Raw genomic sequence first — 72089 nt, forward strand, 5'->3', positions numbered from 1 at the left:
CAGGTCTACTAAAAATCTTGTAACTTTAAAAAAAATGTTCTAACATCTGGACTGTTGCATCCGCATCAGCTCATTGATAGATATACACATTAGCTGGGTAATTTTATATAGCTCAATCATTCAATGGGATTATATTAGATGATCCACAATTCCATAATTCAACAGACTATGATGCCACATATTCCTCCCTACCACTCTCCTGTTCCCTCCCCGTCACTTACCCAACCTATAATCATCTTTGTTGCATCAATGAAAGCAATGGCAAAATCCACATTCATACAGAGCTGAAAAGTTGGCTGCCATTTCCCCCTTGCTACTTACTAATGGAAAAGTACTGTCCCCTTTCTTGCAGGTGTTTTAAGACTGGGATGACATCGTTCTACAGTGTCTGTAGGAAGAGCATGATGTTCAGTTTCATAATCCTAGAATAGGGGAAAAAAGACAATATTTAAAATAAAGATGGAAAGCATAAATAAGTAGTATTAATCATCTCTGTCACAAACCTAAAGCTTAACTGTGCTTAGTATTACTAATATTAGTAATTTTAATTTATTTGATCTTACCCATCAAGAATCCTTCTGAGATCAGATTATATTTTGATATCTTGGTATTTCCTTCAAACAGTAGCAAAGAAGTGGGCTTCTTAAACAAGTTCGATTAACTATTGACTGACTGACTTCCTTGGAATATCACAGTATATCTTCCAGATTCCCAAATCCTTATACACTCTTTGGAAGATAATTTCTATAAGTAGTCACCCGCAGAGTAACCTTTTACTACATGGATTTGGGGTCACACCTACATGTCTTCATGTCTTTTCCTGGAAGCCAGTAGATGACATGTAGTACAGAAGAGTCAACAGCCATCATTCTAATTGCCTGCAATATATAGTTCCTAATAACAGTGCATTCAAAACAGAAATAAAAAACTGAAGTTCTTAATTTGACCTCATGAAAGGCCTGATTTACAAATGACTTCAGGCTTCAGCTATGAATCAGAGCATTTCATGTAAATGGAATGATTCATCTTTTAAGACAGGTAAAGAGTTCCAACTGGATAAACATCAAGAGGCATGTTGAAAGTCTTCGGTGGATCAGAGATATGCAACAAAACCGAAACTCTGCGTGCATCTGCACTGATCAGCCGATGTGCCCACCAGAGTCCCAGAAGAGGCGCGGAGGACCAGAAGACTCCTCACCCCACAGATCTTTCTCTCTCGTCTTCACCCCACCCCCCCGGGCCCTGATCATTGCCCTTCCCAGACTGCTGCAAGTCTTACCCTGGCTCCAGAGCCCAGATCTTCCTGCAGGGTGGACGGAGCCAGAGAGAGGCTGCTGCTCGCTGCTTGGACAGCGAGAGTAAGATACTCATCCAAGCAGGTGTGAGCGAGGAGCTACGTCACGGGCTTTGTGCCCTCAGCGCAGTCGTCAGCTTACTGAATTCCTACAACCGCCTCCCTTCCAATGGCGCACGGAAAAAATCTTGCACACCTTCCCTTGAGGAAGGGAAATGTCTGCTCCCACAATTGAACCCTAGGAAGAAGATGGAAATAATACCAGGATTCAAAATGCAAGGGGTGACTGAAAAAGGAGGCGCTCCTTTTCATACAAGAGTTCCTGAATTAACACAGGTCAGCATTTAAAGAGCAGATTGGTAAAGGCCATAGATACCTTAAGTTTTCAGTGCAATACCAGTCTGGTACAATAGTGTATTCAGGGTTACATAAAGAGGACCTTTTGCAGGTTTGCTTATAAACAAACCTAGTGTTCAAACTTAGTTTAGTTAAACAAACTAAGTGTTCCTTCTCTTCTTCCCTGCCAAAATGGTTTGTAGTGAAGAAATTCAACAAGAGTAACAGGAACAGGTCTTTGGAAAATGCCCAGAATTCCTGATCCAAGACCAGTGGCTTCAAGTGCAGCGGGCATATCTGGCCTTGGTTGAAGATGTATTTATTGTCTGTCTTCACAGATGGCAGATGAGTAATAGATGCATTTTCTTCAATGCTTAGTTGTTTTCAAGATTTAAAGGAATGAATGAATTCATCACACCAAGAATACATTTGGTCAAAAGATGATAAACCAAGGATCAATGTGCATCACACGTTAGTTCTCTGTACCCCCTGCGAAGAGGCTTGAAATTTCTCATTCCAACCTTTGAGACTATAGCAAACTGCCATGTCTCATAGTGCTGTCATTTTCCCCTGGCAGTGTTAAAATTCCAAGTGCCCAATGCACAGACGTTATTTTAACTCTCTTGTACTGCTCTTTTAGTTCAAGTACCACTAATTAAAAACTTCAGAATTTAGAAGTCATCCTAGCCTGATTTACTCTTATGGTTACATTCAATCAAAGTTAACTCCTGACAGTTTGCCCTTCTGAATGTTTACAAAATCCAGCCCCGGATCTATCTTTCTCACTGTTATATTCATGTTCTCATTGTGTCTTGCTTAGATTATTAATTTAACATTTCAATTACTTATATCCACATAGTTGCTACTCATTTATTTATAAATAGAATTGCTTAGCCCATTTGTTTTTTTATTAGTACAACACAATTCATTGTTATCCTATAACAGTCTATAATTTACTGTGAATATCCTATTTTTCATTGTGGGAGACAGCATACCTATAATTATTACCTGTTCCCATTGATGATGTCAAAATGAGAGCAACTTGAGTGTGGTAGTGATAGATATTGTGAGTAAATATGTATTTGAAAAATGGACTGTATCTCTATAGATTATTGCTATATGTCAAGACTAGCATGATACCAGTTTCCTGAGTAATAATTTATAAATATTTGTTGAGAAAATAAATATATTGACTTGGCCTAGATTCTTAGGGAATTCAGAGAAAAAGGCACACTTTCCTCTAAGACATATAGTACTGTAGGAAAAATACATACACATGAACATTACCAGGTAGTCCCGTTTAGTTCTAAGTAGCTGGAATAGGAAATATCTACAATAATTAGGAATTTTGAGCTGATACAATCTGGATAAAAATTAGATGGTGGAGTGACACTTGAACTTCTTTGAAAAATGTGCATGGCTGGATTAGAAAAAAAAAGTTTAGAACACTTGTTTGGAAGGGCAGAAACAGACAAATCAATGTATCATAAGGTGTATATAAGTCAGAATGATAGGCTGGTGAAAATGTTGGCATAACTTTGTGTAGAAGTCTAACAAGATTTGCTTCTTTATATAACATGGGATGTACTTTCATTGAGTGTTGGGAAATTTTATGATCAAATATTATTTTATAAAAGTTTCAGAATGGAATATTACTCAGCCACAAAAAAGGAAAGAAATGTTGCCATTTGCAATGACATGAATGGAGCTAGAGAGTATTATGCTAAGCGAAATAAATCAGAGGAAAAAATACTATATGATTTCACTCATATGTTGAATTTAAGAAAAAAAAAAAACAAATGAGCACAGGGGAAAAAAAAAAGAGAGGCAAACAAAGAAATGGACTCTCAACTACAGGGAATAGACTGATGGTTACCAGAGGGGAGGTGGGTGGGGGCTGGGTTAAAGAGGTGATGGGGATGAAGGAGTGCACTTCTTGTGATGAGCACTGTATAATGAATGTATGGGAGTGTTGAATCATTATATGATACACATGAACCTAATATTACACTGTGTGTTAACTAAATAAATTTAGGAATTTAGGAATTTAGTAAATTTAGTAAATTAGGAATTTAAATAAAAACTTTTTTAAAAAGGTACCTAATAACGTTGTGCAGGGTGATTCACAGAGTGGAGAAATTGGTGACAGAAAAAATAAGAAGATGATGACATTTTCCCATATTAATTTTAGAGCAGTAGAAATAGAACAAATGGTTGGGATGTGAAGAGATTAAAAGAGCAGTGTTGATGATGAATTTGGTATGGAGGGCAAATTCAGAACAGAAGAAACCTTGTAGGTTTTGAGGCACTTGAAAGTACAACTCCACTATTGAAAGGAATAGTACAAGTGCTTCTAAATATTCAAGTAAAATCAAAAGTTAACAGTGTGCTGAGCTCAAAGGAGCAGTGTTGAAAGTGCCTGAGAGCTGGGGGTAGCATCTTGCATGAACTTTGCAGAGAAATCCACTGTAATTCTTACCTTATTCCTTTACATGTAATATACTCTCCTCCCCCTCCACCCTGTAAACAAGGGACCTTGCTAAACTTGCTTATTAGTTCTTACAGCTATTTTATAGATTCCTTTGGTTTTCTACAAAAATCATTTTAATTTACAAATAAGGACAGTTTCTACCTTTCCTTTGTCTTCGTTTTTTAAAAATTATTATTCACTTAATTTATTTTTTCATCTTGGTCAGTGAACTCTTTAATCCCCACCACCTATTTCACCCATTCTTCACACCCACCTTTCCTCAGATAACCATCAGTTTGTTCTCCATACTTAAGAGTCTATTTCTTGGTTTGTCTCTCTTTTTTTCCCCTTTGCTCATTTGTTTCATTAAATTCCACATATGAATGAAACCGTATGTTATTTGTCTCTCTCTGACTGACTTATTTTGCTTAGCATTAAGCTCTCTAGCTCTATCCCTGTTGCTGCAAATGGCAAGATTTCATTCTAGTTATGGCTGAATAATATTCTGGTGTGTGTGTGTGTGTGTGTGTGTGTGTGTGTGTGTGTGTGTGTGTTTGTGTGTGTTTATCACTTCTTTATCCATTCATCTATTAGTGGAAACTTGGGCTGCTTCCATAGTTTGGCTATTGTAAATAATGGTGCAAAAATATAGGGGTGCATATATATTTTCTAATTAGTGTTTTCATATGCTATGGGTAAACACCCAGTAATGAAATTACTGGGTCATATGGTAATTCTAATTTTAATTTTTTGGAAACCTCCATACTGTCTTCCACAATGGCTGCATGGGTTTGCATTCCCACAAACAGTGCACAAGGGTTCCTTTTTTTTTTTTTTCCAAAAAACCTCTTCAACACTTGTTATTTCTTTTATTTTCTATTTTAGCCATTCTGACAGTTGTGAAGTGATATCTCACTGTAGTTTTGATTTGCATTTCCTTGATGATGAGTGATGTTGAACATCTTTTCACGTGTCTGTTGACCATTGGTATGTCTTCTTTGGAGAAATGTCTGTTCATGTCTTCTGTCCATTTTTAATTGGATTATTTGTTTTTGGCGTGTTGAGTTATAATCAATTCTTTATACATTTTGGATACTAGCCCTTTATCAGATGTGTCATTTGCAAATGTCTTCTCCCATTCTGTATGCTGCCTTTTAGTTGTTGTTTCCTTCATTGTTCAGAAGCTTTTTGTTTTGATGTAGTCCCAATAGTTTATTTTTGCTTTTACTTTCTTTGCCTCAGGAGACAGATCTAGAAAAGTGTCCCTATAGCTGATGTCAGAGCTCCTGTGCTCTCTTGGTTTCAGGTGTCACATTTGGGTCTTTAATCCGTTCTGACTTTATAATTTTGTGTATGGTGAAAGAAAGTGGTCCAGTTTCATTCTTTTCATGTGGCTGTCCAGTTTTCCCAATAACTGTTGTTGAAGAGACTGTCTTTTTCCCATTGTATATTCATTCCTCCTTTGTTGAAGATTAATTGACCATCAGTTGTGGGTTTATTGCTGGGTTTTCTGTTCTATTCTGCTGATCAATGTGTCTATTTTTATGCTAGTACCATACTGTTTTAATTACTACAGCTTTGTAATGTAACTTGAAGTCTGAAATTGTGATACCTCCAGTTTTGCTTTTCTTTTTTCAAGATTGCTTCATTATTTGAGGTCTTTTGTGGTTCCATACAAATTTTAGGGGCCTTGTTCTAGCTCTGTGAAAAATGCTGTTGGTATTTTGTTAAGGCTTGCATGAAATCTGTGGATTGCTTTGGGTAATATAGACATTTTAATAATATTTGTTCTTCCAACCCATGAGCATGGAATGTCTTTCCATTTATTGGTGTCTTCTTGAATTTCTTTCATCAGTGTTTTATGGTTTTCAGAGTACAGATCTTTCATGTTTTTAGTTTAGGTTATTCCTAAATATTTTATTGTTTTTGGTGCAACTGTAAATGAGGTTGTTTTCTTAATTTCATTTTCTGGTGCTTCATTATTAGTGTATAGGAATGCAACAGATTTTTGTATATTGGTTTTGTATCCAGCGAATTTCTTGAATTGACCTATCAGTTCTCGTAGTTTTCTGGTGGAGTCTTTTTTTAAAAAATATATTGTATTCTGTCATGTGCAAATAGTGAGAGTTTTACTTCTTCCTTACCACTTTGGATGCCTTTCATTTCTTTATGTTGTCTAATTTCTTTGGCTAGGACTTGCATTACTATGTTGAATAAAAGGATTGAGAATGGACATCCTTGTCTTGTTCCTGACCTAAGGGGAAAAGCTCTGAGTTTTTCCCGAAGGCCTTTATTATGTTAAGGTATATTCCCTCTAGACCTACTTAGGAGAGGCTTTTTATAATGAATGGATGTTGTACTTTGTCAAATGCCTTTTCTGCATCCATGGAAATGATACTTGCCCTCACTGCTGCAGGAACTGAGGTCCAACAAAACACAAGGGTTGGGAGATGTGGTGTTGACAGAGTTTGTGGTGGTCTTCTGGGAGGGGAAGGGGGCACACAATGCTAGTAATGAGACAAGCATGACTGGGAAGGGTGGATCCACTGATACAGGGGGTGGGCAAGCTTGGTGCAAGCAAGTTAGGTAAGAGTGTTGGTGCTTATTTCCCACAGGTGGCCATTGTTTATGCTGGGGGGGCAGGAGAAGGAAATGGCACTTGCCAGGTCCTTTGTTCCTAAAGGGGTCTTCCCATGATTTATCTCTCTCCAGGTGGCACTCTGAGATGAACAAATCAGTCTCCCTCCCATCTGCCACCAGTGTTTTTTAAACTGCTGGTTCTGTGCTGTATCTGAATGGGCTGTTTGTTGTGCTCTTTCAGGGCAAGGATTCACCTCCTCTTGCCCTCTGGGCTCTCCTAGAGACAGAGCCCATTGATTTTTAAAACTGTATGCTTTAAGTCTTGATCCTGGCTGTAAGAATTCACAAAATTTAGCCCCCTTTCAAAGGCAAATGTTACAGGGATTTGTCTTCACTGTTTGTGGGCTCCCCAGTATGAAAGTCTGTTTTTTGCCTTTCTTCATGCCACTGGTTCTCTCCCCACTGTGGATGGCCATGGTCCATTTCACTCCCAAACCGTGTCTTCTCCCTTCTTAACTTTTTTTGATGTGGCATCCCCCCTACTTTTAGTTGTGAGGTTTGTTCTGCAGTCTCTGGATCATTTTCTGGGTTATTTACACTGATGTGAATGTTATCTAGTATCTGTGGGACAAGGTGAGCTTAGGGTCCTTCTACTCTGCCATCTTCCCCCAAGGTTACATGTAGGTAGTCCAGGGAGAGCAAGATTGGAACCTTGGTCTCTGGACACCTACCCAGTGCCCTTTTCCACTCTGTATGCTTTTATTTTCTTCTTCTTTATTTTACTGCATTGGCAGTTCACTTGCAATGTGAACAAAGTGGTGCAAACTGATAGCTTTGCTTTATTACTGTTAGGGGATTCCAGATTAAAAGATACTTTAATATTGTTTTCACCTATAATATAAAGAAAGAATTCAGTTGTTCACTACTACATATAAGGCTAGCTGGAGGATTTTGTAAAATATTTCTTATTAAGATGAGGAAGATACCTTCTATTCCCAGTTTTCTGAAAATTGTTTTCATTAAAGGTGTTGAATTTTGTCAAGTGTATTTTTTTGCATCTTTTTATGCATTTTTGCATATCTAAATATATGATACCTTTATTTTAAAGTGGTATACGACATTAATTGATTTATAAATGTTGAAATAACACTTTATTCCTTCAATAACTTCACTTTCTTATGGTGTATAATCCTTTTTAAATGTTGTATCTATGTTCATGAGAAATAATAGTATGTAGTTTTCTATTCTTTTGTGATATCTTTGTCTGCCTTTGGCATAAGGTAATGCTAGCCTGAGTTGGGAAATAGTTCTCCTGTTTTCTGTTATGACATAAACAAAAATAATCCTGAAATTGCACAATATGCACTGTATACATGGTATATCTATAATCTAGTGCAGTTTAACTTAATCTCTCTTCTAGTCAATAGTATCTTAACTGGGTTTTTGCTCCCACTCTTATTCTCTTACAGTCTGTACCTCATCATCTCACTCTCTTCTTCAGTATACTCTCATGGCTTGCTATCTCACTTACAACAATATCCTAATTCTTTATGTGCCCTAGGGCATACCATGGGACTAAGTTTCTGCCCAATTCTCTGACCTGCTTTCAAAATGATCTTTATCTTGCTCATTCCACTTCAATCATTCTAGTCTTCTTGCCTTTCCTCAAATATGCCAACTTTATTCCTACCTTAACAACTTTGTACTCACTATTCTGTTTTTGTTTCGATCAAATTATCTTATCCATTGTTCTCTCACTTCTGTTATGATTCTAATCCATCCTCAGAAAGGATGTACCTGACTCTCCTATTAACATTTTCCTAGTCTGTCCTCTTTATTCTCTATTGTGTTGCCCATTTTAGTTCATAGCATTTACCACCTCCAATATCTTAAGTATTTATTTGCAAATAATTTCCTTCCTCTTTCCTGTATGAAAGTCTGAACTCCATGAAGTTTGGAACTTGGTCTCTCTTGTTAATCACCCTATTTCAAAGTACCTAAGTAAATACCAGAGACATTTTTCAATAAATATTTATTGAATACAGGAATGAATTATTATACATTGCAATGATTATTGTAAAAGAAATACAAGGAGCTATGAGAGAAAATGGGGGGAGTTCTTCAGATTAAATACTCAAAGGAATCTCTTGGGTAAGGTGGCATTTAATGTGAAGGAGTTATTCTAGCAAATACTAGAAGGATGACTCTTTCAGACAGAGCTATAGCAAATAAAAATGCCCTTAGGTATGGAAAATCCTGCGGAGCTTGAAAGAATTTGATAAGATCATTGTACTTACAGCATAAGAAATAAAAGAGAGAGGAATGAAGTGAGGTTAAAAGGGAAAGTATAAAAAAACATTCAACTTCTTGCAGATCAGTTTAAGAGTGTTATCCTAAGTACTTAAGAAGTCAATGGAAAGATTTTGAAAGTAGACTGAGAAGACTTTCACTTTAGATATTAAGGAATGTGCTGCAAATATAGCATTCAAGGGGCGCCTGAGTGGCTCAGTCAGTTGAGCATCAGACTTTGGCTCAAGTCATGATCTCATGGTTCTTGAGTTCGATCCCTGAGTTGGGCTTTGTGCTAACAGCTCAGAGCCTGCAGCCTGCTTTGGATTCTGTGTCTTCCTCTCTCCCTACCTCTTTCCTGCTCATTCTCTATTTCTCTCTCAAAAATAAGTAAGTGTTAAAAAAATTTAAATAACATTCAGGAACTGCATTGATGATCTTGAACCCCTCCCTATTTTCCGTTTACCCCATGACTATTCCTGTCCTTGAAATAGTGAATCTTGACACTGGATAAAGATATGAGTCTAATTTGACAGTTAAATCATTGGTATTATCTGGAAGGTCCATGAAAAAAATAAAATCAAACATTTAGCAATGGAGTAGAGACACTGGGGGAGGGGTGTCTGAGAAAGAATAACCGGATAATCAAGAGGAGAATTTTCCAAGCATTATGGAGCCAAGAAAAGTGTTTTTTTTTTTTAATGCACTTTTTATTTTGGAGTATTTTTAGATTTATAGACATTTTGCTAAGATAGTGCAGAGAATTCCTATATACTCTTCACCCAGTTTCAGTTTCCCCTCATGTTATCATCTTGTATAACCCTAGTACATTTGTCAAGAATAAGAAAGAAACATTACTATCAAAAACAATTCAGACCCTATTCAGATTTCACCACTTTTTCCATTAATGACCTTTTTGTGTTCCAGAATCTGATCTGAGAGACCACGTTCCATTTAGTTCTCATGTTTTCTTAGTCTCCTCTTGTCTGTAATGGTTTCTCAGAATTTCCTTATCACTCATAATTTTTACATGAGCAACAGATAATATAATCATAGATTATGTAACTTTTTAATCCTTTGATGAAAGAAATTTCTGTAAAATAAAAAGTAGATCCAAGAGAAAAAGACTCCTTATTACTTGGAATCAAGTTTGTAACCAACATGCTGACAATATCTTTGCTAATGTCACATCTAAGTAGATAGCGTGGCCCTTCTCTACTTAGCCCCCCTCAGTCTGTATTGGGTATTTAATAAATTTTATCTTTACAATAGCAGGAAGCCTTGCAATTGTCCTTGGGAAGACTATGGGCACAGGTTAGTATTTTCTTCAAATCATTACAGTTTTGATATTTATCTTCATACTTGCAAACATTGGCTGAAATAAAAACAAAGAAATTAGTCAGTTCATTATAATTTTCCTCTATAGCAGCAACGCAAACAATACATTCAATGCAAGTGGGGAGAACACAATTGAAAAAACAAGTTGGCATCATTACACTATGATGTCAAGGGACACATTAATCCACCACTTCTTTTAAAATTTGAGCTTTTTGAAATGTTTCTAAGATGAATTGACCTACTTTTCTTCCTCAGAAAACAAAGTAAAATAAATGTAAATGAGTCTCTAAAATTGCACTGTCCAAAATTGTAGCCTTTAGCCATGAGGTTGTTTAAATTTAAACTTAAATTAATTAAAATTAAATAAAATTAAGAAAATACATTTTCAGGTTATCAGTGACACATGTTACATTCCCAGTGCTCCATGACCAATCTGACTAGTGGCTACTTTACAGGACAGTGCAGATTGAACATTTCCATCATTGCAAAAAGTTATATTAGGCACTGTTGCTCCATCTAGATGCTAGAGCCACTAGTTTTTCTTTCAAGAATAATAAACCATTATGAGAAGATGTGGATATAAAAATGGGAGGGAATTTTACTACAATTATGTGACATTTCCACTTTGAAGTCCCTCAGTGGCCACAAACTCAATTAATTCTCAAACTAAATTCATCACTTTACCTGTAAACTTGGCATTCCTTTGGAGTCCCTCCCCAACTCCCAACTCAACTCCCCCAGTATCAGAGAAATGAAACCTAACTACTAAATAATTCAAACCAGATACTGGGAATCAATATGAACTCATGGCTCTCTACTTTTTATCAGCACTCAACAAATGCAAGTAACAAACAGTAGCCATCCTACTTCTTTCCTGTCATTCATTACTGTCCATTTCTCTTCATTCATTTTGTCCTAATGCAGTAAAAACATCCATTTGGCTTTTGAACCCATGTTTTCAACAGTCTCCAAGCTGGCTTGAATCCACTTGTTTCTCCATACTACTGCCAGATCTTGATAAAACACAATTCTGACTTCATCACCCTTCTGTTTAAAAATCTTTCAGTTGGTTGTTCATTACTAACAGGATAAATTCCAAACCCATTAACAAATAGTATTCATCAGATGTGTAAGTATTTTATTTAATTGATGTATAGCTTTGATATCATCAATATTCTGAATTGGAGCTATACATTGAGAATGTATACAGTTTAGTATACTGAGAATGCTACAGTTTAGTCTGGTGAATGCATCTGAAAGGTAAAAATCTCAGGTAATGGGTCAATTATACTATTCATAATAATTTAATGACATATCCCAACCAAACAAAAATACCAACTCTTAGTATTTATATTCATAACAACACTGAAAATGAGATATATGACACTAAATGTAGTCCTTTTTGCCAAAATATTTTTTGGACTTCTGTGAGTTAATATTGCTATACAAGGATTTGATCGACATTTTAAAAATATATAAAAATTACTAACACAAGTGCAAATGGTTATTAAATTAAACTTGATTATTCTAACTATACTATGGGAAAAGTGAATTTAGTATAATGAACTCATTGGTGTATAAGAAATGTTTGGTGTCTGGACTGAACCATATCTGTGATCTCATACCTTTATGTTTGTACATATTTTCTCTTTTTAAAATGCAATAATGAAATTTTGCTACAATTACATTAATTTTGACAGGAAAAATATTCAATTACAATGAATATTTTCACAGAAACATTTTTATATATGCCAATAGGTAATGAGTCCAACATAAGCACAAATATACATTGATGGTAGATATTTCTTTAGGTTATATATGGTTACAGGGTTTTAGTTACAAATAAATATAGATACTGGGTTGTGTACATTTTTTGATTAAACACCCTCTGTTGAATATTTTTTGTCTTTTGCATGAGGGAATTGCTTAAGTTGGTTTACAATCAGAAGATTTTCTAATTCTTTTTTTCATGTTTATTTATTTATTTTGAGGGAGAGACAGAGAGAGACAGAGAAAGAGAGAGAGAGAGAAACCAGAGCAGGATCTACACTGTCAGCCTGGCATGGGGCTTGACCTGAGATCATCACCTGAGCCAAAATCAAGAGTCAGATGCTTAACTGACAGAGCCATTCAGGTGCCTGAAATTTCCTAATTATTAAAAAAAAAAAAGGTCAGTCCATTTTATTAGATGTACTAGCAAGTTAATGACTTCAAACTTACTGCATAGTCCATTGTCACAGTCATAAGGGCAGCTGGCACAAGGCTTTCCTTCTAGGTAGGGTGTATTTATCTTGTTAAGATGATTACCACTGAAATTTGAAATACAAAGTGTCAAACATTTTTCATTTTTCAGTTTAGTTTATGCTACTAGGGTGGCACCTATCACCACAAATACCTGAGTATTTATTCAGTGTTTTTAATCATGTCAAATAACTGAAAAACTAAAATTCCCAAAATGTACTCAGATACCAATGTAAAGTAAGAAAATAACTCACACATTCACTTACTTCCTTGACCATAATCTCCCAGCCTGAGACACTGAAATGGGATAAATGGGGTCTAAAATTTTTGGAGTATATTTCAACATGGCAACATTCTTTCTCACCCAGAAGATGTGGTCAATTGCTAAAGCAATGTATCCCAAGGTGCTGGCTGGTGATAAAACATATTTCTTAGAGAGACAGCAAGTTCCTGGGAAAGAAAGGGTTGCCATAGGGAAAATGTTTAAAGTTACATGTAATTTTACATTTAAAAAAGAAAATATGATAATTTTTAAACATGAACTAGAGAAGGTAAAGCCCAGGATACTTTTGGCCTCTAGATGGGGGTGATGATTTTCAAGTGATTTTTGGTGTGTTGTATTTGGGAGTAGGGGTGACAGGAAGATTTTTGAATGTCTAGAGGTTTTGTGTGTAAGATTTTAATACTTAAAAAAGAGGGAATGTTAGAAAAATGGTTTTATTAACACTAATCGCTAAGGTGTATTGGTCTTACAGTAACTAGTCTACCTCTCGTTGGTGAATATTATTCGATTGGCCGTTATTATCTGAAAATACAAGACAGTCAAAATCTCGATCACTCCAAGTAGGCGGACAACACAAGGCCATGCATCTAAATCTCAGCCCCTGCTCAGAATATACCCGAACGTGTGTGAGCCCCTGGAAAAATATGAAATAGACACAAATATGTTCTGGAAGTTCTCTCACCCCTGCTTTCCCTCATTATTCACTCCAACTCTCATTTCAGATACCTGGCGTCAGATCCTCCTTACTTATGGCCAGACAGTGACTTTAGATGCATTCTACTAGGAAATTTTCAATTCTTTCTACTAAACCCTCATAGGTGCTTGCAGGAAAATGACATTGGGAGTCATACTTCTCAAGCGGGAGATCCATATACTTGGGTTATCGACAGTCTCAAAATAAAGCCTGAAGATAGCTTGGTTTTAGGGGTCCCCCTGTCCCCGATGGCAAGAAATTTCAAACATTTAAAGAAATTAAGGTTAACAGATATGTTGAAATTAGATCTTCAGTATATCCACAGAATTTATTCTGGGTAAGTTCAAACATAATCTTTGATGAAAGAACACATTTCCTGCTGCAAGTCAAGACCTTAAAGGATGGTTCATTATGGAGATTTTGTGCAAACTTCTGAAAAACAAGGATTAAGGATGTTCTTCTCTCCTGGACTCTGAAATACATTAAAGACCTCTTGAAAACTTTGAGAGCCAATGAATGAATCATCTTTGATGGTAATAACATAGGCAGCGTTTTAGATAAGCAGGGGTGGGAACATTTTAGCAGAAAGAGCTGAAATCACAATCAGCCATTCCCAGTTTCCCAGTCCACTACCATCCCTTGCTTAACCATCAAGCTGCCACCCTTCTAGAGTATGAAGTTAGTGAGAACTAATGACATCAAATCTACAGAAATGCACACTACCCATGCTCACTTAGTAGCTGTGAGCCCAAGGGAAAGGCGACTGAGAGAAAAGATGTCACTCTGTAATTGGGGGAAATAGAGTTTCAGATTTTACACTTGGAACTGAAAACCTGGTGTCTTCTCTGATAAATTGAATGTATCTCAACTTAAAAGGCATTTCCAAAGACACAATTCCTTCTTTTTATTGAAATATTCTTTGTATTGTAGTTTGTTCAATATACGAAAATTTCAAAATATTAAATTGCAGATGGGATTATTGGCATTCAGCTCTAAAGCATATACTTACGCAGGACAATATTGGCAAACATAGTAGTATTTCAGAATATCTTGATTGGGGCAATAGGCAACTCCACATCCAACGTGGTAAGAGGAGTACCAGACAACCTACAAATCCGGAAGGGAACATAGGAGAGTACATGAAAGAGGGAAAATATTGAAAAACAAATAGTAGCAATTGTAAAAGTGAAAAAAAAATGTTACCATTATGGTATTGCCTTGTGGAAATATTTAGTTCAATTATTGAAGCAAATCACACATTTTAAAATGCTGAATTTTCATATACATTCCTCACTTTATGCATCTACAATGTTGGGGAAATACAGTGTGCTTCCCTATGAAGAGTTCTGCCAGCCAAGGAATAAATGACAGCTTTAGATGAAGTACTGGCCAACACCAAGGCTACTAGGTCTACTCACATTCTCACGCAAATTGAACACGGGTTGGTCATAATTTGGAGAAGCTTTCTACATTAGAACATTTGTGGCAGAAGTATTTTAATTTGTTTTCCTTACCTGGGTATAATGTCCAACAACTGCACCAGCAGTCTTTGCTCCCTTACCATAGATAAAATTGTCCTTCTCATCATACCAGTTTTGGATTGGGGCTGACCATGACTTAGGGTGAGATGACATATAGAGATTCTCACCACAGTTTGTACCTAAGGAGAACCAGATCACAATGAAGCAATAAAGCATGCCATGGCAAAAGAAATCAACTAAATGAACACAAAGATGTTGCCTTTCAACGTTTTTGTTTTTTTTTTTTTTTTTTTTTTGGACAGAGAGAGACAGAGCATGAACGGGGGAGGGGCAGGGAGAGAGGGAGACACAGAATCAGAAACAGGCTCCAGGCTCCGAGCCATCAACCCAGAGCCTGACGCGGGGCTCGAACTCACGGACCGCGAGATCGTGACCTGGCTGAAGTCAGACGCTTAACCGACTGCGCCACCCAGGCGCCCCACAGATGTTGCCTTTCAAACAGTGCCTATGCTTGCCAACTCTTAACACGTAATAAAACAGCTTCTGTCCTTACCAACTATTAAGCTGAATAGAAGACAAATCTGTCTACCATACTGAGGCTGGCCCGAACATGCAAAATTTTGAATAGGTTGAGAAGATCTTATGCTTTAAAAACGCTTCTCCTTTTGGGGTGTCAGAGATGCATTCTTTTCCATGCAAAATTCTTCACATGTGTAATGTTTCCTGTAGTCTCAGCTTTGTATTGTAAGCATGCAAAGGGTAGTGACCAACTTTTATTCTATTTTTAGTTCTTCATGCCCACTCTTGCCAGATATTTTTCATATATTGGACCCTGAGTAAATGTTTATGGTATGATTTTTGTGTGAACTTGGAAAAAATGTTCTACAGGCAGTCTTTAAGAGTCCCAATTAAGAGGCAACTGACATCAGGGGAGATGGCAGTTTTCAAAGTTTTTGGATCCTCCCTTAATATATCAGAATGTCATCAGACCAAATCTTCCTCAGAGAAGTAGGTAAGAAGAGCCTTGCAGAGGGTCACATCAGCAAGATGGTGCAGTAGGAAGCCCTGGATTCTCCTTCCCCCGACAAACACACTGATTCAGCAACAATTCCCAAACAAATTGCTCTTGTGAGAAATCCAAAACTAATTGCAAGGCTTCTATACCCTGGGAGAACATGAACCCAGACAAACTGAAGCCTGTAGGGAAATTAGGACACCTTCTTGCTAGAATGCCTACCCTCAGCACAGTTTCTGCCATATGATCAGGAAGAGATCCCATATCTCCCAGCTTCCCCCAGGGGAAGGAAAGAGTTGGTTCATTTGTCCAGCCCCCCAACCTTTCCTTAAGGAAAACTCCCAGATGGTTGGCTTCTGTCTTGCTAGTCTTGTAGCTCTGATTGTCAGATACAGGCTAGCCATCTGGAGGAAAATGGAGATGGTGGTTGGGACTGGTAGATATCACATCTCCTCCCCATGGCTTAGCACAGAGCAAGCAAATGAAAAATCTTAGCTCTCAGCTTCTTTTTCCTGAGGAAGCAAAGAGTTGATTGGTGTGTCCAATGCTATTTCCCCAGGGCTTCCCAAAAAGCTGACATCTCTCTTGCCAGTCTTGGAGCTCTGATGGCTTTGGCACAGTGTTGCCCCCCTGGAGGGAGAACACAGATGGTGTTTTGTATTGGTAGATGCCATGGCTCCTCTTCAGCTCAGAAAAGAGCAAGTGAACAAACACCACAGCTACCTGGTTCTCCCTGGGGGGTAGGGGTGGGGGAAGAGTTGGTCTGGGTATCCAATGCCACAAACTTTCCAGAGGCTGCCCCAAAGCCTGGCTTCTGACTTGTGTCTCTGAGAATGCGAACTAGACCTAGCATAATCTAGTTCCCTGGGGCAAATGAGAATAGATAGAGGTTTGGGCTGGCAGTAGCCATAGACTCTCTTGGTTCAGCACAGAGTGAGCAGATAAAAAAACCCTAGCTCCTAGCCTTTCCATGAGAAAGCAAGAATTGGATGGGATGACTAAATCTCCATCTTTTATGGGGGCTGCCTGAGGAACTGACTAAAGATCTTTTCTGAACACAGTCAACTTGAGCAGACATTTCTCCAAGGAAGATGTACAACCAGCCAACAGGTATATAAATGACTTTGGGTAACATAGATATTTTAACAATATTAATTCTTCTCAATGGGAAAAAAAACCCACTCTCTTCAAGAAGTGATGATGAGAAAATTGGACAGCCACATGGAGAAGAGTAACTTTGGACACCTAAATTACACCACACACAAAAATTACCTCAAAATAGATTAAAGACTTAAACATATGACCTGAAATAGTAAAACTCCTAGAAGAAAATATAGGGAAAAAGCTCTTTGACATTGATCTTAGCAATGAATTCCTGAATGTGACACTAAAAATATAAGCAACAAAAGCTAAAATAAATAAGTAGAACTGCACAAAACGAAAAAGCTCTGCAAAATAAAAGAAACAGTCAACAAAGTGAAAAAGCAACCTGTGGAAACAGTGAAAACATTTGCATAGCATATAACTGATAAGGAGTTAACTTTCAAAGTATATAAAGAACTCATATAACCCAATAGCAAAAATTAACCCAATTTAAAAATGGACAGAAGATTTGTTTTTGTTTTGTTTTGTTTTCTGTATATTTTTTTTATCATTTTTCATTTAGCATTTTATTTATTTTATTTTATTTTATTTTATTTTAATTAATTAATTTATTTATTTTTCCAATATAGTTAACATATAGTGTTATATTAGTTTCAAGTGTACAATATACTGATTCAACAAGTCCATACATAACCCTGTGCTCATCAAGACAAGTGCCCTCCTTAATCCTTATCCCTTGTTTCACCCATTCCACATCTCCACCCCACGGTAACCATTAGTTTTTTCTCTATAGTTAAGAATCGTTTTCTTAGTTCGTCTCTCTCTCTTTTTTCCTTTTCTCTTTTTACTTGTTTGTTTTGTTTCTTAAATTCCACATATGAGTGAAATCATATAGTATTTGTCTCTTTGGGACTGATTTTGCTTAGCATTATACTCTTTAGCCCCATCCATGTTGTTGCAAATGGCAAAACTTTTTTATGGCTGAATTATATATATATATATATTTTTTTTTTTTCTTTTCTTTGCACATTCATCTATCAATGGACACTTGGGCTGCTTCCATAATTTGACTATTGTAAATAATGCTGCTATAAACATAGGAATGTATGTATCCCTTTGAATTAGCGTTTTTGTAGTTTTTAGGTAAGCAGCCAGTAGTGCAATTACCGGATTACAAAGTAGTTTTATTTTTAACTTTCAAGGAACTTTCATACTGTTTTCCACAGTGGCTGCACTACTTTGCATTCCCAACAGTGCACAGGGTTTACTTTTTCCCACATCCTCTCCAACACTTGTTGTTTCTTGTGTTTTTTATTTTAGCTATTCTGATGGGTGTGAGGTGATGTCTTGCATTTCTCTGATGATGAGTGATGTTGAGCATCTTTTCATGTGTCTGTTGGCCATCTGTATGTCTTCTTTGGAAAAGTGTCTCTTCATGTTTTCTGCCCATTTTTTGAGCAGAAGACATGAACAGACTTTTCTCCAAAGAAGGCATACAGATGACTAACATGTATGTGAAAAGGTGTTCAACATTACTAATCATCACAAAAATGTAAATCAAAATCATGAGATATCACCTTACATCTGTCAGAATGTCTATTATCAAAAAAACAAAAGACAGCAAGTAATGGTAGGGATGTAGAGAAAGTGGAATCATAAACACTGCTGGTGAGAATGAAAAATAGTGTGGTTGCTGTGGAAAACAATATGAAGGTTCCTCAAAAAATTGAATGTAGAACTACAAAATGATCCAGCAACACCACTTCTTGAGTATTAAAGAATTGAAATCAGGATCTTGAAGAGATATTAGCGCACTCATGTTCATTGCAACACTATTTACAATAGCCAATATTTGGAAACAATCTAAATGTCCATGGACAAAGGAATGGATGACAAGATGAGATATATACATACAATGGAATATCATTCATCTTTAAAAAAGGAAGACGTTTTGCAACATGTGATAACATGGGTGAACCTTGAGGACATTATGCTAAGTGAAATATGCAGTCACAGATAGACAACTACAAGCATGAATACATTTATATGAAGTATCTAAAAGAGTCAAATTCATAGAATCAAAGAGTGCAATGGTAGTGGCTGGGGATGAGGGAAAAGAGAAATGGGAAGTTACTAATCAATAAATTTCAGGTAAGCAAGGTGAATAAATTCTAGCTATCTGCTGTACAACATTGTACCTGAAGTCAACAGCATTGTACAGTACACTTAAAAATTTGTCAAGAATGTAGGTCTCATGTTAAGTGTTCTTACTACAATAGAATTTTTAAAAAAGCACTGTTGCTGTAATAAAATTAATTTAGAAAAAGAATGAAATGCCTTGAAGCCCAGAAACATTTTCCTATCATTTCAGGCCTCACTTAATATTTACATTTTGGTGGATTAAAATATAATGTTTACATGCTGCTTAAAGAGAGTGTAAAATATTCTTGGGAATTTTCTTTAATATGGAAGGAAAGAAACTAAGAATCTAACAGAACTTGATGTTAAGACCATTTGTTTTAAGCTTCTACTGAATGTAGTTACCTAATTTCATTATAATTTTGGCATCAGCAATATAAATAACAGTAGTTCTACTGAAGTTACAAGTAATTATTCACTACTTTCCAATTGGGTTTGCCTGTCATGCTTAATAATGTAAATAAATATTTTATGTACAGTTTATGCACAGAAGTTTTCTCCAATAGTTTTTCTAATTCTTGAAAGTTATATATATTTTTGCATATAACATTATTCTATGCATTACAGGTACACAGTCTATATAAAGTACTTGACTATCAAAAACTAAAAACTGAATCAACATACACAAAATATTAATCATGATTTAAAAAGTTTAGGTATGTTTACAGCAAAATTCAGGAAAAGTTCAACATAATCCTGTATATTTTATGAATACAAAATGAGGACATATCAAAACACCAAACAGCTACACAATATCACAAAAAAGGGCAGTGGATCCGAGATCAATAAGCCTGCCCAAAGCATGAAACTCTCCAGTAAGGACACTTCAGATTGTGTCTTGGGGAAGTCATTCCTCCCCTGTCCTTATCTTATAATTTCTAAAATTGGAGAAATGATGATTCATGACCTGTTTATTCATGAGCTGGTTCAGAGTGATACATGAAGTATTGCTTCAGAAATTCTTGGCATAATGCAATCAACAAGCCCAAAATGGTATCTATAATGATCCCTCCCTATACAGATACTTTGATTTTAAAAAGAGCAACATTTATTCACTAAGTCTTCTTTCAGCATCCCTGAATGTCCCATTCTATTTGATTTTTCTAATATTATTTTATTATTCATTTATTCCACAGATATTTGCTCATTTACATACTGGTTTTTCGGTCCTTTGCATTGCTGTGTTCTAAAGTGCACTTGTTTGCCCATTTTTGGGCATTTGCTGCTGCTTCTCTGCTCCATTCCTAAATGTCACAAGAAAAAAAAATGCACTTAAAGATTCAACTCCAATAGAGCATATGCTTTATAGTCTGATTGGTAGACTGATTTGCACTATTTTAAAAGCTTCTATAGATATATTATGTAATTGTCTTTGGTATGAAGGATCTTTTTGTTAGTTGTGTGTGTGTGTTTATGGGCCCCAGTGCCAATTTCCACGTGAAAAGAAGTTCATAAATGATGTGTCTAGTGAGAGAAATACCTAATACAATAACACTGACAATTTATGATAGGAGAGGAAACACACCTAGGATTTTTAGTAATAGTGCCACTCTAAATACTCATCAAATATATTGAAGCATTTAAATTATACTTCAATAGTAATAAACTGGCCTAGATTATTCCCAATTCCACTTACAGCCCATTGCATTCAAATGGGAGAGATCTAGCTTTTATGGATTATGCCTTGGAAAGTGGACTGTTATTTACTCTTAATGGCACTGATTTTGAAGGAAAGGGGACTCCTTTATTTTAGACTAGGGAAGACAGTGAACAAAAAGTGTAATGGCTTCACATTTGATGTCTGAAGATTTGGCTTCTAATTTTGCCTTCCCAACCTAATAGCCCTTGACAAATTATTTAACCGTATAAAGGAAAATTAATTTCTGTCCTGTCCATAACACAGCTCAAATGAAATAGCAAAATAGAAGCAAAATTATGTAAGCACAAGGTACTTAAGAGATGTCAGTTACCAGCTCCCTGCTCTTATCGTGACTTTTCACATCACTAGCCTTTATCACTGCCTCTTACCATCTTTAGCATGTTGCTGGCAGGTGGAGAGACTGATCTCCTTAGTTCATTGTGTTTATCTACAATCTCTTTTTGGACTTGTATTCGAGTAGTTGACAAAGCAGCAAAGGATGGATCCTAAAGAGAAATAAAATTATGGTTACCATTTTAAGATTTGTTAAAATTGGTCCCTCAGCCCTTGGACAGCTTTGAGGTGCCCAGCTGCGGAAGGCTTTTCCTGGAGTTCACCTCCCTGTTTGACTGCCAGAAAGCCATGCAGGGCCTGAAGGGTCGCAAGTTTGCCAACAGAGTGGTTGTCACAAAATACTGTGACCCCGACTCCTAACACCTCCCCCCCTCCCCAGGACTTCTGGTAGAAGTGGAGGGGGAGGGTGGGGGCAGGGCTGTCTGGGGGCTGCTCCCCCCCCCACTCCTCCCCTTTCCCCCTCTGAAGAAGTTGGGCAGAGCAGTGAAGCTGAATGACAGCTAGCAGCAACTTAAGTGGCAGCAATTAGGGTGGGGGTGAGGTGTGGGTGGGGAGGGGAATAAGGAAGTCTGCACACAGGCCCGCACAGACACATGCATTCACAGACATAGAGGGAAGGAGTTAGGATGGGGAGGGGGTTCACAGCAGGGCGGTAGGACCCCCATAGTCCCTCCTCATAACAGCCTCTCCTCCCTTTTACTCTCTTTCTCCCTTTCCCCACTGTAGAAACATAGTGTGTTTATGATTTGTGGCCAAACTATTTTGATAAACTTTTTTTTTAATGTTTATTTATTTTTGAGAGAGAGAGAGAGCATGAGCAGGGAAGAGGCAGAGAGAGAGGGAGACAGAATCTGAAGCAGGATCCAGGCTCCAAGCTGTCAGCACAGAACCCTACGCTGGGCTTGAACCCACCAACTGTGAGATCATGACTTGAACCAAAGTTGGACACTCTAGGCACCCCACATAGCCAAACTATTTTGATATTTTTTTGTCCAACCCCCAGTGCCCTGCCTTCTCCCTAACTAGGTCCACAGCCCCCATTCTCTTGGCCTCTGGTTCTCTCCCCGGTGCCTACCCTCCTCCGTTTCTTATGTAGTTGCTTCTGTCCTTAGTCTCCCTGACCGGCACCCCAGCCCAGTGGCCTCCTCCCTTTCCTCTATGTGGCGATTTCATATTTCCTAAGATGAATTTGCTTGTTAAACATTTTGTTGTATTTTACTCTTAAAAAATTGCATTTAAGAGTAAATATTAATTCCAGGGAACAATGATCACTTTAGAAGCATTCAGTTCAAGCCAATAGTAGTTACTAAGCATTGCCAATGAACCTGAGCCAAAACTGTGACAAATAAGAAAAAGCAGTTTAAAGCTTTGAGAATAGTAATGGAGTTCGGAGCATGACAAATTAGAATATTCTCTGAGGCCACAGATGTCAATTTCTAGTTTCAAGGGAACTCTTAATGTGCTGCTTCTATCCATATGAGTGATAATATTTTATAACCATAAAGGTACACAATGGAAACATTAAGACACCTTGATTCACATTTGATCAGGCTGCAGCAGGTGGGATGAGAGTGGAGCTCAAGATTCATCCTAGATTTTAAGGAAATTTTGACCTGACATGTCCTGTATTTAGAGAAATAATGTATTTAGAATGTATTTGGAGAAAGAATGTTCAGATTCAAAGTTTATTCAATATTCTAGTAAGGGGTGACTGGGTGGCTCAGTTGGTTAAGCCACCAACTGTTGATTTCAGCTCAGCTCATGATCTCATGGTTTCTGGTTTCAAGTCCTACATCTTTGGGCTCAGCAATGACAATGCAGAGCCTTCTTAAGATTTTCTTTCTCTCTCCCTTTCCACCCCTCCCCTGCTTAAGCTCTTGCACCTGGTCTCTCTCTCTCTCTCAAAATAAATAAACTTAAAAATTTTTTAAGTTAAAAAAATTTTAAAGTACTTAAAATACTCTAGTAAAATCATTCTTCCTGTTATGATATGTATTATGATCTACTTTATTATGATCTGATTTCATGGGGTCACTCAAAAGATAATTTTGCAACATCAAAAAATTTCCAAGGCCATTTAGAGGGAGCAAAGTCATCTAATTAATGGGCCATTGCTGATTCTGTTCCTTTTTAGTAACAGAATAAAGTATTATATCAGCTGCTGAAATTTTTGGTATATTTTATCATTGTACGTGTGTATGTGTGTGTGGGGTTGTGTCTAGCCTAGGGTAGGTGAGTTGTTCCCACAGGTTAAGATAATTGATGACTTAAATTAATACATGAGTGTTTTGTTGTATGAATATGAGTAAGAGTTTGAAGTCAAAGTCTAAACAGACAGGGCCCTTTGTTGATTTTACCTGACACACTGGGGTAAGTTATTCTCTCCTACCCCAATAATGAGTTCCCTCAAAGCCCTCCAAATAATGTAAGTTTAGGTTTAGCCATGTTTATCGCCACTATTTATTTATGCATCCATTTCCCCTGCTTGTTTGTATGTTCCTAAGGCAGGAACCAATAGTGAATGCCATTGTACCCACAGATGTGGCACATTCGCAGCTACTAACTCCTAAGCTAGAAAGGATGCGCATGTGAAATATTAACAGTGACCAACCTCTGCTTTACACAAAAGCATAAAATAACATCCTTGGATATTTCCTATTGACCCTCAAAAACCTGCTTAAGAGAATTTCATTTCAAAATACCTTGGATATTTCCTATTGACCCTCAAAAACCTGCTTAAGAGAATTTCATTTCAAAATACATAAAAATTTGGCCCCTGCGAAAGAAGTCATTATTTCCTCCTCCATATCCTATATTGCTTTGTATAGATATAAATCCTACTGAAGACGTGTCTTTGTCATTGTTGTTTTTAAATGAGTTTCAAGAGAGCTTTTATTAGGTAACAGGAAATATGAAGAGTGTTGAACATAAAATAGATCTAACATGGTATCTATCTATTGATCCTTAAAAAGTTTATTTTGATAGACTATATGACATAAATAATAAAATAATTACATATATTTCAGTTACATTGTAACTAAAATGATAGGTGGATTCTGCTAGATATACAAAAAAACAAAGGGTGAATTCTTGATTGAGGCTAGGAAAACTTTGTAAAAGATGGTCTGGATTGGGGTTATAAAGGATGATTAGTGTTTTCTAGCATTCTTGAGAAGGGGCAGAAAGTATGTAGAGAATCTGATTAGCTAACGGTAAGTGGTGCAAAAGAGCAAAATATCTCTCCTTTAAATAATTTCAAAAATGAAGACCAGGAGATGGACCAGAAAGATAACAGAGGGGCAGTAAGGACCATGAAAAAATCTTTAAGAAAGAGACTGGGGAGAAAGCAAACTTTTTGACTGAAGACCGAGGTGATGAGCAAATTATCTTCAGACTGAAAATTAATTGTGGTAATATAATGACTGTATTTCTGAATGCCATGTGAGTTTTGACCTAGTGTCTGAACTCTTTGATCTGAGGATCCCTAGCTGTTCTCGTATGCTCAGAGTTAACAAAGAATACACAAACAGACAGCAGTGACAGACTTTTTCTGATCAGAAGATAGACACATTGTATAAGCACCTACACGCTAAGTACTTAAAAGAATGATTCATCCTGTTCTTAGGATTATTAAAGGGCATCAGTGTATTAGAAATAATTAGAGCAGCTTAGGGGTGCCTGGGTGGCTCAGTCAGTTGAGCATCTGACTTTGGCTCAGGTCATGATCTTGCGGTTTGTAGGCTCGAGCCCTGCATTGGGCTCTGTGCTGACAGCTCAGAGCCTGGAGCCTTCTTCAGATTCTGTGTCTCCCTCTCTCTGCCTCTCGGCTGCTCATACTCTTTCTCTCTCTTAAATAAATAAACATTTGACAATAAATTATATTAAAAAAAGGAAGATGAAAAAATTTTTTAAAGGAATAATTAGAGCATCTTATTCTTTACGTACTAATTTAAGACCATGAAAAAAAAATCCAAATACTTAATATCACTAGTAAACTTTCTTTTTTTAAATTTAAAAATAGGTATAATTATTATCATACAGTAACTATGAAAATAAATGTGGTGAAGTATGTGAAGAAGTTTTGCTAATCTGAGATTATATAATATATAAATATATTGTTAATTTTCTGTGAAAATCACATTGTAATGAATTAAATAAAAGGAAATCAAAAAAGATATTTGGACAGCTTTTAAACCTGTGGATCATTGCTTTCAATAGAAATATAATTACAGTATCAAACTTATACAAAAAACTGTTTTTGTTTGTTTATGTTGAGAGAGAGAGAGCGAGCAGAGGAGGGACAGAGAGAGAGGGAGACAAAAAATCCCAAGCAGGCTCTGCTCTGTCAGCTCAGAGACCAACGCAGGGCTTGAACTCATGAACTGTGGTGAGATCATGACCTGAGCTGAAACCAAGAGTTGGATGCTTAACTGGTTGAGCCACCCAGGCACACCCAAAAATTTTTTTTAAGAGAGAGAGAGAAAGAGAGAGGGAGAGGGCCAGAGGGAGAGAGAAGGAGAGAAAGTCTTAAGTGGCTTCACGCCCATGATGGAGCCCGATGCAGGGCTTGATTTCATGGCTATGAGATCATGACCTGAGCTGAAACGCAGTCAACCACTTAACTGACTGACCCACCCAGGTGCCCTGTATCAAACATAATTTTAATTTCTGGGTGGCCACTTTGAAAAGGAAAAAAATAAACAGATCAAATAACATATTTATTTAATAGATTCAAAATATTATGCTTTCATCATGAAATCAATTTTAAAATTATTAATGAAATATTTTGACTTTTTTTTTTTTACTAAGTATTGAATTCTCCATGTGTTTATGCAGATCTCAGTCCCGATCGTCTGTATTTCTAGTGTTCAATACCCTCACGTGGCTAGAGGCTACAGCTCGTCATCACAGCCTTAAAATTAACTGTGTTAAGTACTCGAGCAATGGATGAGTACTTTGTGATGTACCAGACACTGTAATACTTTTCAGTTTTGCAAACTGATCTAATAGCTTGCTATTCCTCAGAGTTGCTTCAATCGTTCTGAAAATATTTTTAACCTTGACCGTACCTGTCCATTTGCAGGAAAGAATGGAAGCAACACAAGAGCCAGGAACAGCAACTCCAGGAATAAGGCCATGGCTGGGGGAGGAAAAAAAGAAAAAAAAAAAAAAAACACAAAGGGAACAAAGACCTGCATTAGAAAGTTTAGTGCATGAACTTCTGAGGAATATAGGAAAACAAAACAAAACAAAACAAAACAAAACAATGTAATGATCTCAGTTATTCCACGTTCATTAATAATATAACAAGAGAAGATTTGTTACAAGATGTCAATAGAATGATAATGGATGCACCCAGAAGCAGCCCTTCATAGGATGTAAAGAACAAAAGGAGGTACTCGGTTGAAGCCTTTGAAGTACACCTATAAATGTGAAGTGCATCTACATACTACCCTATTTTACCCTAGTTCCACAGTCTTGTCTATGTAGCTCTTCCCTTCGGATTCTAGGAATGGCTTCTTCACATTGCCTACTGAGGAGAAGTATTAGCTCCCAACTGTTAGCAATACTGGGATACCACTGGAATAGTCCTTGCTGGTTTCCTTAAATCCTTCTTAATCCTTCATAAATATACCCTCATTAAGATCTCTTCAAATTACTAGTTATCATGTGCCATTTCTTTCCTGTCATGAATCTGGCTCATGTATTTGACATTACTAGAACCCTAGGTAAATCCACTGAGAAGGAAGTGCTTTTCTTTAATACTTTCAACTACACCAATGTAGCCAGTGTCCTGATTCATTCCCATTCAAACCTTTCACTATTACAATGCCTCAAATTCTAAAAAAGGCAACATTCTCCTTCTGTATCTAAAAACAGAAGGTAGATTTCTCACTTTTAAGATTAAATTACAATCTGTACTGATGCCCTTAATAGGTTCACATCCTTTGCCTCACTAATTTAACTTCTTGGAATCCTGAAGAAATAATAATGTATACTGGAAAAACTTTAGGCATACATTTTTATTACATTAATATTTATAAGGATAAAAACCTTACAATTTACTACATGCTCAATAGCAGGGAGATAAAATGCCCAAATAAATTAGAATACATTCTCTTGTTGGAGTATATTAGACATAACAGTTATGTCTCTGATGGTGTTATAACAAAAACAATGCTTATGCTTCAAAGTTAAAAAATGGTATATGGGAAATTCTTAGCTTCTGTTATGGATGAATGTTTGTGCCCTCCCAAAATTCATATGTGGAAGCCATTGTGGCTATATTTGTATTTGGGTTTCTAAGAAAGTAGTTAAGATTAAATGAGGTAATAAGAATGAACCCTGATCCAATGAGGTTAGCGTACATATAGGGAGAGATACCAGAGCCCTCTCCCCACCCCCACTTCCTGTTTCTCATATTCATACATACAAGAAGATTCTATGTGAGAACATAGTGAGAAGGTGGCTGTCTGCAAGTCAAGAAGAGAAGTCTCATCAGAAATTGACTATACTGTCACCTTGGTCTCAGACTTTGAACCTCCATAACTGTGAGAAAACAAATTTCTGAAGCCACCCAGTCTGTGGTATTTTGTTATGGAAGCCCAAGAAGTCTCACACACATTCCCATATTTGGTATTTGAGGGTTAGGTTATTTCTGAGTGAGTTTGAAGGTCCATAAAATATGGTAATTTGAAATCTTCTGGAGCTACAGATTTGCATTCAGGTGCCCATGTGTGAGGAAGACACTGAGAGATCTGGTTACCTCTGACTCCCATCCAGCATCCATATCTCAATGAGCCTTGCTTTGCTCATGGATCTATGACAAAAAGCATGTCACAGGTATTTTGGAGTAGTTTTAAGGTAAGAGAAGAAATTTTATTGCATGGTCATATTGACAATCTTGATATGTAGGGAGATTTGGGAATGCTTACATTATTACTCTCCTGAAGTAACAGAAATAGGATCTCATCCCCTTCTTCCACAAAATAATTATCAGACAAAGAACAAATGAGATTAAACAGAAATACAAGAGAATTAGTTTATCTTCACGTGGTGAGACATTCTTTTTTGCATTTTCTATAATAAGTCTGTGTTACTGTAATTACTGTAATTAGAAAAAGAAGAAGATTATTAACTCTTTGGAAAGTGTGTCTGACTTTGTCAAGCCTATTAGTTGTTTTTCTTTTGCAACCTGGTGTAGCTAACAGTTTAGGTATTATGACAATCATGTAAGAGAACAGAGGCACAGAAGCATAAGTGACCTCCCAACAGCACTATTGCCAGTTAGAGTATAGCTGGGACAGAACCCAAGATTTCTTTTAGCCTCAATATCTATTTCCCACTAAACTGTATTATACTTTTTGGAGGCCTGGGGTTCCTGGTAAGAATGAAAGCATTTAATGAATCTTCTTCCTTGACAAAAAATATTCATGCATTACTATAAAGCTTTTCCCGGCTGTTAAATAGCTGGTAGATTACTAAACACATTTGAAAAGATTAGAAAAAAAATACACAATATTAACAAGTTAATCCTCTACTATTGTCCCTCAAATATGAAATAAAACTCCTAAAACTTAAAGAGCTCAAGTAATTTTCTTAGGATATGCATCTATCAATTTTCTTAGGATATGCATCTCGTGTTGAAAATATGCCTCATTATGATAACCTTTAGATATGTAACTTTGTTAAAATAATGGAGAAGTTTGTTGGCATTTTAATGAAGTATTTTTTTATTTAATGAAGTATTTATTTAATAATATTTTTTAAATAATTAGAACAGGAAGGGAGAGAATTAGAATGAAAATCACAAAATTAGCAGCATATTCCTGCAAGAGAGTTCTATGAGGGATACAAATTATGCAGGTGTTCCTACAGATTTTTGGAAATGTAAACTCTTATATCCCATTAAAATATCACTTACAGAAGTAAGAAAAAGTCGATTTTGTTTATACTGTAATTATTAGGTGGAACAGAGGAAGAGGTAGGAGAATAAAATGAAAATTTGAAGACAGAAAAGAAAGATTATGGAAGGAAAAATTAAATTCTGTATAAAGCAAATACATAAACTTAGTGTCCAAGAAAACATCGTTCATTTCTCAGAGATACCTGGTCCCTATTGAACAAACCTGAATACCTAAAGTTGGCACCTGGTATTGTGATAATGGAAAGGGTGCACTATAGATGTTAAGAAGTCTGGGGTTTATTGTCATTAATCCTGTTGTAACTAGTTATATGAAATTGAAAATCTTTTTCAAGTTGGACTATGGTGACATAGGATCACTTCATATGGTTCTTGTTAATAGGGAGATAAGTAATGTTAGAGCAAAGGATGCCTGTGCCCTCAGGGGGAGGTGTACCCAGCAGAAATCTCTCAGCTTGTTGGCACTTCAATTAATTGGCTGAAGCCTCCGATTAGACTACACCACAGTTTGACCTCTATCTTGGAGCAATCTTGCTTCCCTTCCCTCCCTTCATAGGGAATTGATCCCAAATGTATTTTTTGATCTCCTTGTCTCAGATTTTGTTACCATTACCTGGGGAACCCAACCTGGTAGGTACATTATTCATTAGATAATCTTTTTCTCATAACTCTCCTTATGAGGGGTTCCTTGTTTATACCTCATTATCCTTTGATCATATGCCCTTTATGTCTTTGGTCATGTTAATTCTTAACCTGAATTTTAACCATATCCTTCAAGAATGGGAACATTTCTAAGTTCTTCTTTCCAAAGAAACTCACAGGCTAACTCCAAAAACACCGATCTTGTCTCTGGATGGGAATATTTAAAGCCCACCCAGTCAATTTGTATTTTATTCAGTTTTTCTGATTTATATTAATATTCTATTTTCTCTCAGTTTCTTTACATTTGACTTTCCCCCCATATCTACATTGTGAGTAGCTATGGCAAAAGATGGTTCACTCTGTATTTGGTCAGAGAGGGAGCTGCAGAAGCTTACAAAGTCTCCAGGGGACTCACTCTTACACTAGTGTCCTTGGGCCATGCACATCCCTTTGTCATGGCCTCAGGTGGGCCTCCTAGAAAATTTGAAAGCAAAAGAGGAAAATAGACCCTCCCTTTTTTTTTTTCAAGTCAATGGCAATCAGTTATTCCACATTCTATCCATGATAGCATGCTAGATATTGTTGAGCATGGTCAAGGAAAAAGGACAGGATTCTTGCCAGCCCTGTCTTAGCATGTTGTTAGGGGAGCCCATAATTCTAATGCCTTCAGTGTGAGCTGGTTGGACTTTCCCATGTGTGCAAAAGTGAAAGGTAAAGTTTTATTGTCTTTTGCCTAGACCCATTTTGGGACTTTTGGAGAAGGAAAGGGAAGAATCTAGCATAGAGCAAGGCTCTGGAAATAAATATTTCAGATGTTTTGTATTCAGATATTCAGATATATTGTAAGACCAATGCATTTAGCTCCACCTCACCTCTTGCCCCCAGGGGCCTCCCTAAATAGCAGGTGCAGATAGGATACGTTTTATTTGCATTTCCATTTGGTAGAGTCATACAGAAAACATTGGAAAGAATTAGGAGGGGTGCCTAGGTGGCTCAGTCAGTTAAGCCTCTGACTTTGGCTCAGGTCATGATTTCACTATCTGTGAGTTTCAGCCATGCTTTGGGCTCTATGCTATCAGTTTAAAGCCTGGAACCTGCTTCAAGAATCTGTGTCTCCCTCTCTCCCTGCCCCTCCCCTGCTCACACTCTGTCTCTCTCTTTCTCTCAAAAGTAAGCAAAGATTTTTTAAAAAATTAGGAAAGTAATAGAGTCTTCTTGTTATTCACTTGCATATAGACAATTTTTAAATGTGCGTCATGATATATCTCCTCGACTATTTCCTTGGGAACAAACTTTAGATTCTTTCTAAATCGTTGCCCTCAAAAGAGTTATTTTGCTACATGCAAGTCACCAAGTCTCTCTTCTTATACAGTTTTCTGCTCTTCCATTCATAATTTTCCTTTTCAAGAGATCAGTAATTTCTCAAGAGTGTGACTAGGGAAAAGTCAAAGGGATTCAAAGATTTACAAATCCAAGTGTTGATGATTTACTGCTAACTATATACAGCAGAGCAAATTGTGTCTTTCTAAAGCATAAATTTATATACACAATTAAATTATAGCATATAGCTTCTTCTTTATATTGGTGTTAGGAGCACCCCTAAGTTTGAAATACTCACTTGAAAAAAATAAGTCGTTTTCTCTAATGACATGATATCACTGCTTACTAATTAATGAAAAACATAAACTTACAAAAATTATATAGCCATACCTTGCCTTAAAAGCCCATTTTATGGAAATAAGGATTTTCAAATTAGACACTAGGGAGAATTTGTTTAGTTCCTAAGAGAAGAATTCATAAAAGGGTTGATTTAACAAGCAAACTTTTCAGGGTGCTTGCGTGGCTCAGTAGATTGAGCATCTGACTCTTGATTTTGGCTCAGGTCATGTGGGATTGAGCCCTGTATCAGGCTTCTTGCTGAGCATGGAGCCTGGAGCCTGCTTAGGATTCTCTCTCTCTCTCTCTCTCTCTCTCTCTCTCTAGCTCTCTCTTTCTATGCACCTCTCCCCCACTGGCATTCTATTTCTCCCTAAAATTATGTATAGGGTCAATTGGGTGGCTCAGTAGATTAAGTGTCTGACTTCAACTCAGGTCACAATCTCACGGTTTGTGAGTTGGAGCCCTGCATTGGGCTCTGAGCTGACAGTGCGGAGCCTGCTTGGGATTCTGTCTCCTTCTTTCTCTGTCCCTCCCCCATTCACACATGCACTCTCTCTCTCTCTCAAGACAATTAAAAAAATTTTTAAAAATAAAATAAAATTATGTATGAATGAATGAATGAATGAATGAATAAATAAAGTAAGCATTTAGGCTTCTATTCTAGTTAGGCTGTAAAAATAGGCAGGCTTCGTATTATCACCCTGACATGAACTCTGGAGGAATGATGGAAGAAACGATATAGTGAGAAAATCTGGTGCCATTTGAGACAACATGGATGCATCTAGACAGTACTATACTAAGTGAAATAAGTCAGACTGAGGGAGACAGTCTACTCATAAATGGAATTTAAAAGAAGAAGACGAAGAAGAAGAAACAAACAGCAAAATCAGAACTATAAACATAGAGAACAAACTGATGGTTGCCAAAGGGAAGGGATGCAGAGGGGGCAAAATGGGTGAAGGGGAGAGGGAAATACAGGTCTCTTGTTACAGAATGAGTAAATCATGGGAATAAAAAGCAAAGCATAAGGAATATAGTCAGTGATACTGTAAGAGTGATGTAATGGGACACATGGTAGCTTATACTTGAGGTAAACATAATATAATATATAATCTTGTCAAATCATTAAGTTGTACATCTGAGACTAATATAACATTGTGTATCAACTATACTCAAATAAAAACAAATTTCAAAAAAATCCATGATCAAGTAAGTTTTATATCAGGACTGTAAGAATAATTAAAAATTATAAAAAGAATAATTCAAAATTAGAAAATATATTGGTCAAATTCATCACATTAATGGACTAAAGAAAAATCATGTGGCAAAATATGTTATTAAATTCAACCCCTAGTTATAGTTAAAAATAAGAACAAAGAAGACGAGAGATTATTAATTTGGTAATGGAAATATTGCTAAATATCTCTAGCAAATATTGTAGTTATTGGAGAAACTCTAGGTGCATTCATTTAATATTGAGAACAACAACAACAAAAAAGAATGACTAATGTCATTGGTATTGTTCAACATCATATTAGAGAGGTCCTTATCAAAGTCATAAGAAAAAAAGTACATATTTGTAAGTCTTGAAAGGAAGAGGTAATATTAGTATTATTTTTAAATGATATGGCCAATTATCTGGAGAATGCACCATAATGAAAAGTTTGTAAGATGTAATAGTCAACCTATAAAAAATACCATTGCCATAAACTGGCAACACTCAACTAGAAAATAAGATTAAAAAGAAACATACAACTCATAGCACGAAAAATAGGGGCTCCTGGGTGGCTCAGTCTATTAAGTGTCCAGCTTTGATTTAGGTCATGGTCTCACAGTTCATGAGATCGAGTCCCACATGGGGCTCTTCACTGACAGTGTGGAGCTAGCTTGGAATTCTCTCTCTTACTCTCTACCTGCCCCTCCCCTGCTCGTGTTCTCTCTCACCTCAAAATAAATAAATAAACTTAAAAAAAAAAGTACAAAAAATATAAAGCTTATTTATGATATAACCAAGAATTAGAAAAAAAAAATGTTTGGAGACTACTTTTAAACTCTAGTAAAGGACACAAAAGAAGATATGCATAAGTTAAGAGATTTTCATTCTATTATGGTATGTGTTAATATAATAAAGTTATCAATCCTAATTAAATTAATATGAAAATTGTTTGTAATCCTAGTAAAAATTCTAATTGGCCTATGAATAACTGAATATACTTTTTAATAAGAAGAATTAATTTGGTAATCTTTTCATACTAGTTATTAAAATAGGCTCCAAACTTGTCTTGACAAAATTTGGATGTTGTATTAGGAAGAGAAAAATGGGCCAATGAAAGTGAATAGAAAATTTAAGAGACAGACAAAACAAGGTAGCATAGAAAAGCATTAGAGGAAGAACAGATTATCTAGCATGTGACTTTGGGGAAATTACCTTGCTATATGGGGAAAATTTTAAAGAAGCAAAAAAACCAGATCCTTATTAATCATTACCTATGAAAGTAAATACAGAGGGGTTAAATTTATAAATAGATGAAATGTTTTACATGCATGTTTTCAAGACCATATCCCTTTGCCTTAAGTGAACTATATGATCATGCCATTATATGGTGACCTGTGTTTTGTGTGAAGCACTGTGTCACTCTTTATGGGCCCGTTAAAACTCCTAACAGTCTAGATAGTAGATTACATGACTCAATACCCTAGTTTACAGATCTTCAGTCCCCAGATCAGAGATTTAATAATGAAATGCCATATGCTTGCATGCAAAACAACCGGAGGGTAAGTGCAGACAGTTTGGCCTCAAAGCCCTAGCTCCTGAAAGGAGGGGATGAAAATGTTTCAAACATTTAGACCAGAAAAAAATGTCATTAAAAGCATCAACACACATATGTATAATGTGTGCTTTGTGGGTACAGACACATCTGCATACCAGTCACAGCACCGGAAAGTATTTGATGCAATCTTTTTGAACTTTAGATGTCACATTTAATCTTCATTCTGGTCACTTTCTTTATCTCAGCCACTTGTCTGCACTACAGAAAGCAGCCTATGACACCGTACAAAGTTTGCCAAACTTCTAGACATCATCATCTAGGAAATCTGCAAAGATACCTAAATAATAGTAGCCGCCTTGACAGTTCCCAAAAGCAAGTTTTTTTTTCTTTTCCACATTTTTTCCTTTCCCTTACTTGAACTTACTAAACAGCATCACTGGAATTATTAGCACTATCTGATTTAGACATTACTTTAGAGGTCTGACACCCTTCCTCCTAATTTGCCTCTTCCTCTTACAAGTCTGAGCTCTATTCAGGGGTTCCAAATGACCTCACGACGCATCATTATAGAGTAGTTCCTGCATTTGCAACTTGTCATCGGTTTAATTTCCTTTGATGCTCCTCCAGAAGGTGAGTCACACAGAAGCAGGTGTAGATTTTGGTTTTAATTGACAAAAGACGCAACACCGGATCTTCTCTGGCAACAGTATAAATCTTTCCTAAACTCCCTGGATGGCAGTTTAGCCATAGAGGAGAACATTAATAAAATATTTTTGCAAATAAAATCTTAGCTCTGCAGGGTAAATTACTCCTTGAATGTTGTGATTAGGTACCATTTCTTATTTGCCAGAAAAATTCTTTGTTGAAACTGCTTTCTTATATAAAATATACACAGCAGATACTATATTTGCTTATGTAAGCAAATATAAGTCAACAGGTCTGAAACAGGATTTGTCATTAACTTTTGATCAGAAAACTTATAAGTCTTTTGTTTTCTTTTTGATTTGAGGGAATTTCATGAGGGAAATTGTATATTATGCTGATAATCATTCAGGATATTTTTTTATCTCTATGTCAGTGCTATAATTTTGTTTTGATAGATTTAAAATTATTAGCAATAGCTTCTGATCCTTACTTTAATATAGTCTGTACCAATGACATAGCCATATATGTGAATATGAGTGAAATTATTAATATGGAAGTATGTGACACATATCTCTTTAGTTATTCATTTTTCCTTGAAAGGAAGTTCTGGTATAATTGTTTCCAAAAGTCATAAACATGGAAATTATATTACCTATTTTAGAATGAAAAGTAAAATTTAATTTAAATATTAAATTCGCTGAAAGTGCTTTTGGAATAATAGAGCTACATAGTATTTTCTCAGCTTAAGAAAGAGTATAAAAATTAAGCCCATTACTCTCAATAAAAGTGATTAAGTTTTGAAAAATCATAGATTCTTTTACAATATATGATTTACCACTGAAAAAGCATCAATATATTTGCATCATAAAATGTTCACCTTAAAATAAATACATTACTTACTGCTGATTCTCAGAGCTGGCTGAAACATCTGCTTTATCTGTAGGAAGAAGGAAGGTGGAGAAAAAGAGGTTAGAGCAGTATATATACATTACACTTATTTCCTGTTTTGGGCCAATTACGGTTGCGCAAGTGAATCTAAGTCAACAGGTCTGAAACAGGATTTGTCATACCAATAGTTTCAAATTTCACTGCTGATTGTTTAACTGAAGTTTTGGCAATATCTTGTCATTCTCCACATGGCTTTTTTTTTTTTTTTTTTTTTGAATGGCTTTTCTTCAGCTCAGGTGATGTCCTTAGATGTCTCCTTTGGTGTGCATTTATTCTCAGTGCCTGTTTAGTTCCTAGAAGTGAATTCTCTGTAGACCTTGGGTGGAGGTTATTTAATGTTTCCATATGTCCAGAGGTAGGCAGGTTGAAGAGCTTATGCACAGCTTTTTCTTCTATGGAGCTGGGAAATGCAAAAACATTTGCAAAAGCAAATGCCTTTCTTCCAGATATTTCCCAGGATGCTGGATGAGTCCATAAGCTGACACATTTGCTTACTGGGAGCTGTGATGTGTCCAGTACTGTGGGAAATGCTTACATAAACTGAATGTAGATACATGTTCTTATGCATGCATTTCTGCAAGTAAACCTAACATTGTTCAGTGGGAGGGCTAGGAGGTCATTCTTTAGTTTATTGGCAGGACTTGATTTGTACAGGATATCTAAAGTTAATACTGGATTTACTGTAATTATTTTTAGAGTGTTTAATTTGTTTATTGGATATATATCAGAACTTGGTCTATTCTCTAATGGAAAGAATGACCTAGAAAACTTGATTTAGGGAGTGAAGGAAGGGATGGAGGGGGTGCCTCACACAGCTTCATTTTACTGTCTTATAAAGCGAATTTATGCCCATCAGGCCTGGCCCTGGAACATGAAGCTAGGTCAACATTAAACCAATTTGTCACATGTAGTTTGTCGTTTTCTGACTTGAAAAATTTTAAGGCAGAAAGATTTTATCTCCTTTGTCTGAAAAGTTTTAGTCCTTTAAAATGGGTAATGAAATGCATTCTAATTCTAATTGGATAAACTTGCTGCTTTTAAAAAATGAGTTTAGTTGTAACTGTGTGTTGTATGTAGATGTTGTGCGGGTGTCCCCATTTCTCTGCATGTCCTCAGGAGGGTTTGGCTCCAAAACATTTTTTAAACCTCGTTCTTGATTTCCTGATTTTCCAGTTCTGGATTTCTTCTTAGCAAATAATATTAGAAGTCCTGACAAAGTACATGGTGATTTGAGGGGCCCACCCAGAAGGAATATCAGCCAGTGTATCTTTTTTATTTTAATTTTTTTAGCTTATTTATTTTGAGCGAGCCGGGGAGAGGGATACAGAGAATCCCAAGCAGGCTCCAGGCTGTCAGCACTGAGCCCGATGTGGGGCTCAAACTTACAAATCGTGAGATCGTGACCTGAGCTGAAAACCAAGAGTCAGATGCTTAGCTGACTGAGCCACCCAGGCACCCCAGCCAGTGTATCTCAAGCAATGGCTCAGATCCTGTACTCTGGCTCAGATGGCCAAAGCTAAGGCAGGGCTTCGGGACCAGGGGTGTATACCAGTGTTCCTCAGTGTCCAGGCCATACCTGTCCAGTGGTGCAGCCCCATCCAGGCGTATGGTTTTGAGAAAATCCTCCTTTTCTGCTACATTCCTGATGGGGAGGTGGTGGTCTCAGGTATTATGTGCAGCTAACTGGACAAATGGAGACGTTTGCTATTTGGGTCCAGTCTTGTTCACCGTCAAGACTGACAAAGTAGTTTGAGATAAACTGTCAGCTCTGATGTTTGCTATACTTTGTTGCTTGTTATAACCTCAATACTAGAGTAAGTTGTAGGCCTTTAAATTCAGGGAAAACAAGGGAAAATTCAAGAGTTACTGGAATGTTAAAACAAGAGATTTGTTCAGGGTGACACATGGTAAAAGCATGTCATTGACCATGTTTCCTTCTCTTCCAGGCTTGGTACATTGTGAGCTGTGCCTTGGGAATCTATCATAGAAATCTTTTCACAATCTCCCTTTCTCCAAAAGTGGATCCTTTTTTAATGGAAGATTCAAGTAGAGAATCTGTCCACTTGGCTCTGTTAGTTTGGGGAGGGTTATGCTTTTGTATAATTCACAGGATTGCCTTTTTCTTCTCTAGAAACATTTAAAATCCAAACTTTTGAAACTGTCCTCTTCATGTTTAAAATGTAGCTACAATTTTGGCGATAGTCATAAATTTGTGTGTGGAATGACTCATTAAGCCCTCTTCACAACCACATAAGGTGAGCGCTCCTGTTACCCCATTTTGCAGATGAGAAACAAGGCACACAGAGTTATGGGACTTATCCAAGGTCACATGGCAGGGCATGTGGGCCCAGGGATGGCTTTCTTTTGTAACAGCCACCTGTCTCTGAGTTCTGTCTACACTTCTCTGTTAGGTCCCCTTCCCACAGTGGTTTCAATGGGCAACTCCCTGTGACTAATGGACTCCACTGGGATCCAGACTGCTGACAGGAGGGCCCTGTAGAGGGTGGCATTCTCTCATTTCCCTGGATGATGGATTGAAAAATTCTTTGCTCATATTGCTCCTGGCCATAGTTGGGCCAGGTAAGAGGAACCAGGTTCACACCTGACTGACCAGCCTGGAGGGGGAAGGGGAAAGGCACACAAAAAATGGGGAGTCAATCATCCCAGCCGGCACATCTGTTCCACTGTTAAACCCAGAGTAGCCTCCTGCCCGTGGAATCCTCCTGGTGACAGAAAAGACACACTTCCTGTGTACAAGATGTCTTCTCAAGATTGTTCAAATCGTGCATGTGGATATCAAAATAAAATTGCTATTTCAGATTTAGCGCTTGTATATTTATTCTTTGGAGCTATTTTGCTGTTATAATTTATCCACATGTTTGACAGTCAATACTTTCACAAGTCATTTTTTTAAATGGTTATTTATTTTTGAGAGAGAGGGAGAGAGTGGGCAGCAAGAGAGGGAGAGAGAGAATCCCAGGCAGGATCCTCGCTGTCAGCACAGAGTCTGACACGGGGCTCGATCCATCCCATGAAACAAGAGATCATGACCTGAGCCAAAACAAGAGTCAGACGCTTAACTGACTGAGCCACCCAGGTGCCCAATACTTGGATAAATCTTAACCAAATTATTCTGTTTGCAACTTGAGGCTTTTCAAGATTACTTATGTAATAGTAAAGCTAAGCTTAGTTTTGTGAACTATAGAGAGTTAAAATATTCAATAGTGATATTTTTAAATGGAAGTACATAGCATATAACATAATGACAAAAGACCCCATAACTCATTAGTATTTTTAAGTTCCAAGTTCTTATGGTATTAACTTTTATTTTCTGGTTGTATAAAATTCAGTATAACAGTGATCTACATTACATACTAAATTATCATCATTTGATTCTGTTCATCTGTGGAAGGCTTTACTTAATTGTCCCAGGCTTATTTCCATATCTCAAAAATTAAGAGAGTTAGACTAATAATTTCAGATTCCCTCTACCTCCAAAATGTAATGATTCCAAATACTGAATTTTTATAAATGAGGGAGTATAAACGAATAAATCACATACATAGCACTGGCAGGAATTTCTAGGTGCTCATGTTAGCATGTAGATTGCACAATGTGGTAATTCAGTATTTTCTGTTCACTTTCATGTCTGTACTGGCTTTATGAGTTATGTGGTAAACATATACTAGAACTGAATAGTGCCTGCTTAACAGATATAATATTTAATTGCAATTAATTAATAAGTCAAATAATTAGATATTACTCTAAACTTTTTTTTTTATAAAAAAGAGCTTAGAAATCAAGGTAGATTGTACTGTAAAATTTAAAACAAAACCCTGTTAAACACTCAGCTGCCGTGTGTCCAGTTAATCGCTTAAATGTATTTTATTTTATGTGTATTTGAGGTGAGAGTTCTCAATAAGCTGAATCAGCCACTTGGACAAAGTCACCTTGGAATCGTCCTCTGTGCAACCATTTTCTATGGGAGAATGTGTTTCACGGGGAAGACCATATCCAGAAGCACCCAGAGCCCATTCTCTTCTCTACTTAATGGTATAGAATATTGTTAAGAGCTTGAGATTTATGATCTGATGGACAGAGGTTACATTTCTATGCCAATGTATATTGAGACATTGTTTTTCTGCCTGTAAGTTTTCACTATCAGTAAGTTTTCCCATTGCAAAATAGGAATAGTATTATTATTTTATTTGGTTGTGATAAAATGAGATTACATGTGTAAGAATTTCTAAAGTGTTAGTTTCCTCCCATTTTATGTGATTTTTTTCCCTCGGTGTCTGGAGAAACCTGTCCCTAATACTTTAAGCTGTGGGATTGCTTTTGAATTTTTTGAAAGGTGGTTTGATTTACCAAGGTATAGGTAGTTATGTGAGAAATTACCATAGTAATTGTATAGAAAATGGCATAAAAAGGAAAAATATATTTTTGACTCATAATTAACACTTAATAGATGTCCTCCAACTTTATATTCATTGTTATGACTACATAATCATAAATGCCCCATGATATATAAGGTTTTTTCTTGTCAAATATTAGCATCCCTATTATTAAGTTAAACAAATGTAAAAACATATTGTGACTTTGGGTCACAAAATACCATAAACATATTGGATTGACAAATTGACCATAATCTTCTAAAATGGTTGTTTGCAACCACACTTGTTCCCTCACCTGCTGTGATTAGTTTGTCTTTTTCTGTATTTACATCCACCATTGTCATTGTTGGCCCTTTAGGATGCATCCCTCCCAACTTTATCAGTGAGTATCTTTCATCTTTTTCTCATTTGCATATCCAAACTTTATGTTAAAAGGGCAAGTCATTTGCTCCTATGTCTATATTTTAACTCCATTCCAACTGTTTTTTTTTCTTTGAGTATTTAAATAAAATAACTCATGTGGCAAGAAAAGGAGAGGGTCAGGGGTTGGGACCACCATATTTTTGGTTTGTGCATTCCAACACTTTTAGTGGAACTTGTAATTGAGTATCTCAGTGACCATTGCTATTAAACACTGCATCTTGTTTAGAGAATGTTGCATTTCTTACTTCTCTTTTTTATTAAAATTTTTTAAGATTTATGTATTTATTTTGAGAAAGAGAGCCCAAGCAAGGGAGGGGCAGAGAGAGAGAGCGAGAATCCCAAGCAGGCTCCACATAGTCAGTACAGAACCAGACATGGGCCTTGATCTCACAGACCATGAGATTATCACCTGAGCCAAAATCAGGAGTCAGATGCTCAACCCACTGAGTAACCGGGTACCCCACATTTATTCTTAAAATTAGTGTTCTCTTCTTGGGTTTACCTAGTATACTCTAACCAGATTGGCTATAACATAAAATAAATAAAACAGAAATGTCAAATAAGTCCCTCCTTCCCTGACCAGCTCTCCTCTTATCTTAGACATAGTAACAACTGTATGCTTGCTGCCTGTTGTCATTTCTGTGCTGATCACTCAAAACTAACTAGTTACTGCAGAGATGAATAGGATCTCTGCCTTGAAGCTGATCTCTCATGGCCCAGCTTTCTATGACTTTCACTTCCCAGTTACCAACTGCCTATAGCTTACTGGCTGAAAGCATAATCTTTGCAAACTGTCAGGTTTAGGAAATCCTCTCCAAGCCTCAGCTTTTCTCTTCTGTAAAATGTATATCTTCATCTAATAGGTTTGCTTTGATGACTAAAAATTGTATAGTAAACATAAAACTTTTAAGATGATACCTGATATGTGATAACAAATACAATAAAGTTTTTTTAAATTTTATTTTTTATTTTTTAAAATTTACATCCAAATTAGTTGGCATATAGTGAAACAATGATTTCAAGAGTATATTCCTTAATGCCCCTTACCCATTTAGTCCATCCCCCCCTCCCACAACCCCTCCCATAACCCTCAGTTTGTTCTCCATATTTATGAGTCTCTTCTGTTTTGTCCCCCTCCCTGTTTTCATATTATTTTTGTTTCCCTTCCCTTATGTTCATCTGTTTTATCTATTAAATTCTTCATATGAGTGAAGTCATATGATTTTTGTCTTTCTGACTGACTAATTTCACTTAGCATCTTACCCTCAGTTCCATCCACGTAGTTGCAAATGGCAAGATTTCATTCTTTTTGATTGCCGAGTAATACTCCATTGTATATATATACTACATCTTCTTTATCCATTCATCCATCGATGGACATTTGGGTTCTTTCCATACTTTGGCTATTGTTGATAGTGCTGCTATAAACATGGGGGTGCATGTGTCCCTTCAAAACAGCACACCTGTATCCCTTGGATAAATACCTAGTAGTGCAATTTGTGGGTTGTAGGGTAATTCTATTTTTAGTCTTTTGAGTAACCTCCATACTGTTTTCCAGAGTGGCTGCACCAGCTTGCATCCCCAAAATACTATAAACTTTTTTATTGTCTTTTCCCAAGCCTGCTATTTGTTGAACACATAAAATATTTCCATAAGTGCATTTTTGTTTGGTTGAATGAAGTGTTTTTCATAAGATAAGTTTCTTGTTTTAGATGTCATGGGAAAGGATCAGTATAATTTAAACAGAAGTTCAAGTGTTAAAGGCCCAATTCTATTAAAGAATATCAGGGTGACCTTAGGAAAATGAATGACCATCTCTGTGTCCTTGCCAAGAAATTGAGGGCCATAGACTTAGGTGCATTTTAAAATTAGCATTATCTCATAAATAAAGACACGTTGCAAATAGCAGCTAATCGTCTATAGTGACTCTTTCCTTTGTCTTAGAAGATGTTGAGGAAGACAAATAAACAAACTGAATACCAAAAAAAGGTCTTACTGGTGTACAGGATGAGTAAGAGAGTGAGGAAGGAAAGGAAAACAGCTTGTTCATCTTCTACCCTCTTCACTAGCATATATGGGCTTCCCATTGCTGAGGCATACTTCTTTTAATAAATATTCATAGGTCATAGTAATCAAATAATTTATAAAGACTTTTGTGATTGTCCTAATTTCATAGTAAATTTTTTGGATAGTGAGATTTCAGAAGTGCTCAGAAAAACTAAATGGGCCTCTGTGTATCTAATATATTAACTTATTGATGCTTGACATTCCTTTTGTTTGAAATTCCCTTAAGAAAGAGCACAACTGTCCGTCATCCTATTGGGGACAGACTAGTGGAGCATGGATGTCAAAGATGTATTGAGGGATGACTGAATCAAATTTTTGGATTTAAATCCATGCTTATTTTTTGATTTTGACTGGTTAAGTTGCTTACCCATGAATAGTATTCCTCATTTCACAGGTTATCACACTAAGAAAAAAGATGTGTGAAAGTAGGTATTTGATAAAATTATGATTTCAAATCAGAAAAGATAGGTGCCACTGAGCAGTGTTACCTAGTAAGAAACGATTCCATAGGAATAAAAATTACAGATAATTAATTTTTTCTCTAAAAGTAAAATGGCAAACCCTTTGGGGAGAGTGATCTTTTGTCTGCAGGTGAGTCTTTTTATTTATATTAAAATGGGTGGAATCCTAACATGACAGTGTTTGCCCTTTCAGCTACTTCTGCCTGAAAGGCTCCACATTTATCCTCTACTTAGCCTTATCAGATGCAGTTAAATCCAAGTCATTCTAAGTGGAATGCTAAGTTAGAATAGAGAGCTTTATACTGCAATAACTAATAGCTCTCAGGAGCCTCTCGAACTTTATTTAAAACTCTGAGACTGCCTCAGTGCCAATAGAGGCTCTTCTGTGATTTCAGTCACTGACAGTCTATGTTCTGCTTTTTCCCTGTCTGGCTCCTTTGACTCTGATGCATATTACTTCATTACATTTCCTGGGGAAGAGTGGTCATATTCAGAATGTTCTCAGGTGACCAGACACCTTGTGTTATTTCCACTGGCCCCAGTCCGTTTAGTCAGCACAGGTAGTGCTTATTCATGCAGAATAATGAACAATCATAGCCATGTGGATTTCTATAACAATTACATGAAAATAACTTCAAATATTTCCCCAAGGAGAATTTTGTTTTCTAGCCAATTTCTGCACATCAAAAAAAAAAAAAATGCATGTAGAATTGCCTACAGTTCCCAAGGTCTCCATTAAATCTCTTCATCTCTTAGAGCTTCCCCCACCCCATCTTGTCATTCTTTCTATTGTCCTTATTTATCTTCTCAAGCTATAAGAAGAGAATGATTACAATGTTCTTGAGGTTTTCTATGTGGCATTATATGGTTGGTAAGGTCATAGTAGTTTTCACTAGGGACACTCAGGGCTATTTATTCAATTCTAGGTTATTTTGCTCAATATACACACATATACTTGAGCAATAAAAGCAATATATGAGGGACATCTGGGTGGCTTAGTTGGGAAAGTGTCCGACTCTTGATTTGGGCCAAGGTCATGATCTCACAGTTTGTGAGGTGGAGCTCTGGTTCATGGGGTCAAGCCCCATGTTGGTTCCGGGCTGACAGCCTGGAACCTGCTTGGGATTCTCTCTCTCTCACTCTCTCTTTCTACCTACCCCACGTGTGCATGCTCTCTCTTCTCTCTTTCAAAGTAAATAAATAAACTTTAAGAAAGAAGCAATATATGATTTAGTGAGCACCTATTGTATGTATAATTTATTCTGTCTTCTGTGGAGAGAAAGAGAAGAGATAGTAGACAATTCATTTGGACATATTCATATAGTATTCCTAATGATATAATCAAAATTAACAAAGGTACTTGATTAAAAAAAAAGCTTATAATTTCTGCATTGTTTTATGTTTTGTCTTGCTTTATTTCATCCTAAACATACAGAATCAGAATTACTGAAAGTGGAGCTCAGATTTCAGCATTTTGATAGGCTTCCTAGGTGATTCTTACATTTGGGAAACTCTTCTCATAGCCATACATGTGTGGGGCCACTTGAAAAGTTTTCTAAGGCTGGCTAAAATGACCACCTAATTTATGATCTTCTGAAGTTGAAAGAGGACACTATTTAAAATTATTGTTAAGGCTAGTCTATGTATATCAGGGACTTCCTAGACCAAGAAGTATTATTGTTCTAGGAAGAGCTGAATACTAAGGCACATGTTTTGAATATAAAATCCAGGACAGACTAAAAGTCTTGAAATGTATCCTAGACTGTTGTCTCCATATTATCCCTACTCATATCCAATTAGAACAGCAGAGTATCAGTTCAAGTTATTGCTTCTACCAGCTCATCTGTTACATTTGCAGCACCACTGTTCTAGATGGAGCCCTCATCATTTATCGTCTAGATTATAACTGCTCTTGTTATCCATGTTTTTGTTATTCCATTATTTCTCCCCAGCTGATGCCAGAGTAATGATGCATAAATTATCATTGTATTATCATGCTTGAAGTTTGTTAATGTTTCTATATGATTTAAACTATAATAATAAACAGAATAAGCAATAAAATACATACCATAATAATATTGATTTGAACAAGGAAATACACAGTGGTAAAAAGAAAAGTTATTTAGCCAGAGTAAACCAGTGCCTAAAAATACCAGGTAGCAGCAGCACCTGGGTGACTCAGTCAGTTGAGCATCCAACTTTGGCTCAGATGGTAATCTCGCCTATCCCCAGTTCAAGTCCCACTTTGGGCTCTGTGCTGAGAGCTCAGAGCCTGGAGCCTGCTTCGGATTCTGTGTTTCCCTCGCTCTCTCTGCTCCTTTCTCACTCATGCTCTTTCTCTCTCAAAAATAAATAAACATTTAAAAAATTTAAAAAAACACCAGGTAGCAAACTGCCACTGCTCTTACCCTCTCTAGTGCTTCTTGCCTTGCTGCAGAACCACCTCAGCCTCTGCCTTCACAGCCCACAGGGACATTCCCGCAATCTGCTGACAAACAAGGCTAGGGCTAGCATGGCAGTGTCCTCCAGGACCCAGCTCCCCTGCTATGTCTTGAAAGAGCTCTAATAGGTAAGCATTTCTGTGTTCCACTTAGAATAATTTCCTTTCCATGGTGTGCAGTTCTTCATGATTTGTCTCCTCCATACCATGTGCTCCATGGTCTCTCCTTCTGCTTTACTGATCTGAAAAACCACATCTCCTCCCATGTCTTCACACTTGTGCACCTGCTTTCCTTACTTTCCTTCGTCCTGAAATCTCACTTATTGTTTGTATTTCAACTTAATTAATATATATTATTAGGGTGCCTGGGTGGCTCAGACTGTTATGCGTCTGACTTTGGCTCAGGTCATGGTCTCATGGTTCATGAGTTTGAGCCCCACATTGGGTGAGCTCATGAATCCCTGTTTGGGATTCTCTCTCTCTCTCTCTCTCTCTCTCTCTCTCTCTTTGTCCCTCATGGGATTCTCTCTCTCCCTTTCTCTCTGACCCTCACTCACTCATGTGCTCCTTCTAAAAAAATAATAAATAAAATAAAATAAGATTAATATATATACACATATATATTTAAATATAATTTATTGTCAAGTTAGCTAACATACAGTGTAAACAGTGTGCTCTTGGTTTTGGGGGTAGATTCCCATGATTTATCATATTTTTTTCATGATGGTCTTCCTTAGGTCCTGAAGGTATATTTGAATATGTTTCTTATGCTCATATTCTATTTTGTACATATCTCTTGCACAATAACTCAGTAATTTTTAAATGTGGCCTTTTATGTACGTGTTCATATCCCTTCTAAACAGTAATATTCTTGACCCTTGGATTTTTGTATATATTTATCCCCAGTTCTTAGCACTTTTCCTGCATGGAGTATATGTCAACATATATTGACATGTAACAAAGAATAAGGATAAAGTGCTCATTTGAAGGGATACATACATTTTTTAAAGTTAAGATTAGTCGGTCAGGTGTTCATGAACGCGATACATTTGCAGCTCAACTTTGAAGGAGTAAGGGACATGGTGGCTTGGAGATAGATGAGGGTGATTCACATTCCCAATGAGGCAAAAAAAAAAAAAAGCAAAGGCACAGGAAGAGAAATGAGGGCATAGGTGAGTGGAGAATGGTAACACTTGGTTAGTAAATGAATAATAGAGAAGGAAGAGAATTCTCCCAACACATTGAAAGACAGTTTGAGGAGTTAAGAGCCACACTACTGGAACCAGTAAATCTAAAGCTTTCTCTCCTCACAATAGACTTGCATTTGTAACAATTGGAAGTTTGTTCTTCTCTGGGGCTTGTTTCCAACTGCATACAATGTCATCATCTGTATTCCAGAAGGATGCAAATCCGTGTTAGGCATTAACTAATCTTTCTATGCATGTACTTTCCCTGAGCTCAAAGGTCAACTAGTGGCTGCTTGGGCCTGCTGGTTCATTGTTCCCTAAGCAAGTGGCTCTTTGTCCAATGTTAATCACCCCCTAAATTAAGGTCTAAGGAATAAAGAAATCCATTTAGTGATTTATGTGGGTTTGCTACACCTGGCACCAGTTCCTTGCTCTTTGGCATGTGACCTTTTTATTTTACTTTCAATAATGCGATGGTGTTCAAAGATCATCTATGACTCCATAGACTCCAATTCTTATGACTGTATGTGAAACTGTATTTCTTGCCTCTCATTCAGGAAAACACCTTATCTGCCTTTTTTTTTAACTTTTTAAAATTTTATTTTATTTTATTTTTTGAGAGAGAGTACAAGGGGGAAAGAACAGAGGAAGAGGGAGAGAGAGAATCTCAAGCAGGCTCCACCCCTAGTGTGGAGCCCTATCTGGGGTGGGAGGAGGAGCTCCATCTCATAACTGTAAGATCATGACCAGAGTCAGAACTTTACCAACTGAGCCACCCAGGTGCCCCTGCCTCATCTGCCTTTAATATGAGGCTTATAGATTAATTACAGCTGCCTGTATTATTATTTCTACCTTTTTCAGGTTGTTGGTTATCTCCCGAATACTCACAGAGTGAAAGCAATCCAGCCTTGATTAGGCTAAATTCTAGCTAAAATTTTATTATTTCTATCAAGTTACACAAGATTGTAATGACCTAGGTTCATTTCATTTTAATCCTAAGCACAAACAAAAGTTTTTATGACCTTGGGATCCCTGTCTTGGAATAGGAAACAATTTGTAATTATAGGTTTATTCATATGAATAATTAGTGCTACTCCCTTTGTGTGGTATCAGATTACACTATTTACTCAAGTGATAATGTCCTAGGCAAATTTCCATTTTACAAGGGGTAGGGGAAATTCTCTTCTGCCTGCTGGACAAGATTTTAGATATAATTACCACATGCTGTTCTCCAGTTTTCTAAATTTCCCTTTGTCTTGAGTTGGGTTTCCATCACTTCGTGATTCTTAATCCATGTGATTTTACTGCTTCAGGGATAACTGCCTCCATCTCCACTCTCAGCCTAGGAAAACACTTGAGTAGGATACTACTTTCATATGCATGGTTCTCAAGATTAGTTCTGAGCCAACTTTTAATTCACCCAGTGCTCCTTTTCATTTCATTGCCTAATCTGTTTTGCTTTGTTTTGCTTTTAGACTTTTCCTCCATTAACCCCAAACTCAGAAGGGTTCTCTTCTACTAATACATTGTGCTTCCCATGGAAATCACATTCCCTCTCCCTGATGATGCTCCAGCCACATGGCCCTGCCAACACTTCTGGATGAAAGCTCATTTCCACTCTAGAAACCTTATGCCTTCTGGGATCTTTGCCTGGGTGGCTCTAGCCTGAACCTATACCCTCATAGATTCATGACTAGCTTTCTCATCTTTCAGATGTTAGCCCAAATATTAGTTTTTTAAAAAGGCCTTTCCTGATTCCCCTAGAGTGTTCTGCACATACAGGCTCAATACAAATTAGTTAGATAAGTGACTGGACAAATCTGGTATTATAAATGACATATCTGAGAAAATGAAAAGATGCTGAAAGTACCAGAAATGTATGAATGAGATGAGAAGGCCAGAAATAGATATTGATTTTCCACATTTGTGTAGCACTTTGCAGCTCACAAAGCACCTTACATACATCATTTGAATTTCTGAACAGCTGTGATGGAGAAGTGTTGTTCTCTCCATTTCGAAAGAATGGATACTTGGCAAAGTTAAATAAAATCTCAAGATCCTAGAGTAATCAATAGGAAAAGCTGGAAATGAAACTATATTCTCATCTCCAAATTTAATGATCTGTCTTCCATGACATGTTGGAGTCCCCTGACTTAAACTGTGAGATTTGTAGGTGAAATATCAGCAACATTAGGTGAATGGCAATTAACACAAGTTGAACACTTCCACAGATATTCAAATACCTTTCCTACAGCAGAAAACCCTGTGTTCAGCCCTTTGTGCAGCTCTGGTATTGCCTCTACTTGGTTGAATCACCAAGTGCTAATTCTATGCTTTAGTTTTCTTTGTAAAACCGGGGTTAATTATGTATACATTTCATGAATGGTTGTGAGAATTCAATTAGTTTATATATGTAAAGCTTTTTCAGAACATTGCTTAAGGCATGAAAGCTGCAGATGTGGTTACTGTCATCTTTGTTATTAGCATAACTTTACATGTTTAGTAAACACTTTTTTTTCCTCTGGAGAAAACACTAAAAGCACAAAATATGTGACTATTTTATCTGTAGTTAATTTTTCAGGACTTCCATCATTGATTGCACGAAAGGAGGCTTCTTCTTTAATTATGTATATACTATATATATATATATATATATATGGTATATATATATATATATTTATTTCTGAGACAGAGACAGACCATGAGTGGGGGAGGGGCAGAGAGAGAGGGGGGACATAGAATCCGAAGCAGGCTCCAGGCTCTGAGCTGTCAGCACAGAGCCCCACGCGGTGCTCGAACCCACAGACTGTGAGATCATGACCTGAGCCGAAGCCGGACGCTCAATCAACTGAGCCACCCAGGCACCCCATAATTATTTTAATATTCAATTATTTTTCATCTTTAGACCTTTGGGTGAATGTGACTTGATCTTTGGAACTTTTTTTTTAAGTTTATTTCTTTATTTTGAGAGAGAGAGAGACTGAGCTGGGGCAGTGAGAGGGGGAGAGAGAGAATCCCAGACAGATTCCACATCTTCAGTGCAGAGCCCAACGTGGGGCTCGAACTCACGAACGGCGAGATCATGACCTGAGCCAAAATCAAGAGTCAGACGCTTAAGTGATCAAGCCCCTCAGGTGCCTCTATCCTTGGCAAATTTCTTCTGAGTTTCCAGTCAGTCCTAAACAGGAATTACTGGAATGGATTTATCTAACTGATTCTGGGTTTGTTTTGCAACTATAAGTTACAAAAGAATAAGGTTCTTACTGAAATATATCAGAACTTAAGTAAAACCATACTATTTCAGTGAAAGGACATTAACCATCATGTGAGTTGTAACCCAGTCCCCTTAGCATGAGTAAACACACAGTTCTTCCTGTCCTTTTACAGTGAACACAGTCAAGAAGTTTTCTGCACTTGGAACTATTTGATGCAGTATGGGTTTTGTAACTCTTCCTAATTTGTTTTACTACAATTATGTTTGATTTTCTCTCTTCACATTGCTTCAAAGTATATCTCGCTCATGGATTTCACTAATTTGCAATTACGTTTGGAATAAAAAGGTTCCCAACCAGGAGAATAGAGTGTACTGGAAGACATCAGTGCTGTACCCAGTAGAGAGAACTCTTGGCCCATTTCTATGACTTGGCTCTATTTGCAAGGTAATTGCTAGAATTCCCAGTATGAAGCAAAAAGCAGTGATTATATTCTCCTTAGAGACTTTACACTCAGAAACCTCTTCTTCATGCTCTGGCCTTCCCTGTTGCAGAAATAAGAAGGAAAGCCTTCCTATAGAAATTTCAGTGACGTATAGTATGATACATTGGTTCTTAGCCCTATTGGACTCAATGCTCCCTTTTTGTTTGTTTCTTTGTTGTGCATTACATCTCCATTACTTATTTATAACTAAAAATGTACACCCTGTGTTCCCAGAGCTTCCCTTTTATCACAATGTTTTTTAACATCTATTTTACTGTTCTAAAAAAACTTAGGGAATAATATACCCAGAGCTTCCTCTAGTGTATGTGAAGCCCTGAGAAAATTCTTTTTGTGGGACCCTTTTCTTCATTAACCATTTATCATACCTAAAGTTAGCATGTAAATACCATTCTATTGGCCCAATACCATTTGATCCTGTAAAAAAAAAAAATACTCCACTAACCAAAGAGAGCAATCTACTTACCAGACAGCCCACCTGGAACTAAGGACTTGCCAGGGAGCCTGAGGCACCCTATAGGTTCAATTGTGTTGCTTTTGGGGGCATCTAGATCCCATGTATGGGGATTAGGGTTGGGGAGCAGTGTACATGGAGTAACAGGGACTGGGGCCCATACTTCTGGGATATTAGATATCTTCAAGGATGTTACTCCAAAGCACATGAGCACCTTTGAGGCCCAATTTGACATATCCATGGGGCAGGAACCCTGCGAGCCCATGTCTAAGAATAGGATCAAACATAAATTATGTCTACACACAATTTTTTGAAAGGTTGTTATTAATAATGCCCATGCATAATGTAATAAGAAAATAAAATTAAAGTCATTCATAATAAATTACATATATTTCAATACAAAAATTTTGGTGCCAGACTATGCCAGAAGAGTTCATGAAATTGTCAGATGATCTCAGCCTCTTTTAATGAATACATTTGTAGTTAAAAGAATAAGAACGTCATAAGCCATTCTGTACAAGAAGCACAGGAAATGAAAGAACAGATGTATAGATGGAAACCGGAAAAAATAGGGTTAGGATAATTAGGAACCAGATATATCTGTACTGATCAAAGAAAGAGGTAAATAACCTTGATGAATTTGGAATTACATGGCAAGACAAATTAAAAGCTGGGAAACTGAAGAAATTAAAAAAGTAAGAATTTCTTTTATAAGTGAATTCAGCATTATTTATTAATATGCTGTTAAAATAACTCTGTGCTATGATATGAATGTCAGGGGGCCACTGGGCTTTGAAGCAAAAGTTCTAAGGCTCCTTCCAGGGTCTAGAATGGAATAGAGTCTGCAGTGTCATTTAGGAAGAGTACTTAAGACAGACTAGTACCTGTGTGGGCCCCAGTACCCATTCTCTGCTTTGGGGTGCAGTGCAACCCAAGTCCAATGGAATTGATAAAGAATCACAATAATTTTTTCTCTTATCTTGAAATTCCAGCACATACCCAGGCACACTCTGTCTCTAGTGTTCATGAGAGGAGGCTCATTTGGTTAAGTATCCAACTCTTGATATTGGCTCAGGTGGTGATCTCAGGGTCCTGAGATTGAGCCCTGCCTGAGCTCTGCACTAAGCGTGGAGCCTACTTGGGATACACTCTCTCCCTCTCTCTCTTCTTCCTCTGCTCATGCGCTCTCTCTTTCTCTCAAAATAAATAAATAAAATAAATAAACTTTAAAAAATAATCTTGGACACCGTATTCTTGAAGAGATGTTGGGGACTACAGGACACTTTAAAAAAATAGTAATTCAGGAGGCTACAGAGAATTTGTGCGACACATTGCTCGAGATGGTATCCAAATAAGATGGAGTATGACCTCTGACTCTAGCAAGACTGCCTGTGTTGTATTGAAAAGTTGACAGGAGCTAATCATTTTAAAATAGAAGTAGTTGGGGCAAAGATAGAAATATCTCCCAGTTTTCTTGTTCGGTTTGGCCCTGTGTTGATAGTAGAATCAGACATTTAGTCGAGGAATGCCTAATTCACAGTTAGTCTACTAAATCATTTCATATTTTGCTTGTAAACCCTGAGCTTTCCTTAAAACTGTTTAATTAGTGGGGCACCTGGGTGGCTCAGTCGGTTAAATGTCCGACTTCAGCTCAGGTCATGATCTCATGGCTCATGAGTTCGAGCCTTGTGTCGAGCTTTGAGCTGACAGCTCAGAGCCTAGAGCCTGCTTTGGATTCTAAGTCTCCCTCTCTCTGCCCCTCCCCACCCTCAGTCTCTCTCTTTCTCAAAAATAAATAAACATTAAAAAAAGTTAAAAAAAACTGTTTAATTAGTAGCATGTCATTAGTATACAGTACTCATTGCACATTTAAAAATATATACATTATTTTTGAAATCAGAAAAAAAGTGTTATTTGCATGATTTACTTTTATCCAAATGAAAATATCTTAAGAACCAGTGGTAGAACACAAAAGAAAAAGTAAGATATTTTTGCCTTCAGGATGTGATTTTCTTCATGATATTAATTATTCTGCTTTTAGGTAAGTGTAGTTTCTAATTATTGAAAATTCTGTGAGGAAATAAATGTAATAAAAGTCTCTTTATAAAGATCTAGACAAATAATTGCCTGATTTGATTCTCTATATAAGGAAAATATTTCCTAGTCTCATTTTTCTTGTTGAGAATGTCCTTCAGCCTGGAAGCATTGTGAGTCTTTGAATCATAATCATTAATTATTGACAACATATGATAGTTTGTCATATTCTTGCCAAAAATACACTTTTATATCTTCTTCTGGCATTTCTCATGTGTTTAGTGACTCTGGATGAATTTTTCAGGTATTTTGGGACTTTCCAAGTTTGATATGTCCTGTAAATAACTACTGGCATTTCTTTTCTAGATTATCTTGTTTCTGTCTCGATAGAAGCAAGAAAGGTACAAACACCTATAACTTTAAGTAAGCTACATTTCTACAGACAGAAATATTGGTTCAAACTATGGAATTAACATTAAACTATCTAGTGCATTGCAGCGTTGGTTATATAATGCAAATAATACAGAAAGAAGGAAAGGAGGTATAAACGGTATTTTCAGTTTCACATAAACCTTGTTTTCAGATGCAATACTGTGGTCCTATCAAAGAATCATTCATTTTACCAGTACTTACACAGTGTGGTTGATGCAGAAAGGAACACAGTGTTTTCTTCAGTTAGTTCCACTAACTGAAGATCCACTAAGATCATGCTGCTGAAAAACAGGCTATCTCTATACCTAAGAGATGAAATGAAATAAAACCAACATTAATGACTTTAAACATATGCCATTATACATACCGTCATTATAGCATAATGAATACTGACTTTATATATACTGTCAATGTAGTATAATGAATATGCATGTATCAAGAGTTTGGAATATAAACTAAGAAGCAATTGCTTATATTATTATAAGCTACTGTAACAATAGCTTCGGAACACCACCTGGTGCCTCCAGGATGTTCACAACTCAAATATTGACACAATAGAAGTAAATGCTCTATTTTCCTTGTTAGTCATATCATTCAGGTTTCCCAGGTATTTGTTATGTTGTTCCCACTGACATCTTTGTTCTGTCTGTAGTATCTCATTATATTTAATGAAGTTTGATTCACCTTCTCAGTTTGACCTCTCTCCCTGAGTGGGATAATGTGTAAGCATGGATTTTTGTTCGTAATACCTTCTGCAAAATAAAACCTCTAGATCACATCCTTTCATTTTTTTTTTCTGTCTTGTTGGCAAGATTTTCTGCTAAGTCTCACCTTCAGCTTTGAAATTCTTAGTCCTCTTAACCCTGTAATCAAGCCTGTATTAGTTCTAGTGTTCTAGTGAGTCCTAATGAGATTTCTAGGAAATCTCAATCATCATAAAGTTCTCAAAACCACAGGACACATTCCTAGGGAACAGCTAGTTATTTACTTTGGGTATTTTAGCACTCCAAAAAAATTAAGAAGCAACAGTTTATGTCAGTTTTTAGGGAATAATTCTAATTTGTCAGGAGACCTTTGCCTTTTCCTCTAAGAAGGCTTATGCTTTTTCTCTGATTTAGGCCTTTAGGCTAGTTCTACTCACAGTAGTTCTACTCACAGTACTTTCTCCCATCCTTTGCTTTATTATAAGCATAATTTGAGGAGCACAATGTTCTCTTTAGTTAGTTCCACTTGGAACTGTTCTACGGATTGTCAGTCTCCCCACTAAACACTAAGTCTAAGACTACTCTGTTTGCTGAATAGTTTTTTCTCTGCTGTTCCATAATCATTTGTGCATCTAAATCCTTAAAGCTCAGCAAGTGGTTTGTTAACATTCATTGATACCTATGTGGATATAATCACATGTGGGAAATAGATCAGTTTGGACCATTTACAATGGTGTTTTCCCAGCTGCAGTAAATGTAACAGGGCTACAAGAACAGTTTAGAGAGAAATGTAGGCCCAGGTAGTTTTATGGGAATCCTTCAAAGCCATGTGTGGACTCTTTCATAAAAACAATCTTACTGAGAAATGTGTCTATAGTCTCTTGCTAATTTTGTGCTGACTGAACCTTTGTGCTGATTTTCTATTTACCACTGTGTGCTTCCCCTTACAAAAGCAAAGCATCCCTTGCACATCTTGAATGGTGAGTTGCCTCAAGATGTAGAACCTCTAAGGACTCAGTAAAAGGGCAATCTGAATTCTAGGTATCAGGGAAATCCTTCTTTAATTAAGGCACCAAAACCCTGGGTTACTGTTTACATCTGTCCTTGCAATATGCATATTCAGTTAACAGTGAGCCATGGGGTTAGAAGCAGATATTTAGGCTGAGTTGCAGTGTCCTGAATTCTGAGATATTGTGGAATGGAGGCAATGGGAAAGATAGCAATTTTGAAACCAACTTTGGTGACTTCTATCCTTCTTCTATCCTCTTTGCTATTGCCAATGCTGTTTCAGGTGAGTCCTCTAAGAACGATGAACATTTTGGTAAAAAATATTGAAGTCTAGGTGAAAACAATACAGCAAGCCTCCTACTTTTATCTGCTCATCTACATAGTAATCTTAGAATTCAATACAGAACACTTATTTTAAAAAGCCTGCTGTGAATTATTGATTTGCAATGAATTTGTCCCTTGTCCATTTTTACCACTTTTCGGTGGAAGAGCTTTGTGGGCTCTCATTCATTGGTGCCTCGATTGAATGTTTGACATGATTTCAACACAGAGAAAGTGGAAAGTTCTATATTTGATATCTTTGATTAAAAGAACAATGTGGAGATAAAGTTTTATAGTTTCTTGAATATTTACACTCAAGTGTTAATACTATCAAATTGTAAAAACTATATATATACAATTTTCTGAAGTATAATCGATACTCAATGTTACATTAGTTTCAGGTAATTCTATATTAAAAACCCTGCACACAGGTTCCTTGCTCCCACTTATGTTAGGCCATGTTAAAAATATTGTTAACCTAAAGGAGCCTGGTCTGTGAAATTCTTTAACAAAAACACATTTTTCACAGACAGTGGAAGCCTCCATTCTCAAAAAATTGTAAATGTAACAGCAATCTCAAAAAGTAACTTTTTTTCCTGGGACAAAAAAACAAAACTGTTCTTTCAATGGAACCATACAAAAAAAAAGATCAATTATTATCAAAACTAATAGCAACATAGTGGAAAAACCAAGATATATATATATGAATATGGCTTCTTTTTTAAGTTGTATTTTTTACTTAAGTATAGTCGACATACAATGTTACATTAGTTTCAAGAACATAGCTTCTTAATTTTTTTCTCTCAATGTCTCTGAAATGCTTCCTGAATCATTGTTTTAGCCTGCCTGAATTAAAAAAAAAAAAGATCCCATGGGATGGTGATCCCTAATGGTTAGAGCTTAGAGTATAAAGAGTCTCCAATACTCAACCCTGAACAAGATGTTCATTCTTTCTCTGCTTAAAGTTTTTTTTTTTTTATTCATAAAATGGGATAACTTTACCTTGTAGTACAGTTCTAAGGATTAAATGACTTACCATTGGCAAAGTGCTTAGTCCAGGGTTAAAGTAAGCTCTCAATAAGTTAAATCTATTACTAACCCAGGTGAAAAGGAAGAGCAGTTACAATGTCATTTAATTAGCTTATTCACTTAATAAGAACTTGCTGAGCTTCTACAGCGTGTCAGATAAGGTTTTATGTGTTGTAGATGCCCAAACGAATAAGGTGTAGTCCCTTCTTCAAAAATTTATATGGAATACATGCAAACCCAGGTAAGAATAGAGAATGTACTGCAAGATACAACATAAGCAGCTCTCCACTAGACAAGAGTAGTCCTTGCTCTTCCCTTCGCTATAAAATAATGGAAGGTGTACTATACTTTCAGGTATCATATAAAAGACAAAAACAAAACAAAAGACTGCATGTCAAAACTTCAGTGTGATATATTGGCCCATTTCATCACTAGGGAACAGGATGTGTTAAACCCTTTACAGTCCGAGCAGGTGTTAAATACTTCAGATACCAAGGAGAGTGTACTTCAGTGTCTATCAGAACACAGCCAACCCAAACTTTGACAAGGATATTCCAAGACTACAGGTGAGCAAAGGGCTTGGCACATTTTATGGGACTGGACTGAATTTATTTAATATATACAGTTTCCTTGAAATACTTCTTTCCAATGGAACTTGATCTTATGAAAATGTTCTTAATCTTAGAAGTGGTAGTGAAGGTAAAGCATCCTCCTACTGTTAATAATATAAGTGTTTACATAATTAGAACTTCTGTCAAACACTGGCAAGCACTTTAGAAAGACTGTCTCATGTAGTCTTCACACACACACACACACACACACACACACACACACACACAAACACACCTGATATATCCTAATATCATTTCCATTTTATAGACAAGTAATTAAGGATGCATGTGTCTTCCCTCTGTTAAAGTTTGCAGAACATTTATTATCAACTTCTGGTGACTTTCAATAATAACTTCTCACTAGTTGTATAGAAATTGAATTTTCTATTGAATTTTCTATCGAAAATTTTCAATTTCAAACAAGAGGTTTGCACAAAGAAGAAAACACCCCAAAGGTGAGTCATTCATCAGATTATGTGGATTGGGGTGGTTGGGGTAAGACTTCTTGCAGGGGTAATATCTAGGTCTATCCAGTTAAGTCCACTTTCTTCTCAGTTGTAGATAAATTTTCTATTTTTTTAACATTTATTTTTGAGAGACAGAGCAAGGCAGAGCGTGAGTGGGGAAGCAGCAGGGGTGGGGATGGGGGGGACACAGAATCAGAAGGAGGCTCTAGGCTCTGAGCTATCAGCACAACGCCCGACATGGGGCTCAAACTCACAGACTGCAAGATCATGTCCTGAGCCAAAGTCGGCCTCCCAACCGACTGAGCCACCCAGAAGCCCCTGTAGATGAATTTTCTTAATTGAAAAAGTTATCAGTGCACCAATTAAAAGTTCTCAGACACTGTAGTTTGGGGGAAATTTGCTTTCATATATAGGGAGAAAGAGTCAAATTGCAAAAGGAATCTATAGTGAGATGGCCAAAGTTCTGGTGTTCTTGTTTTTTTATTTTTCTTTTTTCTTTTTTTTTATTTTTATTCCTCTCAATTTAGACCTCTATGTCATTTGTCTATTAGCTCCTGGGCCATTTCCCCCTATTTGGCAAGAGATTTATATTAATATGGTAGCCAACATTCTCAAGTATACTTGTTTCAGAGTGTTTCAGGGACATAGAATTTGGGCAGTGGAAATAACTTCAGATTATATATAGTTTACATATCAATTTTCAAATTAAAAAGCCTACAAAAGTGAAATGCTTTGCCTCACTTAAAGCCACATAGTGACATGATTATCATTAGAACATAGAACAATTCCTGTTTCCTTAAAAAGTGATCTTTGTTCTATACCAGTGGCTTTCAAATTTTAAATGAAATAGAAACATTGAAGAACTTATTAAAACACATACTGCTGGATTCCAACCCCAGCATTTGTGATTCAGTAGGTCTTGTGGATGTCCAGTAATCTGCATTTCTAACAAGTTTCTGGGTGGTGCTGCTGCTGGGCTGCGAAGCACACATTGAGAACCTCGTTCTAACAGCATGCATCTTGAGGCCTCTAGTCAGTTTCATGTAAGTAATGTTAATCCTAAACTTCTGAGAACTTACTACTAGGTATTTCTCACTACAAATCTATATTGCCTTTTTTCTCCCAATGAGACAGATCTTTCTACAGTGTACCTAAAGTCTTTATTTGATAATGGCTCAGTCTAAGAACTGAAGATTTTCTGATCAATTAATTGATTATCTAATTATAGACCAGTTAATGTCTGCATGCTTCTTAAAATATAGAATATTTTTTTTATCACACTACCCTCATTTTCTTTATTGATCAAAATTATTCTCCATCATCTCATGCTTACTTCCCCATAACTATCTAAGTGATTGATAGTGTCTGCGAATTATTTTGTCACAGTTCCTCAACCACTGCTAGGTCTTGCTGCCTCCAGCTTCCTTTCCCCACTCTCTTTTACCACCTTAGTTCAGGCGGCCATACCAAAAGTATTCCATCAAACCTGCGGTGGTTACACTTTTGCTTTTCTCTTGCTTCAGGTACAAACTGACAAAAATAATCCTTCTAAAGAAATCAGTGTCTAAATAATTTCAGAGGTTTAGGAATATAGTAAGAAAAAGTTAAATACCTTGAGCAAATATAACTTCCATTTTTAAAAAAATGGTTTAGCATCATTAGGTAATATTTGCTTTTCTAAAAATGCAATTTCATAATCAACAGCTATACATAACACATTAAACTTATACCAATTGCTTTCTATTAAAGCAATTATGTATGTTTTTAGAGAGTAAAAAAACACACCTAACGTTTAGAAAAAATTTAACCAGGATTTTTGGCAGAAATGTTCTGTTACCTTTCCAAATTTTTTCCTGTGGTTGATTTTGAGTTTCATAGCATTGTGGTCTGAAAATATACACGGTATGATCTCGATCATTTTGTACTTGTTGAGGCCTGATTTGTGTCCCAGTATGTGGTCTATTCTGGAGAATGTTCCATGTGCGCTGGAGAAGAATGTATATTCCACTGCTTTAGGATGAAATGTTCTGAATGTATCTGTTAAGTCCATCTGGTCCAGTGTGCCATTCAAAGCCATTGTTTCCTTGTTGATTTTTTTATTAGATGATCCGTCCATTGTTGTGAGTGGGGTGTTGAAGTCCTCTTACTATTATGGTATTACTATCAATGAGTTTCTTTATATTTGTGATTAATTGATTTACATATTTGGGTGATCTCACATTTGGCATGTAAATGTTTACAATTGTTAGGTCATCTTGGTGGATAGACCCCTTAACTATGATATAAAGCCCTTCTTCATCTCTTGATACAGTCTTTATTTTAAAGTCTAGATTGTCTGATATAAGTATGGCTACTCTGGCTTTCTTTTGTTGACCATTAGCATGATAGCTGGTTCTCCATCCCCTTACTTTCAATCTGAAGGTGTCTTTGGGTCTAAAGTGGGTCTCTTGTAAACAGCATATAGATGGATCTTGTTTTCTTATCCATTCCATTACCCTATGTCTTTTGATTGGAGCATTGAGTCCATTGATGTTTAGAGTGAGTACTGAAAGATATGAATTTATTGCCATTATGTTGCTTGTAGAGTTGGATTTTCTGGTGGTGTTCTCTGGTCCTTTCTAGTCTTTGTTGCTTTTGGTCTTTTTTTATTTGTGTGTGTGCATGTGTGTGTGTGTGTGTGTGTGTGCACGCGCGCGTGTGCGTTTTCATCTTTTCTCCCCTCAGAGAGTCCCCCTTAAAATTTCTTGCAAAATTTCTTTGTCTGGGAAACTGTTTATCTCTCCTTCTATGACAGCCTTGCTGGATAAAGAATTCTTGGCTGCATATTTTTCTGATTCAGCCCACTGAATATATCCTGCCACTCCTTTCTGGCCTGCCAAGTTTCTGTGGATAGGTCTGCTGCAAACCTGATCTGTCTTCCCTGGTAGGTTAGGGACTGTTTTTCCCTTGCTGCTTTCATGATTCTCTCCCTGTCTGAGTATTTTGTGAATTTGACTATGATATGCTTTGTTGATGGTTGGTTTTTGTTGAATCTAATGGGAGTCCTCTGTGCTTCCTGGATTTTTATGTTTGTGTCTTTCCCCAGGTTAGGAAAGCTTTCCCCTGTGATTTGCTCACATAACCCTTCTACCCCTATTTCTCTCTCTTCCTCTTCTGAGACCCCTAAGATTCTGATGTTCCTTTTTAATGAGTCACTGATTTCTCTAATTCGTAAATTGTGCTCTTTTGCCTTAATCTCCCTCTTTTTTTCTGCTTCATTATTCTCCAGAAGTTTGTCCTATATATCGTTGATTCTCTATTCTGCCTCATTCATCCTTGCTGCTATGGCAGCCATTCAAAGTTGCAGCTCAGTTACAGCACTTTTTATTTCATCCTGGCTAGCTTTTATTTCTTTTATCTTTGCAGAAAGGGATTTTAATCTATTTTTGACTCCAGCTAATATTCTTATTATAGTGATTCTAAATTCTGGTTCAGACATCTTGTTTGTATCTCTGTTTTTTAAGTCCCTGGCTGTCATTTCTTCTTGCTCTTTCTTTTGGGGTGAATTACTTCGTTTCATCATTTTTAAGGGAGAAAAGGAATTAATGAGGTAAAAAATTAAACTTAATATATTAAAATTAAAAAATTAAAAACAAACACATACACACACACAAAATCGAATAAATGATGCTAGATCCTACGTGTGTTTTGGTCTGGGTGTTGAAAGGGGCTTGATACATTAGATAAAAAAGGGGCAAGAAAAAAAAAAAGGAAATCACTTGAAAATTTGAAAAAATAAATACACTGAAGTTGACTAAAATGAAATGATGGAAGTAAAATAGATTTTGAAAAACTTTACATAAGAGTAAAAAAATATAGTAGAAAAAATTAAATAAAAATATTTTTAATAAAAATTGAAAATAAAAATGATTTTTTTCTCTTTTTGTATGCAAGAAAAGAACAAAAATGAAAAAGAGAAAAAAGAAAAAAGAAGAAAGAAAGAAAATTGAATAGATGTACTGGCAAACAAACTGAAATATGACTGAAATTACTTCATTTTCCCCTATAGGTCAAACTATGAAGCGTTTCATAGTTCATAAACTAAGCAGGCAGAGACTTCTGTTCCTGAAGAGCAAGGTTGGCCCAGTTGGGTGGGGCTTAGTGTAATGGCTCCGTTCTCCACTAGATGGCATGGCTTTGCTTTCTGGAGTGGATTGTTGTGGCACTTGTAGGTGTGTATGCGCATGCGCGGGAATGGTGATAATGGCGTTACCCAGCTACCCAGTCTCTAGTATCAGAACTCTGTTCTCCCTGATCAGTAATTGCGCACCTGTCCTGTGTCTTCAGCTTCCGTCCACTTCCCGCTTTTACACAGTCTGTGACCAAGCCCCAGGCAGCACCTCCCTCCTGAGTTTTGTCTCAGATGCGGCTGTTTTTCCTGACCCCTTACTTCTGAGGGACCGTGGCTTTGACCCATTCTGTCCCTCTGCAGGAGGGTCTCACGGAACAATGGCCAGGTGCCGGCCGCACTCAGGAATGTTTGCAGGACCGTGGTGCTACCGGTGCCCAGAGACTGCAGCCGGGTGCCAGCCCGCTCCAGAAAAAGTTTGCGAGATAGTGTAGCAGCAGCGTTTCAGAGATTATGGAAAATCACTAGACGTCTGGCACCAGGTTTCACCCTTAATGACCTTGTTCCAGCACCAGTGAATGTGGTTGTTCTCTTGGGTCCACTGGGGCCTTGCCTTTAGGGGACCCACACAGCCTCTACCAGGTGTCCTCCCAGCAGGGGAACCGCCTCTCCCCATTTGGCCTGAAGACCCCCAGACTGCACTCTGCTGCTGGGATTCACCCTTCTCACCAGAACACCACCAGGAATTGTGCTGCGGAGTTTCAGACTCTGCACTCCCCGTTTACAGTCTTAATGGAATCTAAACCCTCTCCTTTCTCCTTTCTCCCTTTTTAGTTCAGTCCCTGAGGCTGTTTCCACTTTTCCACTTTCTCTCCAGATGCTTTTTGGGGGGTGTTTTTCCCATACTCTCCCCTCCACCCCATCTCTGTCCTCTCTCCGCATGCAAAAGTGGCTTCCTGCCCCCCCCCACTGTTTCTCTCTCCCCCCAGTTCACCTCTCCATGCTGTGTACCTGCTGAGTTCTGTGGTTCATGTTGTGCAGATTGTTGTGTTAATCCTCAGATCAGTTTTCTAGGCAAGATGGTTCAGTGTTGGTCTGGCTGTATTTCATGGACACGAGACACACAAAAAACTTCCATGCTGTTCCTCCACCTTGGCTCCTCCCCTGACAGAAATATTCTAAATCAACCACCTGTTCTGCTGACCTCTGGACAGATCTGTAAAATACATGAAAAATAAAGAATTGTCATGAGATTTTATAGTAACCCATCTTGGGAACATTGAAGGGCATCATGTTCTTTTTAATTGCTTTTTTCTTCTTTTATTGGTAAAGATAACTAAGAACAACATGAGCACATTTTAGAGCAGGGGTGGAGCCAATATGGAAGCCAAACTGATCTTTTTTTTTCTTCAGCATTTAAACACACACATATTCAGAGGTCATATTTGGGTAGAGATTTGTTTTGAAATAAGCTTTGTTTTGGCGGGGTGGGAGATTGTGTCTTCTGAAGCATTCTGTGAGGTTTGAGTCTACAATCCATCTTCAGGAAGGCCTCTGTATGATTCTGAAGAATTAGAGAAACCTGCAAGCATCCAGAGAGAGACATTGAAGACTCAGCTTCTTAGTCTCCTTAACTCTGGGCTCAGAGCCGTCTTCAGCATGCTTGGCTACCTGAGTTTTGAGGGACAGTGGATTCAGCACAAAATGAAAATGTCAGGCTCCATGTCCAAAAGTATTAGGAATTACAGATGGTCAGGGCCCCTGGGTGGCTCAGTAGGTTAAGTGTCCAGTGCTTGATTTTGGCTCAGGTTTGTGATTTTGAGCCCGAAGTCATTCTCTGTGCTGCCAGTGCAGAGCCTGATGGGATTCTCTCTGTCTCTCTCTGTCTCTCTGTCTCTCTCTCTCAAAATAAGTAAATAAGGTTTAAAAAAATTACAAAATGGTAGAACATTAAAGCAAAAATGGAATTCTTCTGAGACTGGAACCCTGTGTGGCTGACTGCACAGGTCACACATCTGTGACATTGAGCCCAGCTTCAGGTTTCCTTCTGGGTTGAAAGCTCAGTTTATCTGCATTGAAAAAAAAATCTGGAGATTCAGAGCAGAAACTGCAAGAGTAAAGGGTTTGTGTGGAGCACGCACCTATAACTTTTGGCAAACCAAATATGTTAAATGACGTGTATGGTGTATATAGTATGAAAGGTATGAGAAGTACCTCAGTGATAGAAGTTTTTCTTTATTAGAAAATTCACATGGAGAACAATGAAGTAGCAAAGTGTGATTCTATTAAAATTGAATAAGGTCTTTTGGAAACCTATTGCCCACATTATCCCATAAAGAATGGGGTCACAAGTCATCAGCACATTATTTGTCAACTCAAATAATACACTTCATCTACGTTATGTAGTACTTATCATAATGAAGTAAAAGCATTTGCTTATTTTTTTCTTTCACTCATAGGTCTGTGAAATATTAGAGGAATTGACTATCTTATTATAAAATTAAGAACTAGTACTGAATACTTGAACGTGTGAGTAAATTAACCTACCTTCAGAACAAGATTATTATTTATAAGACACATTTGATGTGCACAGTTTCAATCTTTAGGAGAAAAACTGTCTTTCTTTTAATTTGTTATTCCACATGTAATGTATTCATATAAATAATGAGACCAGTGATGTCTACTCCTAATAGACAATGTGTTTGTTTTTGTCCCTTGAATTCAGGCTTGATTTCCTCTTGCATGACAGATGGCTTCCATAATGTGGCTCAGCCTCTCATTCCATCTGAGTCACATGTGCGATTATCTAAGCACTCCTGAAGTTGCCCATGGCCCCACACAACTCATCAGAACTTCATGTATGACCCTTGAAGGAAACAGTGGAAATTAAAATTAAAAAAAATTTTTTTCCAAGTGTATCCATGTAGGGGTGCCTGGGTGGCTCAGTCAGTAGAGTGTCGGACTTTAGCTCAAGTCATGATCTCAGGGTTCCTGGGTTCAAACCCCACGTCAGTCTCTGTGCCTGGAGACTGCTTTGGATTCTGTGTCTGCCTCTCTCTCTGCTCCTTCTCCACTCAGGCTCTCACTGTCTCTCAAAAATAAACATAAAAAAAAAGTGTGTCCATGTAGTGATTTAAATTTTTTAAATGTTTATTTACATTTGAGAGACAGGGACAGAGCATGAGTGGGGGAGGGGCAGAGAAAGAGGGAGACACAGGATCTGAAGCAGGCTGCAGGCTCTGAGCTGTCAGCACTGAGCCAGACCTGGGGGGGAGGAGGGGCAGGGAGGGGAGTGTGTGTGGGGGGGGTGGGCTTCGATCTCATGAAGCATGAGATCATGACCTGAGCCAAAGTTGGACATTTAACTGACTGAGCCACTCAGGTACCCCTCCATGTAGTGATTTAAAATTACACTATAGCCTTTGGGAAATCTTATTGCCTATAATATAAGAGGCCAAAGAAAGGGTTTAGATTGATGTTCTATTTAGCTTTGCAAACATAACTGTGATGCTAGGCTTTTATGTAATTTATTTTGTAAGCAGTGGCCAAATCCACTGTTTCTCACGCTGTGCCCCAATCTGCTTTTGTAAAAACCCAGAAGAACACTTGAAAACTATTGTCATAAATTCAAACTGCTTGAGAAAAATTGGTGAAAGTCTATCACAGTTGTTTGCCAATACTCTGTTAACCCTGGTGTACCCATACCTTTTACATACTTTCCTTTTGTTCTCTTTTTCAGTTTCATTTTAAGCATATTTTTGTTATTCTAAGACAAAATAATGAATTAATTTATCAAAACTAAAAACAAACAAAACAAACAAACCAAGGACAACAGCAACCAAGAAGCAAAACGAAAATGAAAACAAACTGAGTGGTTTAGATTCCTACTAAAAAAAAAAAAATGGCCTATGGTTTTAATTAAAGATTCAGTATGAACATTTGGACGTATAGTGATTTATTTCCACATGAGAAAACTCATATAGCCCTTGCCATTAAGGAAAATACCTGTGATATATCAAATTTAACATGCAAAGCCAACCTTGCATTGTAGAAATATAAAAGGTTCCAAAGCTGAGTTATATGTTGGACTGAGGGATAGCTATCTGCTGACTAAAACAATCCCATACAAGAAATTTTTAGTGGATGAGTTTTGCTTGAAGAATGGATAATTTCAGCCAACTTAAAACCTATTATTTCATTGCCCTAATTATAATGGATTCCATAACATAATATCTATAAAATATGTTAAGAAATCAAGAACATGTTTGAGTCTGAAACAAAAATAAAAACAAAACCAAATCTTCAGTTTGCTGTCCAACATGGAAGAACCTTACAAAGTCATCATTGTGTACTAATATAAGTAAGGTTGAATGAACTGAAAAATAAGCTCTTCTTAGATCTGTCAGAGCTGTTAAGCCACAGGACCAACTGCTGCCTCCAAAACTGCAGAGAAGACAGACACATAGATATAGATAATCACAATCTACGAGAGAGGAAATCCACTAGCAAAGAACTCCACAGAAACCAGCACCATGATAGGAAAATTAGGACTGTAACTGAGGAGTTGACAGAGGCTCAGTGTAGATAAGCCTGAGAGATGAATACTTCATCTCAGCCCCTAGCTACTTGGTCCCCCACACTCACTTTTGTGTTTTAACTGCAGAAAGTCTGTCAAGTCCTCGCAGTAAAGATCAGAGAAAAATCCCCTCAGGCTTCTGAGGTGGGAAGAAACTAGCCATTTCAAAATAAGACAGAGCATTCTGATCTGCTTAACAAAACCTGCCTTCAAGAGAAACTGTTTTACCAGAGTGTAATTTGCTGGGGATTTTTCAGAGCCTGGTGGACTTGGGGAAAGGAAAATACCCAACTTATCTTGTTCTAGCCTTCCACATAGGGTAAGTTGCATACCAACTCCAGCCCCCTCTAGCTTCCCTGTACCACCAAAGGGGGTGAAAACAAAACAACAGTTGCTAAAAGACTGACGCTGAATCATAGGACTATAAAATAATTCCTCTATGCCCACACCTTACCAGTGTATTACTGAAGGTCTATTTACCACAGTTCCTTTTACTTAGTACATCCTGTCTTTCCACACAAAAATCTGCACATAGATGCTTATAACAGTTTTGTTCATAATTACCAAAACTGAGATGCAATTAGGATGTGCTTCAGCAGGTAATGGAGAAATAAACTGTGATACATCCTAAAGAGAAAGGAGCTATCAAGCCATGAAAAGATATGGAGGAAACTTAAATGCATACCATAAGTGAAAGAAGCCAACACATCATGATTCTACCTGTATGACCTTCTGGAAAAGGCAAAACTATGGAGATAGAGGGGGCATCTGGGTGGCTCATTAGGTTGAGTATTGGACTCTTGATTTCATTTCAGGTCATGATCCCCAGGTCATGGGATTGAACCCTGTGTTGGGCTCCACACTGAGTGTGGAGACTTCTTGGGATTCTCTCTCTCTCCCTCTACCCCTCTCCCCTGCTCGTGCCCATGCTCTCTCTCAAATAAAAAAAAAATTAAAAATAAAAAAAAAAACCCTACAGAGATAGTAAAAAGGTCAACTGTTCCAGAAGTCAAGGTCACAGAGGGATGAATAGCCAGAGCACAGAGAATTTTTAGGGCAGTGAAACTATTCAGTATGATATACTATAATGATGGATACATATCATAACACATTTTTCAAAAACCTTGGAATGTACAACACCAACAATGAACCCTAATGTAAAATATAAAGTTTGGAAATGATAATGTGCCAAATAGGTTCATTGATTGCAACAAATGTACCAGGCAGTTGCTAAACATTGATAATGGGGGTTGTATATGTGTATGGAGACAGGGGAACATGGACACTCTGTACTTCCTGTTCCAATTTGCTATGAACCTAAAACTGCTCTAAAAAATATGCCCTCCCAAGAAAGCAAGTGACTCTGACCAAGAAAAAAAAAATCTTACCAAAATTAGAAAAGAAAGGATGACAAATTTAAAAGCTGGATCTTTAAAAGATTATTAGTGTAAAACTCTGAAAATAAATGATTCAGCTTTCACTTCTGATTAAGGTGGAATAGCAGGGAGTAGATACACCATCTCATCTGAACGAGTGAAAAACAGGCAAAATCTATGAAACAACACTCAAGGGAGAAGAAACAAAGAAGGTAAGCCCACAGTTGCACTGTTTACTGTCAGGCCACTAAGTAAGGAAAGGAATCTTGGAGTCTCTAAGGGAAGGATAAACCAACTAAAATATTCTCTTTTATATATAAACTCAAATGCTTTTCCAATTTGTCATTTTCCAAATATTTCACTCTTAATTTTTATCAGACATCCCCACCTTTCTTGGTTTATTATTAACATGGATTGAATTAGGAAACCCAAGCTTTGCTATGATCACTGGGAGATGTCTAATAACTAACTAAAATATGAAATACTTAAAAGCAAAGTTAATGGAAGCATAAATCCATGAAATATAGCCACCTAATTTTTAAAACAAAGTTTCTTCACAGCTTTATTAACTAACATTGCTTGAAATAAGCTATTTAAATACAGTATTTTTAAATAAAAAATGCACAGAAAATGGGGCACGTGGGTGGCTCAGTCAGTTGAGTGTCTGACTCTTGATTTTGGCTCAGGTCATGATGTCACAGTCGTGGGATCAAGCCCTGCATTGGGCTCCTGACTGAGTGCGGAGCCTGCTTAAGATTTTTTTTTTTCTCTCTCTCTCTCTGCCTCTCTCTGTCTCTCTCTCTCTCCCCCTTTCTCTTTTCTGCTTGCACTTTTTTCTCTCAAAAAAAATGCACAGAAAATAAGTAAATGGTAACCTCCAAGTGCATGTGTTAAATAATGCAAATTGCAACCTTGGAGGAAACAAGTAAGTCCCACACTTTTGGTTTGAACCCAAAACCCAGAGAAGTCCCACCATCCTGTGGTTAACACCATAATTTTCAGTTTCTTTTTAAAATTGGTTTTGGGCACCTGGGTGGCTCAGTCGGTTGAGCATCTGGCTTCAGCTCAGGTCATGATCTCCTGGTTCCTGAGTTTGAGCCCTGCATTGGGATCTGTGCTGACAGCTCAGAGCCTGGAGCCTGTTTCAGATTCTGTGTCTCCCTCTCTCTCTCTCTGACTCTCCTGACTCACACTCTGTCTCTAAAAAATAAATAAACATTAAAAATAATTTTAAAAAATTGGTTTTAAAAAGTAAAAAACTATTTTTAATGTATATAATTATTAAATGTAAGTATAAAATTGGGTTAAAGAAGTGATGGGGATTAAGGAGTGCACTTTTTGTGATGAGCAACAGTGATGTACAGAAATGTTGAATCACTATATTGTACACCTGAAACTAATATTACACTGTATGTTAACTATCTGGAATTTGAATAAAAGCTTAAAAAAATAAAAAAAGATAAAAATAAAATGAAATAAAATTTCAATTACAACTATATACTATATATTATTCATAAATATACACATCATACATGTATGTATGTGGTATGTAAGTATGTGTATATATATTCACACATACACACAAATATTTCTTACTTTCTAGGTCTGCTTGAATTCTGTTTTTTCCCCCCAATCTTCTAATTCAAGGCACTGATTCTTTCCCTTGCAGTTTTAATTCTTTTATGTAATGGTTCTAACACCATTTAATATTTTGTATTAGCAATACTTAAATTTGTCACCTCCTTTACCTTTTGCCAGCTTATTTTCAGTCTCACAGTGCCTTCTTAACTCATTTTACTTCCTTCATAATTTTTTTCCATGAAGTATGCTTATTCTCTAAATGTACAGAAACATGATCTTTAAGATCTTTCAGTGTCTTCTAAAGTTTTAATAAGTCTTTCCATTTGATGTTGTTTTAAATTCACCTTTAATTCTTTTTTTTAGTAATAGTTTCGACTGAGCCCATGATCACTCAGTCAAAGAATGCACTGCCCTTATTCCCAATGAGCTAGATATGATCACATTGCTAAGTTCAGGCCAAAAGAACTTCTTGTTCTCTTTCTCAAAGACATGGTGCTTACTCTGGATTCCTCTTTCTCTATCCTGTTGGCTGGAAAATGTCAACAATTGAATTGATCTTTCTGCTCCTAGAGATGAAAGCCAGGTGCAGGTGTTAACAGAGCCATTTTCCTAGCCTGAATCTTTGGATCGGCTCAAGAAGTGCCTACTTACCCATTATCACCCTGGGGAATGTCACATGAGAAAGAAAGAAATCTCTGTGTTGACATTCTGGGCTAGATTGTTCTTTTTTGTGAAGGCTGTGTTTGTATTGTAGGTTGTTTAGTAGCATCCTTGGCCACAGCAACAAGATTCCTATAGTTCCTCTTCTCATCCCAGTTGTGACTAACAAAAATGTTTCCATTCTTTGGCTAATATCCTCTACAAGGAAAAATTGTCTCTGGGTGAGAATCACTAGTGCAGAGACTAATGTAGAAATTGTTACCTGTAGGTGGGGTGCTGCCTTAAAAAAAAAAAACCTCATACAACATACTATTCACGTAGAGGTCAGGTGGAAGGAAGAGAGTAAAATGGCATGGAAGGCTGGGAGGTGCTGATCATGTTTCTGCTGTGGCATTTGGTAAAACTGTAGTAGGCACAACATGTTCCTGTAGAGCTTAAAGCTACAGAGAAAGTGTTTAGAAAGAGGCAGAATATCAGTACATTTGGTTATTACATGCTGTCTTAAGCAAAATACTGCAACCCCCAAAATGAGCATATCCAGGAAATATTGGACAATTTCTTTGTTGCCTGCAACCCAAATTGGCTAATACACCAGGAAAGTAAGTTCTCTCAGAGTTGGAAAAGCTAACAGTCTCACTCTCACAAACAACACAAGAAAGACTGTCAGTTTTACTCAAAGGTCTCCCATTTGGAGTCTTCAGCCAAAAATAATGAGGAGGCCACAGGCAAATATCAGGTGATAGGTGTTGCCTTCCCACTGCCTACTTTTTTGGAGGGCCACAAGTTAACTAATCTTAAAATGAAGAAAAAGGAAGTTAGCCCAGCAAAGCAACCAATTAATTAAAAGCAAGAGTCAGGAGAATAAGAAACATAACTAGAAGATATTTTTGGGTGAGCTTCTTTCACACAGAGATCTTGATTCTTAAGTTGAAAAGTCACTAACCTGGCCTTGAAAGGTTTTCAACTGTGTGATATGAAGAAATCCTTGATTTCTTAAAACCACAGCATCAAAGAGGAAGCTATGAGAACCATGTGGTGGCCTAATGTGGCCCAACTCTCCAACATCAGCTTTAGAAGATGGCATGGAAGATTAGGAAACAAGGAAAATTTCCCAGGTGATCAAACTTGGGGCCAAAAAAGGGACAATGGATAAGAAACTTCCTCCCAGAGAAGAAAACCAGTCTGACCACGAAGTTCTTTTACTGCCAGGCCGTGGGAGCTTTTGAAATTCTGAGCCAGCACTATTTATTTCCCAATCGTAATGAACCAATGAGTTTTTTAGGTGAGGGTTTTTAATTGTACTTTCTTATTTCTTCGCCACCATTGTATATTGAGTGTGTATGAGTGCTGGAGGTGAGAGAAAAATAAATGACTGCACTTTTCTGTTCATCAGACTGTTGGGCTCCCCACAGGATATCGAAAAGATTGTGTATCACCCAGAGATAACTCAGTTTTGAGTGGGATGCAGTAACTGGACATTTTATTATATTTCTTGGAGAAAGGATATTTTCTTTATGTAGGAAGAAGGATACATGGATACTCATACATGGATACTGGGGTGGCCAGAGTGAAAGTCTATCAGGAGCCTTTACTTTTCCCTTGATATTTATTGCCTCTCCACTTCCTTTAGTAATAGAATCTGTTGATCTTTAGTTGAGTACAAGGTGTCCAGCTACAGAGAATACATTCCCAGGCCTCTCTTGCAAAATAGACCCCATCATGCGACTAATAACCAGCAGAACACAAAATGGCCAATAAAAGAAAAATTCCTGAATTTTGGGGGACATGTGTGTAAAAGAAACACATTGCCTTTCACTAACTTCTCCTTTGGACTGGGTATCAAGCAGTAAAAATGCAGACTGACACCTCACACACAGAAATGTAACTCACTTATTGAGAGTAAGAGATTTGTTTCACGAGGTTGGTTCCCTAGATGACCTCATGGAGAAGAGTCCACCTTTTTGCCATGGACTTTTATGAAAGAAAATAATATGGTATAACCTTATTTCAACTGCTATAATTTTGGGTTTTTGTTTTACTTGTTTTTAAATCTATATCTTAACTCCTATATTTTCTCTGGGATTATCATGGCATTATGAATATCGTCCTCAGGAATATGCTGAAGTTTTGGGCATA

At 37.1% G+C, this 72089-nt stretch overlaps 2 protein-coding genes and 2 long non-coding RNA genes across 5 annotated transcripts in view; 2 read left to right on the forward strand and 2 right to left on the reverse strand.

The window, feature by feature from the left end:
- LOC102954145 (cysteine-rich secretory protein 2-like) overlaps nucleotides 1-1387 on the reverse strand; it is a 21180-nt gene extending 19793 nt beyond the window's left edge. Inside the window, exons 1-2 of the mRNA XM_007095505.3 lie at nucleotides 1280-1387; nucleotides 322-422 (exon numbers count right to left, since the gene is read on the reverse strand). The gene's annotated coding sequence lies outside the window, so the exon portion shown is untranslated. The remainder of the gene's footprint in view (nucleotides 1-321; nucleotides 423-1279) is intronic.
- A 7967-nt stretch (nucleotides 1388-9354) lies between these two features.
- LOC122238651 lies at nucleotides 9355-14028 on the forward strand. Its single transcript, XR_006217678.1, has 2 exons — nucleotides 9355-10283; nucleotides 13554-14028. It is a non-coding gene; the product is annotated as an uncharacterized LOC122238651 (long non-coding RNA).
- LOC102954431 (cysteine-rich secretory protein 2-like) lies at nucleotides 10178-35895 on the reverse strand. 2 transcript variants are annotated; one of them, XM_007095506.3, is made up of 8 exons: nucleotides 35859-35895; nucleotides 26387-26457; nucleotides 21353-21469; nucleotides 20481-20568; nucleotides 15040-15185; nucleotides 14535-14632; nucleotides 12528-12616; nucleotides 10178-10344 (listed from the first exon to the last, which is right to left on the reverse strand). In XM_007095506.3, the coding sequence occupies exons 1-8, from the start codon at nucleotides 35884-35886 to the stop codon at nucleotides 10217-10219; spliced, it is 765 nt and encodes a 254-aa protein (XP_007095568.1). In that variant the 5' UTR covers nucleotides 35887-35895; the 3' UTR covers nucleotides 10178-10216. The 2 variants fall into 2 exon arrangements, with proteins under 2 accessions (XP_007095568.1, XP_042842478.1); XM_042986544.1 differs by lacking the exon at nucleotides 35859-35895 and having other exon boundaries at nucleotides 26387-26576.
- LOC122238650 lies at nucleotides 26496-38730 on the forward strand. Its single transcript, XR_006217677.1, has 2 exons — nucleotides 26496-26712; nucleotides 37853-38730. It is a non-coding gene; the product is annotated as an uncharacterized LOC122238650 (long non-coding RNA).
- The last annotated feature ends 33359 nt before the right edge of the window (nucleotides 38731-72089 follow it).

The sequence above is a fragment of the Panthera tigris genome, chromosome B2 (assembly GCF_018350195.1).
Source record: "Panthera tigris isolate Pti1 chromosome B2, P.tigris_Pti1_mat1.1, whole genome shotgun sequence".
Taxonomy (NCBI): domain Eukaryota; kingdom Metazoa; phylum Chordata; class Mammalia; order Carnivora; family Felidae; genus Panthera; species Panthera tigris.

Bases quoted from the DNA above. Each gene is read 5' to 3' on its own strand.
- LOC102954431 (XM_042986544.1), bottom strand. From the start codon at position 26,515: ATGCAGGTCTTTGTTCCCTTTGTGTTTTTTTTTTTTTTTTCTTTTTTT. The intron at 14,633-15,039 runs GTAAGGAAAACA...CCGGATTTGTAG, and splicing joins TTGTTGGACATTATACCCAG to GTTGTCTGGTACTCCTCTTA. The intron at 10,345-12,527 runs GTAAGTTTGAAG...TTTTTATTTCAG, and splicing joins CTGTGACAATGGACTATGCA to CCAATGTTTGCAAGTATGAA.